Source organism: Mercenaria mercenaria, unplaced genomic scaffold (genome assembly GCF_021730395.1).
Source record: "Mercenaria mercenaria strain notata unplaced genomic scaffold, MADL_Memer_1 contig_4712, whole genome shotgun sequence".
Taxonomy (NCBI): Eukaryota; Metazoa; Mollusca; class Bivalvia; order Venerida; family Veneridae; genus Mercenaria; species Mercenaria mercenaria.
In genome coordinates this window covers 1-72089 of record NW_026462962.1, presented here as the reverse complement: position 1 = coordinate 72089, position 72089 = coordinate 1, and the positions used below count along the sequence as shown (strand labels likewise).

At 35.4% G+C, this 72089-nt stretch overlaps 1 protein-coding gene across 1 annotated transcript; it reads right to left on the bottom strand.

Annotated features, from left to right (window-relative positions):
* Positions 1 to 24438: 24438 nt before the first annotated feature.
* On the bottom strand, positions 24439 to 71901 carry LOC128554095 (E3 ubiquitin-protein ligase rnf213-alpha-like; the record flags this gene model as incomplete). Its single annotated transcript, XM_053535329.1, has 12 exons — positions 24439 to 24645; positions 24893 to 25027; positions 46821 to 46913; positions 51487 to 51703; positions 51953 to 52191; positions 53125 to 53245; positions 54459 to 54581; positions 55239 to 55436; positions 62947 to 63074; positions 67600 to 67768; positions 67961 to 68120; positions 71796 to 71901. Coding segments are annotated over 12 exons (1896 nt in total), but the record flags the coding sequence as incomplete, so codon positions are not given.
* Positions 71902 to 72089: the final 188 nt, after the last annotated feature.

Sequence of the window (72089 nt, the reverse complement as noted above, 5' to 3'; positions counted from 1 at the left end):
CTACTAAGGGCTAAAACTATGCTAGTTTTATGAAAAGTTTTCCAGCGGTTTTGAAATAGTGAGCGAACATGAAGTTATGCTATTTTACAATGACGTCCTAGTGTGACCTTGGACCTAGTGACATGGGTCGTGCGCTCTGCACGTCGTCTAAATCAGGTTAACAGTTCGTGGGCTGAGCGCGAAACTATTGTAACTGTATATAAATAAAGAACAAGATACAATAGTTTCGCGCTCAGCCCTCGAGTTGATGTTAGTCTTATGAAAATCATCATCCTTTCGGTTAAGAAGATGATATGGAGTGAATTAACTAATGGTTGGACATATGTGAATCCAATATAGTCTACATATACTTTGTATTTGGGAGAACAACGACATTCCTGTAATGTTTCAAATACGTTCGGCCCTCTGTGCATATTTTGGCTAAGTCAACTGTGGTCTGGTTGAGTTAAATCCCAAATAAAACCTCAGATGCACAACTTCACATGCTGAGCAATAATCCTACGAGGTCGGACGACTCCAGATCATATGCTTATATGCACAACACAAATTTGAATGGACGGACGGTTATAATGTTTCTTTCATTGACACTATATTGCAAATTTGGAATATAGCTTGCTAGTATTGTTACATTATTGCGTCTTGTTTCATACTGAATGATATATTGTAGTATGTACATTGGCCAAACATTACGTAATAAGTAATAAAAATACATATATAAATGAAAAGTAACTATGAAACTAATGAAAATACCTGTGTGTATTCTTGATCACTTGGAAAACTGCTGCCAAATATTGTTATTGGTCTACTCTGATTGCCTCCAGAGAGTATCTGCTGCTGGATGATAGACAAAGCTCCATATGTTTCAGTGATAAGCAGTAAGTAGCGGCTTTCCCTGAAAAAGAGTAATACAGTCATGACTCTAACAATAATATCTAACTAGATTTTTCAAACAAGGTAAGAGATCCAGTCAGCATATGTCAAACAGGTAAGTTTACAGCATTTCTTTTACTTCAAAAGAGTATAATTGAAAGCCTTGACTAAATCTTCAAAACTGTATCTAAATATATGAAATTTCCTCTGTACATTTTTTTTCTATAAATATGAATGCCCTGAAGACCCTAAGTTTCAGAGCTTAGATTTTCGATAGAGAGAATCATTCAAAACAACACTTTGAAAACTGACCTGCATATACTGAGGAAAAGACTTCCAAAGTATACCAAAGAGCCATATGTGGAAAGCTAGCCCCGTGCCGGGAGTGGTGCTCTTTTCAAAACTAGAGTTGTCACAGGAGTGACGAATTATTCCCCCACAATATGGCCTTGTCACAGAACTAAGCCAATATCAGAGATGAACTTGCTTGACCTTTGACCTACTGACCTCAAAATCAATAGAGGTCATCTGCTGGTCATGATCAACCTCCCTATGAAGTTTCAAGATCCTCCGCCCAAGCGTTCTCAAGTTATTGTCTGAAAAAGGTCTAAATATTCCGGGTCACTCTGACCTTTGACCTTCAGAACTCAAAATCAATACAGGTCATCTGCTGGTCATGACCAACCTCCCTATTAAATTAAGATCCTAGTCCCAAGCGTTCGGATGTTATTGCCCGAAAACAGTTGAAATGTTCCGGGTCACTTTAACCTTGACCTTCGATCTACTGACCTCAAAATCATTAGATGTCATCTGCTGGTCATAACCAATCTCCCTATCAATTTTCATGATCCTACGCCCAAGCGTTTTCAAGTTACCATCTGGAAACCGTTTAACTGTTTTGTGTTATTGTGACCTTGACCTTTGACCTACTAACCTCAAAGTCGAACTTGACTTGTATTCAATCATGTTACACTTGTGTACAAAAAGTTATAATCCTAGACCCAAGTGTTCTCAAGTTATCATCCGGAAATCGTTTAATTGTTCCGAGTCACTGTGACCTTGACCTTTGACCTACTGATCTCAAAGTATAACTTGACCTGTATTTCATGATGTTACATCTGTGTACCAAAATTTATGATCCTAGGCCCAAGCATTCTAAAGTAATCATGCGGAAACCATTTAACTGTTCCGCGTCACTGTGACCTTGACCTGTGACCTACAGCCCTCAAAGTCGAACTTGACCTGTATTTTATGATGTTACACCTGTGTACTAAACATTGTTTAAATTGATCAAGCCTTTTATGAGTTATCATCCAGAAACCGTTTACTGTTCAGGGTCACTGTGACTTTGACCTTTGACCTACTGACCCCGAATTCGAACTTGACCTGCATTTTCTGATGTTACACCTGTGTACCAATTTTTTTTTAATCGCTCAAGCCTTTCAAGAGTTATCAACCGGGAGCCGTGAAAACCAACGGACCGACCGACCGACCGACCGCCAAGCTCACTCCTATATACCCCCCTACCCCCACCATCCAAACTTCGTTTTGTGGGGGTTTAATGATTATTTATCAAATGATGGACACTTTTTAAATTAAACAAAAAGGCACCCTTTTTGTATTGGTGCTTATTGTGTATGCTGAGATATATGGAAAACCAACTTTTAATATGCTTGTCTCTGTTAAAAGATGCTTAAGCTAAAATGACGTCACGTTAACGGGCGATGACGTCAATGTTTTTGTTGCGACCAAGAAAGAGCGCTACTATATTTTATCTACGTTTTTAGATTAAGGGCATATTAGAATCGTCTTCTGAATAGTTATTCCGCGTAACCATTTTTTTCGTGTATTAATAACGTTAGAACAAGATTTTTCTATTCATTATTTCTTAAAAAATCGCTGTTAATTAAATGGAGCGAACTTCTCACGATTCCAGTCGCGTGCTTTTGTCATGATTCTAATAATGACTACTCTTTCTACATAAGTTGCAACAAAAGCACCAGCTGCAGGTGGAATCACTCGTCTGTAAGTTATTTTCAAAACTCAAGACAACGAGCTTAAAACCGAATAAAACATACAGACATACAGTCACTGCTTATGCGTATTCTGAAAAACGTGTTAGCCCTCTGTTTGTCCGTTATCATTTGACTGACCTTATTTATTGACAAAATTTCATGAAAATGACATAGAATGTTTACTGCCACAAAGCCTTCGATTATTCGATAAAATTCCTATTGTAGTTCTATAATAAGTCAAAAGTACCTTATTTTACACACTATCAGGTATATTTTATAATAAGTCATCATCAAACTGAAAACATGTGCTCTTAAGGATGGATACCTTGTAACCAAGGTAGACAAAAATTAATTGAAATGTAGCAATTTACTATATTTGGTGCAAGGAATATTCAGCTAATTATAAAATTTCATAATGTTGGTCTCTGTCTCTTCAAGTAGAATTTTTATACTAGTATATGCAAAAGCTTTCTCTTATAAGCTAGAAATGTAAATGTCGCGAAGCGCATATCTCCACAGTAAGGCGTTTTCTCTCATTTTAAGCAACTATATAATGATAATGTGTTTTCGACGGTTTCAATGCCATTTTCTTTATGGCCTAAATGAAATATAAGGGTAAATATATGAGCAGAATTTCAAACACTTAAAATTATATCCTACCGTATCTTTAAGTTATACGCTACCATGGCAACAGGGATGTTTTAAGTATTTTATATCTTGATTTTTTCTTAATTTATTAAGAAACGTATTAAATAAATTTATCTTTCCAATTTCAGTTTTATTTTTATTGTTTAAATATTCACCACCACAATACACCAGAGCAATAACGGCAAAGCGCCTAGCAGAACAAACGAGTGAGCACATTCCACAGCAACTTGGTTAAGATAAAATAAAACTTCAGTAGAGAGACAGACTGGAAAATGGGTCATAAATCAAAAGTGTTGAAAGATAAGCAGATTGTATTATAAAATTCTGTTTTATTCGCGCTTAAGCGAGTTTACAGACGCAGTGGAGTCAATTTGTGGCTTGATTAAAGTGAAGATTTGTTTCTTTGAGATTGGTAGCCTACCTATTTCACATGGTTAACAAAACGGCAACTATATATATTTCTATAGCAATCGTCATAATTCGAGCATAGAATGCATTTTCTATAAGATTTTGGAAAAGTTTGCAAATGATCGGAATTAACACCACATTATCACATTTATGGCACTGTTCCTTTTTATGCCTCCGGGAATATAGCGTCCGTCCGTCCATACGAAATTTTACTGTTTTGCCTCCAGTCTACATAAATGATCCGATTTAGTTTATGCTCGCACCCGACAATCCTTGCGGCAAGACCTACAAACTGACTTATAAATAAATGACTTTGACCCGCATAAATGACCCGTTTTAGTTCATACTCACAAAGAGCAATTCTTGTGTCAAGACCTACAAATTGTCCTATATATAAATGACCTTGACCCTCATATGGCTTTCTCCTTTAAACTTAAATCCCTAATAAACAACATATTTGGTCCTACACTCCACATTAATGATCCAATTGAGTTTCTACTCACACTCAACAAACTCTGTGCCAAGACCTACAAACTGACCTATATATAGTGACATTGACCTTCATATGATCTTCACCTCCAAAATTAAAACCTCAAACACATCTTTGGTCATACACCTGGGATCATAATTTTGCGTTTTGAAAACGCAGCTCATTGTTAATAAAAAGTACATAAACAAGATACTGAGGTAAGTTGCGTAAAGACTTTTCGTTTCGAGTGGGAAAGTAAACAAAGCTAGCAAAACATGAGAATTAGGAGATGTTTTGTGTTTAAAATGCTTACATATTGACACATGACCGATATAGAAATTTTTATAACTGAGGAAATACAATTCATTATGGTATACTTCAATCAGAACTTTTGACAACAAATAAGCATATCTTCATTTATTGATCGTAGCATTGTGGGTTATATCCCTTATATACCTTATAAAAGTATGTGTTGGTAACTATAAACTAATACATTTTCAAATATATTGCAACACATTTGTGTAGAAAAGTCTACAAGTGGCCTACTCAACTCCATGAAATAACTTTTTTTTTAAATAAGAAAAATTTTCAACGAAAGTTATGCATTCATCTGATCTTCTGTACTAAAACCCATATTATGATCATAAGTAGTCTTTTGCTGGACAGCTGGATTTTTCCAATTGTCTCTTACATCTTTGGACAATTGTGTAGCTGATAGTGGAACAAAAACAAACTTTCATTACACCCTACATATATTTTTGGTGAGACATTATGCTCCTCTTGTTTGTAATGTATTAAAATCCGTTAACTTGAATGTCCGTTTAATGTAATTAAAAATAGGTATTGCCTTAATGGCTTACGAAAACTCAGTGCCTTATTACCAGAAGTTTATGCATACGTCTGTTTTGTGTTATTACAGTTTTGATATCTATCGTGAAAATATAGTAATTATCGTTGTGAGTTATCAGGCTTAGAAACTGCCTATAGTATGCAAAACTAAATGTAACTTTGAAAAGGAGCTGTAACAAAGATCACAGAGTAATTGAGTCATTGAGCCATTTTTGAATGTTCCAAATTTCAAGACTAGATCAAGGTCAAAATTCATTTCGGTACACAAAATTGTGCATGTGGTCCATGCATGTGGTCCAAATTTGAAGCTGTAGCTTGAGAAATGTGAAAGTAGTCACTAGGTCAAAATCAAGGTCAAAGTTCATTTCGGTACACAAAACTATGCAGGTGGTCCAAATTTGAAGGCTGTAGCTTAAGAATTGTGAAAGTAGGTCACTAGGTCAAGTAAGTTTTATTTGGCACAAGTGTACATGACATGGCAATATAGCGATAAAACGAATGACAAACCAATGCATAATAAATATTACATAGTGACAAACCAACAAATCATAAGACAGTTATATCATATTACTCAGGTCAAAATTAACGTCAGATTTCAATTCAGAACACAATACTATGCATGTGTTCCAAATTTGAAGCCTGTAGCTTGAGAAATATGAAAGTAGATCACTAGGGGTCAAAATCAAGGTCAAAGATAATTTCTTTACACAAAACTATGCATGTGGTCCAAATTTGAAGGCTGTAGCTTGAGAAATGTGAAAGTAGGTCATTAGGTCAAAATCAAGGTCAAATTTCATTTCGGACCACAACACTATGCATGTGGTCCAAATTAAATGTGAAAGTAGGTCACTAGGTCAATCTCAAGGTCAAAGTTAATTTCAGTACACAAAACAATGCACGTGGCCCAAGTTTGAAGGCTGTAGCTTGAGAAATGTGAAAGTAGGTCATCAGGTCAAAATCAAGGTCAAATTTCATTTCGGAACACAAACCTATGCATGTGGTCCAAATCTGAAGGTCCAAATTAAATGTGAAAGTAGGTCACTAGGTCAAGATCAAGGTCAACTCATGTCAAGGTTCATCTAGCCGCTCAAAACTATACATAAGGTCCAAATTTGAATAGTGTCGGTTATGACAAGAAGATTTTTAAAGTTTTTCCCTATATAAGTCTATATAAACCATGTGACCCCCGAGGCGGGGCCATATTTGACCCAAGGGAAATAATTTGGACAATCTTGGTAGAGGACCGCTAGATGATGTTACATACCATATATCAAAGTCCTAGGCCCTGTGGTTTTGGACAAGAAGATTTTCGAAGTTTTTCTCTATATAAATCTATGTAAATTATAAAAATAAACAAAGGGGCATAACTCACTCAAAAATTGTTGAACCAGTCTGATTTCCAGGGGGAACAAAACTAGGGTACCAATACATCAATCTGACAAAGTTTGGTCAAAATCCCCCCAGTAGTTTCTGAGGAGATGCGATAACGAGAAATTGTTAACGGACGGACGGACGGACGGACGGACGGAAGGACGACGGACGCAGAGTGACTTGAATAGCCCACCATCTGATGATGGCCGGCTAGAAAGCTAAAATCATATTATATAACTAATATCATTAAGGACACAAGAAAAAGGTTTATTGAATTCCTGCTTTAGTTATGATGTACAGTGTACTCGTGTGAAGAGGTAATTACGTGAAAAAATTCACAGTTTAATGACAATAAACACGACTGAGTCAAACCAGTCACATATCGAAGGGTCAAACCGACAGTGGTCTAAATGCAAAAAGAAACACATTAAACTGTTTCAATCTCACCCAGCAATATTCATTCGTTTTAAAAATTTTCACACAATAAAAAATCAGTTAATTTAAATTACGGAAAGTCGAATATTTATTACCTGTTCATTTTGTTGGTATCAAACAAACATGCGTGTATGAGACCTGCTGAAGAACAGTCTGGATCGGTTTCTCTGGGCTGTAATATAACAGAGATTCTGTATTTCTAACAACTGTTCTTTACTGAAATCAAAACGTTCATTCAGAATTCGTGCATTTTAACTATGGCTGCTAACAGTTTAATCTTTTTTGCAAGAATCCAATATATGTTATTTATATAATATACAAGATTGATAAATATATTAGTCTCAACCTCAACGCAGATAAGAGAAAATGTCAAAAAAAAGATTATTCTTTGCGTGTGCAATGAAATTCCACCCAGTCATAAGAACTGAATAACTTCAAATGATATCATAATTACCTCTCTTTCAATGTGCATAACAGTAGAAAGGTGAGCTTTGAAATTCTCAACGGGGTCTAAAGTCTCCAAGCCGTCAAAGTTGCGTTTGATTGAATGTACCATCTCGTGCCAAGACGGTCTCTGCTTCGATTTATCGACGAAGTTAAAAACCATTTTTACCAAACTAAATGAAAATGGTAATACAGTTTTTACATATTATAATTACCTAAGTCGAAGAACCTGTATTTATAGCATAGTGCAATTAAACAAAATGTAAAATAGAGTACTGTAAGCACTTACAAGACTATAGGGGCGGTTTTCATTTTCTAATACTGTATTTCTTTGCAAACAATATCATCACTCGACACATTGATTATAAACTGCGAATTTGTTGTAAGAACATCAGGCAAATCAAAATGCCGACACAAGACGTTCGTTCGTGAACACTGAACGGCAACTCGCATGCTATAGTCGGTTGTTTGTGCATCTTCTAATGCACTGTGTAAACACAGGTATGACATTTGAAAACTCTATACCTGTAAAAATCCCTCAGTCCAAAGAATTCTCTCATTTCATGTGACGCCTTGTTGAAAACTGCTAAATAAGACTTTGCCATAGGTTCTATTAAAGGTTCCACCAAAGATCCAAGCGCTTTTGTAGTTTTGCAAATTCCGCTGAGAAACAAAATATACGAATATTCTGAATGAATCTTTATCTTCGGCACAATTAATTATAACGTTTTTAGATATATGAGAATTTTCCCAGAAAATATATCGAAATAACCGAAGTTCTAAAGAAAATGACTACTAATACACAGTATTTAATAGACTTTAGTAGTAAATAGACGTAATACCTTGCAGTATTCTTCAACTCTGTAATATCTGGAACTTCCCTTTGCACAAGGATACCTCTGTTCATTTTGGCTGGATCTAGAGCCCAGTTAGAAATGCCAATAAATGCAACCTAAAATCAAAAACTATTACTTCTTAAAAGGCTTTAAAGTTTATTGATTCAGTGAGTGCACAAAATTATTCTTGCATAATTCAGTTTGTTGTTTTCCCCAAAGACTGTCGTAGAGATTAAATGATTTTGGACAACACTTAACGCGTCGGTTCACTAGGGGTGTAACATACTTTCTTCCTTCTGACAAACAAAATCAAACCGACTTTGAAATAATTTTGCGTTTTTTTGCTTAGAAAGATTCTCTTACATGTTCGATTCATCTGGAGCAAAGTTGGAAAAGTTCTTTTGCCGTAAAATTCAGATTACCTTCATGTATTCTTTTGGGTCTTCGTCTCCTTGACAGCCATCCTCAAGCAATGGGTGCAATGTCTAAAATTGTACAATTAGTCTTTATTACTTTCTTGTAGTTTTGAATAAACAAATCATAAATGTTTTATTCTTTAGCATTCAATTTTCAGCTGCATTTATTTTAATAATTAAGCTTTATAAAATACAAACGATGACTTATTATGATATCTGATTTGATGAAGATCCCTGGCAAGTGTGTTTATCAAAACAATCTGTAATATGAAACTCTGCAGTCAGATACTCATCACAGGTATGCAGCACGATTTTACCACATTCTGTCAAAAATGAACAACATAACAGTATGTTACCTCGAAGTCAACTCAAGTATAATAGAAAAAATGAAAACAACTAATCGGCGGAGAATAATACGCCCAAAGCAATGTGCCTATGAAGTTTGAGAAAAATAGGTAATACAATTCTGAAGTTACTGAGTGGAAACAAAATGACTAGCGCCATCAAATAATACGTCCATCTGATCACTTGACAGTGAGAATGAACTTTGACTAAGAACATTCTAAGAGTCGTCCGTGGTGAATGTTGTTTTATAACTTACAGTCACTGTACTTTTAACATTAGGCCCACTGTCCTAAAATCAGTAGGGTCATTCACTGACAATGAACAATGTTCCGGCCAAGCCTGAAGGCCGTAGATCATGTCATTCTCAAAATACTGAGTAGAAAGACAGTCACTGTGACCTTGACCTTTGACCAACTGACCTCAAAATCAACATTGTTTATCTTATGCCAATTTGCAATGTGTCTGCAAATTGTAAAGGTAGGTCAAACTGCTTTCAAAATATTGACATAAATGTTTTTTGTACTAACACACAGTGTGACATTGACCTTTCACCATATGCCCTACAAATCAATAGGGATAATACACTGTCATAGTCGGTTCAAAAGCTCTTCAGAGCTTATGTTATAATGTTGCTTTCTTGCCGACTTTAAATAAAACTTATCTTATCTTATCTTACTGTCAATCAGCAATGCGCCTAAAAAGTAACAGAATCGTAAGTCAATGGTTCATAAGACATTAAGCAGAGTAAATTTTGTAGTAAAAGTAAGTGTGACCTTTACCTTTGGTCCACTAATCCACTGATCTTAAAACAACAGAAGTCATCAACTATTCATCAGAAACAGACCTTCCATATTAGAGGATTGTATGTCAAAGCATTCACAAGATATTGACTGGAAACGGGTTTTGTATTAATATATACTGCTACAATAACATGACAACCTTAAGTGGCATCCGTGGACTGTCTTCTGCAAGTCCAACTTCATCTAGAACAACAACTGACACAAATGTGTCCAAGTCTTTGTCTTCTTGGAATTGTGCACATTGTTTGAAAGTTCCAACAATACCTTCTGGTGTTGACAACGGGCTACATTGAAAGGAAACCATCTGTGCCTGTAATATTATTAAAATAAAGCAGATACTAAGCTTCAGATATGTCTTAATATAAATTACCCAGAAGAATAATTATCAGATAAAGCGCTGAAATGTTCAAATTAAAACTTCATAATATTTGGATAAAGCCGGTTGCAAAATGACTGACAAATAGACGGGATTAAAAGGAAAGCTTTTCAACCAATTTCTATCAAGCTGAAGCAGCAATTGCATAGCTGTGAGAAAATACCTTACATATACCAAACTAAACCGGGCATTTTAGTAATTTTACTTCCGAGTTCGGTTTGTTTGGCTCTATATTATCCCAACAAGAAATATTACAAAATCAATGATTTATCACGGATAAATACCTTCATAAACTAAATGGAATGTTTTAAATAAACATATTAAAAATATGCATAAACTATGCAAATAAACATTTCACAAACTAAATGGAATGTTTTAAATCAACATATTATAAAACATGCATAAAATACGCAAATAAACATACAACTAAAATCTTACATGCTTGAGTAGTTTGAATATCTCGTGCTTTGCTGCATTCCCTTGCATGGCATCTGACACGATTGTTTTGGCCAATGACTTCGAACTGCCCGGTTTTCCAACAAGAAATAATGGCAGTCTCAGCTCAACGCAAACGACCATCATGAACACATTTTCTTTCAGGGCTGTATTACAAGCGATTGTTTCTTCTAAGTGAACGTAATCGAGGTACACTTCCTGGCAGCTATTAATTACATAAATAGTAACGATTTTATGTACTTAATGGAGTAGGTTACCTTAATATTTGTATGTGCGCATGCCCAACCGGAAGCTAACGTGACGATTTACGACGAAGTTTACGACAAACTAAATGTGTTTGTATATCCATTCTTCTGACAAAAAGTCATGACCCTGTCTCCGATCTGATGCTTAATGGTTTAATAATTCAGAAATAATGAATAAATTGCCGCAGAAACGCTTCAAAACACTGTTGCCTTAAATGACGTCTATGACATCATGACGTTACGTGTCAGTTACCGCGCAAAATTGATAGTTTTTATTTTGAAAGTACGTAGTTCTGTGCATTTTCTTTATTTGAACTATTTTTAAACAGCCATTATTTGCTGAAATATTTTTATGAGTCTTTCGCTCTGAATAATACATGTAGTTAATATTTTAATAATATGTAGTTATATTGAAATGTTATGAGGAATGTAAGAAAATGGATAATAGTAACAGGTGTTATTGGGAATATAGTTGGGTGAAAGGTTACTTATTACGGCCATTTTCAAATAAAAATTGAGCAGTTTGATTTGTGATACCTATTTTTCAGTTTCCGTTGAAAATTTGCTACTTTTATACTAAAATTAAGCTCTAAAACTGTTCAAATTCGGTAGAAAATAATGGTTTCTTGAATTAAATTGATGTTACCATAGAAAAGCCCGTGACCTATATATCTAAATATGTTGACATTGGTCTATTTAAGGAACACAGGAACAATATCATGAGAATAATAGCAGCATGCAGAACGATTTTTCCATAAAAATGTCAGACGAGGGGTATTGCTGTAAGTATTTTAAGCTGTGAAATTTGTTTAAATAAATGCAAATAACACGAAAATATTACTTACTCCATTACGTGTGTTAGAGATTCCCCTGGCGGGGATTACTTTTATTTACATTGTCCCGTGTCTTTGGAACATGGTGGGGGTAAGAGTGAGGTTGGGTACGCACCATAAACCGGTTTAAGCTCCCCAGTATTGTTTTTGCCACTGACCGTTCCAAGGCGGTGCCCCACTGTGTTCCTTTATTTGTGCGTTTTGCCCTCGTGTATTTGCTTTGTATGCGAGTGTGTGTGTTTGTAGTGTGCATGTCTGCGTGCTGTGGGTTTCGTTTGTGGGAGGCTGCGTTTTTGGAACATGGCATTCCCTGTTTGATATTTTCTGGGGGTTTATTTTACGTTAGAAATAAGATGTTTTAAAGCTACATTAACAAGAAATATAATTTCATTTAATATTTTTTATAAGAAATTACGATTAAAAGTAATACATAAGCTATTTTAAACATCTCTGTTGCCATGGTTACTTCAAACTTGAAGAAAAATAGGGTACCACGTAAAGTGCTTGGTATTTTGCTAATAATATTACCCAAATATTCTACGTTGGTCATTAACAGAATGGCACTGAAGCCATCGAAAAACCCGTTTTCCTACATAGTTGTTTAAAAATGAGAGAAGATGCGTTACCATGGAAACACGAGCCCTGCGACATATACATTTTAAGCTTATACTAGAAAACTAACGCACATACTAGTAAAATTATCAATTATGCAGACTTCTAGGGATAACATTGAAACCAAAATACAATGAAAAGTGTTAAATATCCGTATTTCCTTCTTAATTTTTTCAATATAAAATACCTTTGAAGGGTATGTACTTCAAACCTAGATAAAAATGTACCTGAAGGGACAGAGATAAACGAAATTGAGATTGTAGCAGTTAAAACATTAAATTACACGAAATACAAAAAAATGCTGCGGTTCAACTAATCTGAATTTACCCTGGTAACAAGGTAACCTACCTCCTTAAATCGGTATTCAACGTTGTTATCAGCACTATTCTGATGAACAGGAAGTAATAACGTAAGGTCATTTTTCCCGGTAACTGACCGCGGCTTCCAGAAATGAAATCATTTTATCGATAAAAATAATGCGTGAGTAAACATTTCTGTCTTCCTTATTGAAAAGTTTGACATGCTTAATAATTCAAATTGTCTCTTAAAATCAGCATGGTAGATGCTTTCATCTTTAATCATGGGCAAATATCTAAAAAAAAAAAGCACACGGGTCTAAACATTTTATTTACCATATAATAGACCATGTGTTTTAGTTACGGCCGTGAGTTTAAAAGAGGTGTGTGTGTGTGTGTGCGTGCGTGCGTGCGTGCGTGCGTGTGTGTGTGTTGGTCGTGTGCGCGTCCGCGTGCTGGGTTTACGTTTTGGGAGGCTGTGTGTTTAGAACGTGGCTTTCTCTGCTATTCATCCTTGTTTTCAACTATATATTGCAAAACAAAATCTATACGCGAATATGTTATACGAAAATTGTGATTTTCCCGAAGAATAGATATTACTTCATTCAATAATTGTAGTCGATATCTGTAAGGAAAGTGATATGATCGTTTACCCGTTTTGCTATTAAATAGCATTTTACCTCCGCCCACTCGTGTATTAGTTACGGTCTAAAGTCTTTTTAAAAGTGTCACTGATATTGGCATAATGCCCACCTTGCAGGAATATCAAAACAAGACTGACGGGCTGACCTGTCTAAAACTATCCTTCAATTTTTTAGATGCAAAGTGATAAAATTAAATTAAACCAAAATGAAAGCAATGGATAAAATACCACTGAAACGGACACAGGAAAACAGACGAAACAAGAGCTGTCACTATTGGTGACAAATGCCCCCGAAGTAAGCCCAAGAATGCCACAGTTGTATGCGCAAAAAAAATCACATATCATTTTGTGACCTTGACCTAAGAGGCCTCGTCATAAGTGTGAGACATCTTCTCAATATGGTTAACATTTGTGTCAAATTATTTTCAAATCCCTTGATTAATGGCAGAGTTATGGACCAGGCAAGAAATACCTTTGACTTCTAAGTGTGACCTTGACCTTGGAGCTAGGCGTCTGGGTCTTGCATATCTCATTATAGGGAACATTTATGCCAAGTAATTTCAAAATCCACTTCATCAATGGCAGAATTATGGACCGGACAAGAAACAATTCATATTAACCTTTGACCTCTAAGTGTGACCTTGACCTTAAAGGTAGGGGTCTGGTTCTCGCTCATGACACGTCGTCCCCATTATTAGGAACATTTATGCCAAGTAATTTCAAAATCCCTTAATGAGAATGGAGTTATGGACCGGACACAAAACATACTCTGTTAACCTTTGACTTGTAAGTGTGACCTTGACCTTGGAGCTAGGGGTCTGGGTCTTGTGCATGACACGTCGTCTTATTATGGTAAACATTTATGCTAAGTTGTTAAAAAATCCCTTTATGGATGGCAGAGTAATGGACCGGACACGAAACAGACCATGTTAATCTTTGACTCTAAGTGTGACCTTGACCTTGGAGCTAGGGGTCTGGGTCTTGTGCATGACACGTCGTCTCATTATGGTGAACATGTATGCCAAGTTATTTCAAAATCCCTTTATGGATGGAAGAGTTACAGCCCGGACAAGAATTTACCGGACGCACGGACTCACGGACGCACGCACGGACGGACGGGCAGACAGTGCGATTTAACTATAAAAGAATTTCTAAAAATCTTTCGTCAATTGGCACTATTTGTGTCATGTGGGAGCTGTAAAAGGTTACCCTGCACTATGTCTCATTTTATATATATATATTAAAAGGTTACCCTGCACTATGTCTCACCTTATATATATATTACCAAAGCTTAAAAGCCACGACAAAGTTAAATTAGCAGAGGAAACATTTAGATTCTGTCGACGTTTGAGACTGAAAGAATATTATTTTTCAATGATAATAACAATAACGACCAAAATAATAAAGAAAAAACTTTCTTCAACAAAAAGCAGTCAACGTTCATTCCGAAGCAAGGTCGTGATGAATATCTTGATTTCTATATTGAGGTAATTCACCAGGAAATACTCCGGTCATCAAAACAGTCGAGATATTCAAATATCACAAAAGAGGAACTTTCTAGTTTACATTCTCTAGCGAATGACAGAGATATTGTAATGAAAAAGGCAGACAAATCGGCAAATATTGTGATAATTAACAATGATAAGTATCAACAGGAAGTACACAGACATCTCAACAATGGCAAGTATTACGAAACACTTGATGGAAATATTGCTGGAACAGTGAATCGAAATGTATGTGAATGTATAGATAAAATATCCGAATGTGAAGAATTTTTGAAGGAGGAATTTGACACTTTTCCCGAAAAGAAACGTATACCCCAGTTTTACATTTTACCCAAACTACATAAATGTAAAGATAATTCTTTGCCATTTGGTTATCCAGGTAGGCCCATAGTATCTGCATGCAATTCCACTACTGATAACAAATCTAAATATCTAGACTACGTATTGCAACCACATATGCAATTATTATCTTCGTATGTCAAAGATACTACGGATTTCCTTTTAAAACTTAAGAACCGCAGTTTATCATCCAACAGTTATTTGGTGATTTTGGATGTAACCTCTCTATATACGAATATTCCACATGATGAGGGTATTGAAGCCTGTAGATTTTTCTTAAATAGAGACAAGAGTCTGTCTGATACTAGTTTGTCCGTAGACAGTATATGTAAACTTATTGAACTTACACTTAAGAATAACCATTTTCAGTTCAATGGTGATAATTACATTCAAACAAAAACTGCCGTGGGCAGTCCGTTCGCACCTACCTATGCGTCATTGTTCATGGGTAAGTTAGAGCAAACCTTTTTACAAAGCCAGCAGCTGAAATCTACACTGTGGCTTCGGTTTCTGGATGATGTTTTCATGATCTGGGATCATTCACTGGACGAATTGAATAACTTTGTTAAAGCCCTTAATGAATTACATAGCTCTATTAAATTCACGTATGAAATTTAAACGAAACATGTGTCATTCCTGGATGTTGATCTTATGAAAGATACCAGTAATAACATATGCACCAATGTATATGTTAAACATACTAACATCCACCAATACCTTCTCTATTCCTCTAGTCATCCAAAGACTTGTAAAGACGGTATTCCCTACAGTCAGGCTAAGCGATATCGTCGTATTATATCAGACGATAATCAGTTTGCTAAATCTCTGGACACTCTACGTAAACTTTTCAAATCCAGAAATTACCCAGATAGCGTAATTGATGTTGCGTTTAACAAGTTGCGTAATGTTACACAAGACGAAGCGCTGAAATACAATAACAACTCTGCTCAAGTTGATATTGTGCCTTTTGTAACTGAATATAATCCCTCCCTCCCTAACATTGGCAGTATCATACATAAATACTGGGATTTATTTAAACTATCGCCAAATGCCTCAGTCCAACATAAACGTGGTAAAAATCTTAAAGACTTTCTTGTAAAGTCTAGATATTCTGCAATGCCCCCTACCCACGTAAGCGCCCGTTCCAGCAAATGCTACCGACCTAGATGTATACATTGTAGCAGGATAGTAGAAACTGATGAATTCGTTAGTTCTTCAAATTCTTCTATGTACAAACTAAGATTTTATACAGACTGCACATCATCAAATGTCATTTACGTCATAACTTGTAGAAAGTGTAACGTGCAATATATGGGTCAAACACGACAACAGGTTTCTAAACGTATGAACAGTCATAAATTTGACATTAACAATTTCAGCGATCCTGCATATGCTAGTGGTGTGGCTACACATTTCAACAGTACTGATCACAATTTTGATGATTTCAGTTTTTTACCTATTGACATTGTAGATAATGACATAGATAGATTATTACGTGAAACGTCCTGGATTCACCGGTTAAATACTGTGCACCTATCTGGTATGAACACCAGCGTATTGTTTACTGTGTGATTACAGTTACCGAGTAAGATTTAATGGTGTTTTATATACTAACACTTTCACAATGTTCCTACAGCTTAAATATTATAACTGTATTGTATTATCTTTAATTTATTTTCTAATTTTAAAATAATTTTAATAACTTTTGAAAAAGTTAAGAATATATCTGCTCTATTTTCCAGCGTTTTGTTATTTTATTGCCATTTTATTACCTCCCCTTATTGTTGCTTCAAGGTCCCCTTTTCCACCGCTTAAATTCATTTTTTCTTTAAATCGTAATCCTTTTTAAATTTTTAATTTTTTGATTGTTTCTGTGATTATATATGAGTGATTAGCTTTTAAATTAATGTTAATTCACTATTATAATTATAAGTATTGTTTATTCTCGCTTATGCTTCACATGTATACTTCAAACTTTGTCATGTAAATATGTTGGGTTTTATTTTTTTCTCTACTTCATATTGAAAAATATGTTTTCGATAAATACCCGCCGTATCATTATGATCCGTATCTATATGTACATAAATACAAACATATTCTATATTTGCGCTTTTTGTCACGTTGACGTTCGCGTCCAAACGGACGTGATGTAATTTGTATTGTACGTTGTTATTTCTGACGAAGACATAAAAGTCGAAACTAGTAAAGAATGTGTTGTCTTGGTAATTTTAAATCCTTTTGATCTATATATATATTAACTGATTCCTCTGAATTAATGAGTGTTTAGGTACCCACCATATACTGGCTGGAGCCCCCAACTGATTATTTTGCCAACGGCCGTCCGTGAGCCATGGTGGGGGCATTGGTTTGGTGTGTGAGTCGGTGTTGGGTGCGTCCATGTTAACATTTCTGTGATATGCGGGCTTGGCAGACTGCGTTTTCAGCTTTCCCTGCTAAATATCCATCCTTCCTTTATTCCACTTCCTCAAACACCCTAACCCTTTCTCTACCCCAGCCTCATTTTTTCATCTTGCGTTTAACGTCGCACTGACACAGTTTAGGTCATATAGCGATTTTCCAGCTTTGATGGTGGAGGAAGCCCCTTGGTGCCCCTATCGTGCATTACTTAATCACGGGCGGGTACCTAAGTAGAACCAGCGACCTTCCGTTAGCCAGCTGGATTGCTTCCTCACATGAAGAATTCATCGCCCCGAGTGGGGCCCGAGTCCTAATCGGCGAGGGGCAAGTGATTTGAAGTAATCGACCTTAACCACTCGGCCTGACGCAATTCGTCTATTACATCTTTCCACTACGCGACCGTTTTTGCGATGCACAGCTCTGACTATGTTTGCTGTGCTCTGTGCTTCAAGGAAATCTATCTTATCTTTTAACTTTTTTGTTACGATGTGCTGCACTCAGTGAACATCAATATCATTTGAGTCACATCGATACAATTAAAGTCATATGGCGAATATTCCAGCGTTCAATGGTAGAGGAATACCAACGTGTCTATGAAGGCATAGTTTCAAGCATTGGAGGGTATTTATGTAGAACCACCGATCTTCCATCAGTCAGCTGGATAGCTTTCTCATATGAAGAATTTTACACCTCAAGCGATATTTCGAACCAACTTCAGCTCGGGGAGGGGCAAGAGATTCAAAGTCAGCCATTCGGGCACGGCGGTCCCTATAAGTTTTGTATTTATAGGTTATTAGATTTGTATCGAGAAATATGTTTCAAGTTTCAAGTTTATTTTCTTACGTTTGGCCCATATGGGTATCAACATTTACAACGTTCATGAAAGGCATGAAATACAATGCTAAAGTAGTCAGTCTACCATAAAGCACATTATACAATGTAAAACAGCTTCGTACTTTCTTATACAGTATTATGAGATGAAGTATCATTATAGAATCTTACCCAGTGACAGGTAAAGCATATGATACAATGTAAAGCAGCCTTAAACTTATTAATATTGTGAAATTAAGTATCATTATAGAATCTTGCCCAATAACAGTCAAAGCATATTATACAATGTAAAACAGCTTTTAACTTATTAATATTGTGAAATTAAGTATCATTATAGAATCTTGCCCAATAATAGTCAAAGCAAATTATACAATGTAAAACAGCTTTAAACTTATTAATATTGTTAAATTAAGTATCATTAAAGAATCTTGCCCAGTGATAGTTAAAGCATATTAAACAATGTAAAATACGTTGAAACTTTCTGATACAGTATGGAAAAATGAAATGTCATTCTAGAATTTTGCACAATGACAGTTAAACTATCCACAGTAATATTTAACAAGAACTTTTAAACAATCTGAGACTTATGTTCGTAAAAAAAAAATTAAAAAAAAAAAAAACTTTCAAAATATCTTAATATTGGATTAAAACAGTTAAAAAAGAAAAAAGAAAAAAATTAGGGAAAATTGAGGGAAAGTGGTAGATCATTTTATTTTTGACATTATTAACCTGACAAATACTGCAAGCTTAAGAAGATCTGTTTTATCATGGCTTGTAAAAAGTTTTTCAAAATTAAACATATTAGGTCTCCTATGAATTAAGGGAAGGTATTTTTTACGATCAGCCTTGAATAATTCACACTCATATAAATAATGAAATTCATCTCCTAATCTACTGTAGGGACACTGTTCACAGACTCTAATGTTACGGTCCAAACCAATAAAACTCCCCTTTTCTATAGGAAGTTTATGATTACTGCATCTAAAATGACAGAGAGATGTTGCTAGGTTCTTTGGTAAAACTTTTAAACAGTGTTCAAGCTCAAGGGAAGATTTAAATACCCTATAAGTGGAACATTTACTTGAATTTGCCAGTTGCTCATTCCAAGTTTGCACATACTGATCTTTTATCCTATTTTTAATAACATTTTTAAAGAATAATGGGGATAAAACGGACTGATCTTCCCAATAGTTAGCAAAACCTAAATTTTGTAGTGAATTTTTGACATAAGTTATCCAAGGAGAGTGGTAATTTTTTTTTTATCTAGTTCATACATAAGTTTGTACAAAATGCTACATATTTTATCAGACTTAGAATTCATAATTTTACACCACAAATTTAAAATTCTGTTTTTAATAGTGAATTCAACAGGTAGAGACCCTAATTCACCAAACACCATTACATTCGGAGTTGACTTTTTGAAATTAAGTAGTAATTTTAAAAACTTTAACTGAAACTGCTTAATGATTTCAATGTTACCAACACCCCAGGTTTCTACGCCATACAAAAGAATAGGTGTGACCATAGTATCGAATAACTGTAACTGAAGATCTATGTCTAAACAAAGAGACCTGGATTTCTGAAGAACATTGCCTTTCTAGCTTGGTCACAAAGGTATTTAGTAGTTTTACCAAAATTGCCATTGTAATTAAACTTAACTCCTAAATAACAAAAATCTTCTACAAAGTCTAATTTAGTATGGTTGAAATAAAAAGATGGCAATTGTTTACTTTTCCTTTTACTGAACATTAGAATTTTAGTTTTGGATGTATTAACTTCTAACTTCCACACAGAACAGTAACTATGCATAGCATTTAATGCAGACTGAAAATCTTTTTCATTTTCTGCAAATATAACTGTGTCATCCGCATAAAGAAGTAAAAATAGTTTTAAGTAAACTTCTACCGTGTCATCACTTAAATTATCTTTAATGGCATTTGACAGAAGTTCTAAACCATTGTATTTACCTGAAATATGTTCAACTAGATCATTTAGAAAGATAGAAAACAAAATTGGTTAAAGATTTTCACCTTGACGAACACCTGTCGCACTAGTGAAGAAAGATGAAACACCTTGCGCACACTTAACACAGGATTTCGCCTTATCATATATATTATAAATTACCTTAAAAATTTTACCATCTATTGAGTGAGCTAGAAGTTTTTTCCATAAATAGATTCTATTTACAGAGTCGAACGCCTTTTTGTAATCGACAAATGCACAGTAAAATGACTTATTTTTACTAAGATAAAAATCAATTATCATTTTGAGAGAGAAAATATGGTCGATAGTTCCGTAAGATTTACGAAAACCTGCTTGCCCTTCATTTAAAAGACCGGACTCTTCTAGAAAGTTATTAAGCCTATTATTTAGTATACTAGTGAAAAGTTTACCAAGACAACTCAAAATGGTTATACCCCTGTAATTATCAGGGCTATTTATGTCTCCTTTTTTCTTATAAATTGGAAAAATTACACCTTTACACCAGGATTCTGGTATACAACCAGTATTTAGTATTAAGTTAAATAAACTTTGTAATACCGGTAACATTACATCCTGGGAGTTCTTTATATACTCATTCAAAATATTGTCAAAAGGTGAACAGGCTTTATTATTGTGAAGACTGTTAATAGCAAACATTATTTCAGTAACTGAAATAATAGAATTAAGTTCTTGATTATATTCAGAAATAGTATTTATATCAAAGTCTGAATAATTATCAATATCAGGTTCATTAAGTTTGCTAAAATGCTCAAAAAAAGCTTCAGAGGTAATATTATGCATGAGTTCTGCAGCGGAAATATTGAGCGACTTTAGGAGCGCAATATTATTCCGCGAAAGAACGAGTGCATGTTGCTTGACGGAAATCTAATAATCTTTTTATTACATACGCATCTACACTTAAAATTATTACATAAATGAATCTAATTTATTATTAAGTCTGTGTAAAATTGAAAGTATCGTCAATTAAGAACTTTTAAACGCGACGGCATACATGAAACTGACGTCACAAATGACGTTACACAACCGACATGAAATCTGAACGTCAATAAAAATATTGACGTTTCAGGTTCCATTGAAACTTAACGGAATTTTTAAATGAGTATGTAATAATATCTGATACTGAGAGTATCCAATACACCAACTGATCTATCTCAAATGAAAAAAAACCCAGAAACTATTCAATGATTTTTAATATGTTTTGTTATTGGTTTACGGTAACACCGGCACAATTCAAGGCATTAGACGACTTTCAAGATCGAGTATTTAAGAAAGACTTAAGCTTTTCTTCCTTGCATTATTTAAGGAACATGACGGTTGGAAAAAGTGTCCAACAATCTTAGCTACTCGGTCTTAGAATCCACAACTTAAACTTTTAATCAGTAGCAGAAAAGGGCATTGAGGAAAATAGTGAATTTGTATTTATTTAATAATAAACTCGAATTGCGCGAAACTTAGTCCGAATAGTCAATAACACAAACAGAATATTTGCACAAAGTGTATTAGACACAATTTCTTAAGCACAAAATCAAAACTATTTCTTTGATAACAGAATAATAAAAGTTTTGTGATTTATCTAATGGTGTTTTTAACCATACGAAGAGATCATCTGACATAAATCATATGTACAAATGAATGGAAGAAAATATCCCCTTCAGTAAATAATGCGATTGTTATTGATAATGTAATACCGAAATCATTTTTATCAAATGTTTATGCGAATCTCTTCAAAATACACTGTAGCTGAAACCTAATGCCGCGCGCGCAATCCGAATTCGAAAAAATTTTGGTTACATTTTGTATTGTAGAAGATGTATACTCTTACGAAACTGACAAATAGAAAACCCCAGGGCATTCATATCTTGAGAAATTCTCTTATAGATAATGGTAGTAGTGGGAAAGAAGAGGACAATGATGATCATAAATCACTCACCAGAGCGAAAGAGCTCAAACATTTATAAAACTGGTCCGCCGATTAAGAAAAGAAGATTTCAAGAGCAATATAGTGATAACTAGACACGCCTACAGTAGCCATACTACTTTTGACAAACACTTTTAGTAGAGAGCACCGAAGGAATATTTCTTTGAGCAGGCTTTTAATATTTGGACCGGTTGTATACGTGGATATGGCGTTCAAAGATTTTGTTTTAGATGTAGCTTTGGGGCTATGTTTTGACAAATCAAAATAATATAAAGATTCTTGTTAGATGGTCACTTAAGGAACATTTGTATGAAATTATTTCAAAACCAAGCAAATTGTTTAGGAGACGCTGTTTGGACTTTCTTTTTAGATCTTGTGTACATGACAAATCGAAATAATTTCAACCAATATTGTAAAGGGTCGCCAAAGAAAGATTTACAAGTGTAAAACTATTTTGAAACCTAGCAAGCACTTTACTGCGAGAAGATATTTAAAGTTTTCATCAAATGCATATAATGGAAAATGACTACGCCCTTTGGTGGCCATTAAAAGAAACCAGAACATTTTAAACAATACTCTTAGTGGAGAGTTAATCAAGAATCATTTTGTGAAGTTATTTATAAATGCAGCAAGCAATTTCTGACAAGAAGATTTTTAAAGTTTCCACTACATACATATATAGGAAAAATGACCACGCCCTCTGGTCGCCATTTGCGACGAACTGGAATATTTTGAACAATTTTGGTACAAGGTCACCCAATGAACACTTGTGTGAAGTTATTTTCAATAAAGCAAACTGTCTCGGACAAGAAGTTTCCTATATATATATATATATATATATATATATATATATATATATATGCCTTGTTAGGAATCGGAGTAGTTTGAACAACAATAAAGGTCATTTCAAAATTTCTTAAGTGGTTAAGATGTCGACTGAAGATATCAGAATTCCTATGTGCAACCAAGCGGAGCCGTTTGAACACATTTGGTAGAGCACAGTTCAATGAACATTCATGTCAAGTTTTATCAACTGCCACTTACGTGTTTGAGAAGATGTCGTGTGAGGAAAAGTGTCGACGGACAGAAGTACGTCCGATCGAGTGACCACAATAGTTCAACACGAGGACTTTGTGCTCATATGTGCTAGAAAGTCACCGAGGGCAAAATTATATCCGGTGAGTATGTGGGTTTGGAAGTACGTTAACCTTTGACTGCAGAAAAGTCAGACATACTTCGGGCTTTGTGTGCTGGTGTTTTTATGTAGAAGACAAACATGCATTTTACAGATTGATGCAGCTCTTCTTCAAATTTTATATTACGACACTATCATAAACCCGTAATGTGAAGACATTCTTTTTTGTCAACGCCGTCTGTATGACGAGTCATTGTAAGCTTTCAGAAATACACGAGCGTGGCACCTTTTCATGGCTAGTATACTCGTAGTTATAGGCCTCAAAATAAGTTTTTGTATGTATTTTGTAATAAGTATTCCGCTATTTCAACCCCTGAGACTTCATTAGGTCCTTTGTCAACAAATGCAATATCCGTCATGTATCTATTTGCTTAACTTTAAGCACCTACAGAAATAGTTGATCCTCCCCAGAAATGGTGTACATCTTTTGGTTATTGTTTTGACTTCAACCCAATTAATGACCTACGTCGAATATGACGAATATGACCATAACTTTAAACAAAACTTCAGCTCGTAAGTCTTTCTGTATACAGTAAAGTAAATCGCGCTTTAAAGCTATAAATCAATTTACACTGCACCAAAAGTATGAGAATGTATTCTCAAGCGACCACTCCAGGACATAATGTTGCTTTATTAATAAATTGATATTACATATGTAATGAAGCAATACGAGAGTCTCAATATTTACTGAACACCTCTCGTACATCATCAGTAAAAAACTTTCGACATATGTGTATTGTAACGTACAAGGGAGAGCAAGTTATTATACTATAGTTCGGGGATACATTATTTTTCTAAGGGAGCTTCATACCTATACTCAACGAGGCGAAATGTATAAATGTGTAAAAACTAAACGAAAGGTCACCTTTTACTAACAAATGAGGAATAATACAATTTGTACCTGTCTATTTCCTCTCCTATTTGTGCACCACCTCTTTGAAGCAAGCAGGGGCTTTTGAAAAATTTGGCAATTCTTTCCCTATATTCCGATCTAGATTTGAGACACGCATGGTAGCAGACACCGAGAGCCAAAATCAACGACCTCGTAGTAGCATCCAGAGTGTATTTCTAAATAAAATATTCATAATATGATGATTTGTGCTCACATTAAAACGAGCTTTTTAACTAAATACTTTCTTATCCAATGTATACATAGTTCTCTGATGCCATAAGTATTCGACAAATATTTCAAACAAAGGCATCCAAAACATGATATATTACAAATTTGCATAATTACTTCTAGTATGTTCTTGAATAAAAGTCCAGATTGAAGACATAATCTATATTCACTTTATTTAAGCTGCTGTGTAGTTACCTCGTTATGTTTATTTCTCATCTTTGCGTTCATCAGTTTAAACTGTAGACCATTCTCTTGACTTTGCTTATAGAACCAACTCATCACAGTCAGTGTCCGATCAACATCTCGGAGTGAAACAAAACTGCATTCATCCTGTAGAATATATTTCAACATGAAAAAACACGACATTTCAACTAGGTATTTAACAAATTCAACGGTAAATTCTGATGTTAAGGATGTACCATCAATAAGAAATTGTTCACACTCTGTGAGATTGAAGAACATTAGTTTATAAGACAAATAAGGGCAGAAAAAGCACAGGTCACCGCACTCGTTTTTATTTTATAGGACATTTTCTTCATCCACTGTTTAAGCATTTCTGAAATTAAATAAAATTGAAAAAATGGGGCGCGTTCTAAATCATATAATATTCCACTTAATTTGATATAGATTTCAGGTGTCACAGGTTACTAAATACATAGTGATATCAGTATTATATAAGCAAATTTGGATATTTTTAGGGTTTTTTTCTTTGTTTTAATTTATACTTCCTGAATATTATAGAGTGCTATATCCTTTCGAATACCGCTATCGTACACCGACGCACTACCTGAGCCGCCAAATGCAGACTATATTTTTGGGGTTCTCCATTACCACTACTGTTTTGCAGGCGGGCTACCGGAGACGACTAATACGTACCAGAAAAATGGGGGTGCTTATTTCCATAGCGCATAATGCAGTATTTGGGGAAAAACGATTATTTTTCTCAATTATAAATAGAAGGAATTACACAGTACATTGCAATTTGACGCACACAAGTTTGCATAATTATGTGGACTGTACGTATATAGACTGTACGTATACAGTATAGTAACAAAAACAAAGTCCCATAACTATGCAGAATATTTATCTAAAAGAACGTAACATGCACCATGCACAACTAGGGTTGGTATTGATCACTTGTGTGAAGTTTCATTAAACTGTGTGCAAGGGTTCGGAAGATTAGGCGCGCACAAGACTGCATATGCAGACTGTATGTACATAGTATGTTAACAAGAAACAAAGTCCCATAACTCTGCAATTTTTGTCGTTGAAAGAACCTAACATGCCCCATGCACAACTACTGTTGTCAAGGGGATGAGGAGAGATGATGCGCACAAGATTGTGTCTACGGACAGACAGACAGACGGACGGACAGACAGACAGACAGACAAACTGAAACCAGTATACCCCCCTTACAACTTTGTTGTCGGGGGGTAAAATTACGAACAATATACTTCATTTTTACACTGCGGTAATTTTAATGTAACACGGTTGCTACACTATGGTAGTTGTGTCCATTGTATGGTTATTGGTATAACTACACTGTGACACACCTTATATTTTCTTTTTTCCTGCAATAGTCTACTATGGTATTTATATGCAGCTAAAACATACAGTTAATGTTATTTATTAAAAGTCACATATGTAAACGGTCACTGTATTACTGTGGCAGTACAAGCTATTTTGTGTAAATATGTATTAATACGCTGCAGCACTGCCTTGAGTTTCGCATGTCCTGCAGTAAACTACTGTGGTAATTGGGAGAATGAATAATGCCTAATTTGATTACTTGTATTATCTTTTCGCAGGGTTACTTTCTCAGCACTGTGGAAGTGCACCGGATTTCATTTAATGTGTATTACTACACTATGGCACTGCCTTAAAATTCAAGTTTCTCACACAATTCTGCTATATTCCTTGTTAACGGGAAAAGAAAAACTACACTGCGGTACTACACTGAAATTCGTTCTTCCTGCAAACGTCTACTGTGGTACTTATTTGCAGGGTAAACATTTAGTTAATGGTATTTATCAAAGAGAGGCTTTAAAATATTCGTGTCATCAGATGTCGTTTCTGCATATCTTTGGAAGTTTCAAGTTCATATTAGAGGGAAGAAAGAAGACTAACGAGGGAGGTTGTTGAACACCTTGTTAAACCGTATAGTGTTTCTAGACACATCCCTTTGGCACAGGCGTTCCTTGCCAGCTCAATCCATCCTTGTGGGTCTTTTAGTATAGGGCGAATATTTTGGCAATATGATTTCAAACCACAGAAATTAGTCCGACAGAAAGATGTTTAGGGCATTGAATAGATAACAGTATATGACACGTCAAACCAAAGATAGAAAGATGTTAGCTAGAGTAAGGAAGGATTCAAGGCATGTCTACAACTTGAATACATGTTTCAATCCCCTTTCCTTAAGACCAGGATACAAGTAAATCCTGAAGGAAAATGGGAAAAGAGGGTATACCCCTGTCCACTCGCTATTGTTGAATTCAACAATGACGTGGACAGGTACGATCACCTCCGAATCGAAGTAGCTACACCGTACAAAGACCAAGCGTTAAGTGGTAGACCTATTTAATATGGTTTGCTGTGGACATAGCCCTAATGAACAGCTACGTTATGTACAAAAAACATTAGGCCAAGGGTGAAGCACCAGAAATTCCAGATGATGGTAAGTTAACTTTTTTTCTCGGAAGTCTTATGTTTTAATCTTATTTCTTACCATAGTCATCCAACTAATGTAAAAGCCTAAAACTAACAAGAGTGCAAGAATGTCACAATATACGCCCGTCACAGCAAATTTCTTTACTCTAGCACCTGTATTTGCAAATGGAATTTTAATTTTGTGGTTGTTTAGTAATAACTAAGTGTTTTGTTTTTCTAAGTCCACAAAAAAACTCCTTACCAGGTAGAGATACCTTAAAATACACCTAAAATTGGAAAGTAACATCTATGTTGTACCACAGAAAAGTGGTCTTGGTTTTTCCCTACGGTCAATTATAAAAAAGTAACAATATAAGTTATTTATAGTAACAACTAAGGGAAGTTAATCTTAAAAAAAAAAAATTGTAAGTCCACACAAAAATCTTTACCAGGTAGAGACTGGTCAAAATACACCTCAAAATTGGATGTAGCATGCATGTTGTACTACAGAAAAGTGGTCTCGATTTTTCCCTACGACTAGTAATGAAAAAGTTACAATATAAGCTATTTATAGTAACAACAAAGGGAAGTAATTCTAAAGAAGGGAACTGCGCATGACACTTCGTCTCATGATGGTGTATAATTGTGTCAAGTTACATCAAAATCCCTCCATGCATGAAGAAGAAATGCTTCAGACAAAGTCATTCTTGTATCTGACCTTTGGCCTCTAAGTGTGACCTTGACCTTAGACCTAGGGACCTGGTTCTTGCGCATGACACTACGTCTTGTGGTGGTGAACATTTGTGCCAAGTTATATCAAAATCCCTCTATGCATGAAGAAGAAATGCTCCGGACAAGGTTTTCATTCTTGTATCCTTTGACCTCTAAGTGTGACCTTGACCTTAGACCTAGAGACCTGGTTCTTGCGCATGACACTCCACCTCATGGTGGTGAACACTGCGAAAAAAGAGTTAATATACGGGAGTGTACGGGACCCCGTATATTACCCGTATACGGGAAGAAATACAGGAAAACTAAAATACGGGCGTGTACGGGGCTTGTATATTTAAAAGTCCGTATACTACTAAAATACGGATTTTCCCGTATACTATGAAAAAAAGGGAATTCTTAGATACGATCCCCCAAATTTTATTAAAATAGGGGAAAATTCGAAAAAGGGTTATTCAAATCGTAAAACAACACCGTTTTTTTCCCGTATATGTCGGGGTTTTAGGGGAATACAAAAAACCCGTTTTTACGAAAAACGGACGTATTTTTTCCCGTATATTTTTCAATAAAACCCCGTATTTTTTCCCGGATTTTCTGGATATAGGGGAATATGTATGGGTTTGTATATTTCAAAAATTACAGGGATTAAATTTCCCGTTATTTTCGTATAAAAACCCGAATTTTTCCCCGTATATGCGGGGAAATAGGGGTTTTAAAATTTAATTTGTATTTTTCGAAAATACGGGACGTATATGTCCCTTTTTTTGTTTGGGTTAAAACAATTTCCGTATTATTCCCGTATACCCAAAAAATACGGGATTTAAAAAATTTTTGTATTTTTTTGAAAAAAGGGGAATTTTTTTTCCCCGTTTTATTCTTTGTATAAAACTCCGTATTTTTTCCCGTTATTCTGGATATACGGGATATGTATATTTTGTATTTTTCGAAAATACAGAGATTAAAATTTCCCGTAATTTTTCCGAATACAACTCGGATTTTTCCCGTAAAAGCGGGAAAAATACGGGTTTTTAAATAATTTGTAAAAATTCAAAAATCCCGGGACGTATATGTCCGTATATGTTGGTAAAAAAACCCCCCGTATTTTTTCCCCTTTTAAATCCGGGAAATACGGGTTTAAAAAATTTATTTATTTCAAAAATACGGGAGAAATCAAAATGTGTATAAAAATTTATTCCCCGGGCCCATTTAAAAGGGTAAAAATTTTTTGCTTTGTTTTCGAACTTGTACATGTATGTAGAATGAATCCCAAAAATTTTAAAAGAAAGAAATGTTTAAAACTAAATGACATGAACTGAAAAAAAAGCATTCACGGCCCAAAAACGGGTTTTTAAATCAAACAGAATGAATCCTTTCTTTCATCTAGCCTTTCCCCGATTTTTTTTAAACATTTAATCTAAATAGCCTTTTGAGAAAAGAAAAAATTAATAAATTTCTTCCCTATTTATTTGTATTGATAAAAAACATCCGGGGGATCTCGCCATTGTAAAAATCAAATGCAAGAAAAATTTAAAACTTTTTTTTGGCACTTTTCCAACGCTTGTGCATACAAGCAAATTTTTAAGGAAAAAAGGGGATCAAATTTCCATTTTTTTTTGTATTTGAAAATGTATATAAACATTTTTTGGGAACTTTACTTATAAATAAAATTTTTTTTAAACGGGACCCCAAAAAAATCGATATAATGTGTTTTGGCCCAAAAGATTCGAAAAAACCCCTTTCGTTTTTTTTAAATTTACGAATGTCTGCTACCGACCGAGTAGGTGGGGTTTTTGGTTTTTTTGTTGGGATTAACTTTGCGCTGACACATTTATGGGTCCTTTACGATTTTCCCGGGTTTTTTTGGGTGCCATGGAGGAATACCCCAGGCCCCTAAGGGTGCTTTTATTTCTCACGACGAGCACCTGCTTTAATGTCTTCCTCACAGGGAGAATTGAAACACTCTGAGTGAGGTTTAAACCGCATCGGGGGATGGGAAAACGGGTTTTTAAAGTCATCGAAAAAAAACCATTTCGGGCACGGGACCCACCCGGGGTTGGCCCACCTTTAAACCCATGTAGATAACAAAGCTTTTTGGTAAAAAGAAAGCAACAATTAACCGAAGTCTTTCCCGTTTAATTAATTAAAAGAGCTTTTAAAATATGAAATTTTTTTACCTTTTTGTTCAATTTTACTTTCAGCGTTATTTTAATTTAAAAAAATTTTTAAAGCGAAAAATTTTTTCATATCCGTTTTTTTGGTTTCGAAGTAATTTGCAGATGTTTTTATGTAAAATTAGGGTTTGGCATGCAAAGGACTTTGGAAAATTTTTTTTTTTTCGGCGCACGGTTGGCTCCCACGTGCTTTTGGGGTAATTCACACGTGCGGGGGTGAAAAAACTATCACGTGCGAAAAGTGAAAAGCTTAAACGTTTCGCCCTTTTATACTCCCATGGCGAAATGTAAAAACCCAAAAACACGTGCGCACGTTTTTAGCTGATCAATGAAAAAGCTGAAAGATCGGGAAATTTTTTTCTAAATGGTTTGTCTTTTTTAAGGAAGTGTTTTTTAATAGTTAGCTGTAATTTACGAAGAAAGTTTTTTCTTTTTTTTGGGAAAAAAAGGCGGACATCTCGATTAGTTTCGTTGGAAATTTTTTCACGTTCGCACGTGTCAGCTAAAAAACTGCAAACGTGATAGTACACTTGCGAAGGTTAGCAAGATAGTTTTACTTGCGCACGTGTTAATCAACACTTTCCCCACTTTAGTATCAACATGTCGAATGTGGTGTAACACTGCGCACGTGATAAAAAAAATTTTTCCCAATCCCCCCTCTTTTCCCGTAGAAAAAAACACTGTTCCAAGACTTTTCATTTCTCCAGGGACGGGGGCCCTTTAGTATTGACCTAGCACAGTAAATTTTTTTGTATATTTCCTTTAAATTCTTTTTAAAATTTCCCAAAAATAAATAGCGAAAACAAAAAAACTTATATAATTTTTAGTTGATTTTATACGGGCGCATGGGGCGGGTAGCTGAGGGGGGGGAAAAAGCGTTTGCTGCCAATCCCCCCCCCCCCCCCCCATGGGGTGGGTTCCCCCCCGATTTTTGGGCCATCCCTTTTTCCCCTAAATTTTTATTGGGCAAACTTTCCCTTTTTGTCAAAAGGGGCCCTTAAAATTTTATTGGTCCATTTTTAAAAAAAGGGGTTTTCCAAATTTTAAACCCTTTTTGAAAAAAAAAGTCGATTTTTTAAAAAATTTTCTAACAAAAAGACACATTACCTGTCACAAGTGTACTAAAAATAAATACTTTAAAGAAAATTTAATTAAAATTCATAAAGATAAAACGGGTAGGATAACATCACATTTACTTTACTTTAAAAAAAATGAAAACCCGGGGAAAAAGGGGTTGGCGTGCACTGTTTAAACGGGAAAAAATAAAAATTTTTTGGTTTAAAAATTAAGGGAAAACCTCGAAAAAATTTTGGCAAAGTTTAAATTGAATCCCTTTCTTTTAAATAAAATAAATTTAAAAAATTTACATGTTTCCCCATCTCCACGAAAATAAATTTAAACATAAAATTTCTGCCGTACAGTTTTACTGAAATTTAAATTTGGGATAAAAATTTGTATGCATATTAATAAATCGATAGTAGCCCATGTCCCCAAAGCCTGGAAAATCCAGTCGGGCAATTTCTAACATTTTTACCTGAAAATTTGGGGCCAATATCAAAAACTCGTGAATCCAAATTAAACAAAAAATTAGCGAAAAATTAAGGGGATCTTTAATGCTTAATATTAGGTATGTTTTCTTCCGTCCAATCAGTGGGGGAAAAACCTTCGTTTCGCGGGGTTCTTGCCCCGAGGCGAAAAACATCGGGTAAAAGTGCCCGCACGCAATAATTTTATTGCAAAATTTTCAGGGGGAAAAGGAAGCCACGAGTAAGTACTTTTTTGTTTTAATATTTTTTAAATTTTTTAAATTTAAACTGTTTTTTTTTTTGGGGGACAAACCAGCCCCATAAAATTATATTTCAATTAATGGGAAAAACGGGTTGCTTTTTTTGGCTTTAAAAAATTCAGAAGGGGTCAAAAAGGCAGTTTAATTTTGTAATCTTAATAAAAAAAAAAAATTCAAAATAGCCTTAAAAGTTCTTTCCCATTCATTCGTTTGATCTTTTTTTTCACAACTCACTTTTAACTTTATTTCATTCTTTCTTTATTTAGCCCCTACAAGGATGTCAGTCCCCCCCAAAATTTAAATTTTGAAAGGGGTTGAAAAAAAAAAAAAAATTTATCGTGCAAAAATCATTTGAAAAAAACCCCTTGGGGTTTAAAACGAGTTAAAGTTGAAAGGGACAAAAAAACTCCTGATAAAATTTTTTATTTGGGAAAGCGGGTACCCGGGCTGCTTCTTTAAAAATAAATTAGGGGGCAAACACATTCATTCTTTCGATAAAAACGGGAACCCGGGAAAAGCTTTAAATAAGTTAATAATTAAAAATCTTTTTATAAGAAAAGGGGTCCCGGGTAATCTACAAATAAGCTTTTTTCTAGATGGCACTTTTAAAAAAAATTTACAACATCTTTTCCCCTCTGTTAGAGAAAAAAATTTTTTTTCGGGCGAAAAATATCAGTGTCAGTATGAAAAAAATTAAATACTTTTTTACAGATTATTTGATCTCTACAGACTTTGTAATTTATGTAGGGGTTTGGTGATGAAAAAATTTTTTTTTTCAAGTATTATATCAAAAAAAAGGGTTGGAAATTAAAAAAAAATTTTTATTTTGTAGAATTTGATTATTAATATGAAATTTTTAAAAATTTTTTATAGGGCTAAAAAGCAACTACTACGGGATTTTTTGGCTTTCCCAAATTTTATTTAACATTTTTAAAAAACCGAAAAGGGGGAAAGCTTTACCTAAGAACAAATAATCCAATTTTTCGATTTCCGTACTAAGTGTTTTGTTGTAGAAACCCACGGGGGTGGGGGGGGGGTGAATCGAAAAACTAATAGTTTTGGGTCATTAAAATTTTTTTTTCTTATGCATTTACAGGCGAACTTTTACTAAACATCACGGAATTTTTAAAAAAATTTTAAAAGTAAAAATGGGGAAACAAGTCAAATAGTAAAAATACTTTATTTATTGTCAAAAAAAAAGGGAATATTTAGTAATATAATATGGTAACAAACATATTAAAAAAGCGTTACATATTTTACACCCAAAAAAACAAAATTTACTTTCGGCCCATACAGGTACAAACAAAAAAATTAATTCCTCGGGCTTAATCGTTTTTTTAAATCGTTTTTTCCAACGGTTTTTTAAAGAAAATTTCCCCAAACAAATTTGGGACGAAATTTCCGACTGCGGGTTTTTTTTCGGTTCCTTTTACCCAAATTTTGTAGCTGTAAAATCTTCAAAAGAAAAAAAAAAAGTCTTTTTTTCAGCAGGGCGCAAAAGATTCTTAACAGGGTTTCTAAAAACGTTTCAAAATAAAAACAAAAAAAACGGGAAAAACTGGGTTTTTTAAAATTAAACCCCTCCGAAGGTTTTATAAATTTTTTTAAGTTTAAATTTGACGTCATAATTTGGGGGAAAAAATTTTTTAACGCCAAAAAATGCGTCGAGTTTTTACCCAAAATTTTTTGTTAAAAAAAACCTTATTTATTTTAAACTGCCCGATTGTTTTTAACAATTTGAAAAAAGCGTACATGATTTTTATTCACTACGATTTCAAAAAATAAAAAAAGGAGAAAAAAAGGGGGGGGGGGGTACCATTAAAGAATTCGATCTATTTTCCATTGCGGTTCCCCTACCCCCGTAAAAAAAAAAATGTTTCCTTAAATATTTTCGTGAAAAATTGGGGCCCGGGTCTTTCTGTTTGATATTCACTCAGTAAAATGGGAACTCATTAACATGTCCATTACGATAACTTTTACTGTTAATTCTAAGGGGGGGAATTTTTTTATGTTCCTCCGTCTGAAAAAGACTTTTGACATGAGTGAAAAAATCATGAAAGTAAATCCCGGAGAAAGAAAAAGACGGGTATAAAGGGCAGAACAAAGAAGTAGAAAAATATATTTTTTAGCTCTTTGGGCAGAAGAAGGAAAAAAATATTATAAATTTCAAGCCCCAAAAGCTAAAAACCCTAAAAAAATATATCACTTGTAGTAAATGGGTTTTCATATTTTTAAAAGGGGCCCCCAGCTTGAAACAACACTGACCGGGTATTCTTTTCCCCAGGAATATTGTAATACACAATGAAATTTAAAGAGTGACTAAACATTTGACAAATTTTAAAATTTTTTTATTTTTTAAAGAACTAAACAACGTGGGCTAAAAAAAATTTAAGAAATAAAGCAATTTTTAAAAAGAATACTTAAAAAAAACCCCTGGCCCCCAGGGGCGCCCACAGAAACAAAAAAAAAATATATATTTAAAATTTAGCCGTGCCATGAGGGAAAAACCCAAACCATAGGTTTTTTTGGGTTTTTCGGAACCAGCTTTTGGATCCCGGGGAACCAAACCTGCCATCCGCGCAGTTTCTTTGGCCTTCCCCTTTTCCCCCCGTTTCCTAAACAGGTTTCCCTTTAATTTTCCATAAGGCTTTGAAGCGGGAAAAGCAGGGTCCTGACCCGACTGCACGGGTGCGCGGGTGGGCCGATCCATGGGTGGTACAAACCCACTGTGTTGGTTTTTTTTCCCGGCCCTTATATTTTTTTTTGATTTTATGGAAATTAATGGTGTTTTATGTACGTTACTGACCGACTATAAAAGTCGCCCCCGGGAAAAACCTGAGGGGAAAAAAAATGCTTTTAAAAAAATTTTTTTCGATAAAATTTGGGATATTTAACGCGCAAAATTTAAAAACCCCAAAAAATCAGTTGCGTTTTTTGGTTTCCCACAGCGGGGAAAAATATTTATGGCCACTGCGGTCAGGGGTTTGATTCCCGGCGCGACCATCTTTTTTTTTTATAAATACCCTTTTTTAAAAAGTTTTTTTAGAAACGAAAAAACCCATTTTAAATTTTCATAAGGAAAAACTTCAGCTTAAAAAGTATCCTTTAGAAAAAGATAATTTTTGCTTTTTAATCGAACCTCCTTTCCAAATATTTTTCTCCGTAGATGCCCTTTGTAAATTTTTTCGTCAAATATATCCCGGGGCAAAATTTTAAGGAAAATTTGATTAAGGAATTTAAAGCCGGTTGCCATCTATATATTTCGAAAAAAAAAAAAAAAACTTGGAGAACCTAAAAAATCTCGCGGGAAAAAGGTTTTAACTTTTCATGTCCCACCGTTTTTTTTGTTACTCTAGCCAGGGCCCGTTTTACCGTGCACGAAAGACCAAGGGGGCCCGTGCAAAACCCCAAACATTCTGAAAACAAAGTGGGCATTTGGGTTTGGAAAGAAAACGAGTTTGTCTGTAAAAATTTGATCTTTAAACATTTTCCATTTCTTTCATTTTTCACAGATTAAAACACGTATACCTGTTACCCTTTTTATTTTCAATATTTTGGCCCCTCTTAAAATTTAAATAAGTAAATTTTTAAATTTATACTCTGATATTATTTTTTTATATTTTAGTTTGGTTAATGTATGAGATTTGGGGTAATTTTAAATCCAGATTTTCGTAAGTTTTTTTATTTTATTCTTGAATACAGGTTGCTGAATTTAAAAAACCCAGATGCTTTTATTTAAATTTTAACATAAAAAAGACGTTTTGATGAATATTTTACTTTGTAAGAATATTATACTGACCGCGGGTTGGAAATTCCCCGGAAACTCTTCAGATTGTTTAAACCAAAAATTTAAAAAATTTAGAGGGGAAAAAATATCGTTTTAGAAAATTGTTTTTGTCACAAAGTTTTTTTAAAAGGGTTTTTGAAAAAATTTTAAAACTAAAAAAAACTTAACAACGCGACTGTTTTTGTCACTCCGATATATTTTATCAAAAATGTACAAAAGATTTATTGTGCATTTTGAAAAAAAAGTTCTAACACGGGGGGGGAAAATTTCGTAATGGCGGGGCAGGTAAGGAACACTAATTTAAACATGTTTAAAGTTAACGCTAAACGTTGGTTTAAATACCGGGCTGTAGTTTTGACATTTTGGTAGGAATAAAATGGGGAAGTTTATTTAGAAACCCATTTTCCGCACTTTTTTAAGCTTTTGAAGTTTTTTGGGCAGGGAAAATCTCTCTTGAAAAAAGTCTTCCCGTACTTATGTTTTTTACGTATGTTTAGTTTGAAGACAATCCTTTAAAAAAGAGGTAGGGTTGTGCGGACCAAAAGTGGGACGGAAAATGGGAAAACCGTGCCTTTTATATTAAATATAATTTTGGGGGATAATTTTTTAAAGTAATAAACCAAAAAAAGCAAATAAAAAACTGTAATAAATTTAATTTTAAAAATCAACAGGGAAAATTTAATGATATTAATTTCTTTTTACGACGAAATGAGTTGGCGCCCTTCTGACACCTTTAATTTAGTTTGTCATCACGCCCCCATTTTCTTTTTTTCGTCCCTAATTTTCACATCATTTAATTGATATAATTTTCATACTTTTTAAATTGCCCAAAAGGGCTTTTTGTATAACTTTTTTAAAGCGTGCATTGTTTTATTCCAGGGTTTACACAAATTTTTTACTGGAATCAAAAAAGGGGCCCCTATTTTTTTTCACGAAGGAAACATGCTTAAGTGTGAAGTTTTTTACTAGTTTGATCAAAAAATGCAGAAAAAAGCCCGGATGAGCCATTCCCTTCTCAGTGACTTCGTAACAACAGATTAAAAACTTATCTTTTTGAGAAACAAGGGAAAATGAATAATTTTCCCTGGGGTTTTATCATTTTAACCTGCTTAAAAATGTGTTTCCCCGCACAGAAAACCCAAAATGCATCCTTTTTAAAACGTCGTTTTGAATAAACTACGACATTAGAGGGGTTTTTCTGCTCTTCTTAGGGAGGGCGGGAAAACGAAAAAACCTTAGCGGGAATCAACATTTTATAGGGAAAAACGAAAAATGTCAACAGTAGTAAAAGAAGTGATTTCCAACTTATTTGTTGAGTCAATGGCGCAAATTAAATGTTTTCGAATTGCTAAATTTTTCCCAATTTGGGAAAAGAACATATGAGCCGGCCAAGAAATAACCCCAAAAATAGTGGGTTTTCGACCAGCATTGAGCCGCGCCATGAGAAAAAACCCAAATAGTGGGTTTTTCGGGCCACATGGATCCAGACCAGCCCGGCATTCGCGCAGCTGGTAAAGGGTCCCGGGTGTTTCCCTTTTAAAATCTATTGCCGGGACAGAAATTTTAGCGAACACATTTGGTCCTTTTTCCCGCGCGCGAATGCAAGGGGTGGTCTGGATCCCGGGCGCAAACCCACTATTTGGTTTTCTCATGGGGGCGGTTCAATTATTAAGAAAATGCTTTATGTTTTTTGAAATTTCTCCATTTTTTTTTTATTTCATTTGGACAAGGGGAAAGAAAAAAAATTTCAATCGTTTGAAAAAAAATGATTTAAAAATATTTAATTGAATAAAAAGTTTAAATTTTAAACTGACATGTCTCCAATTAATTAAAAATAAAGAATTTTTTTTTCAAAACCCTTTCTTTGTCTTGCTTTTTTTTAACCTCCTATTCCCGCTGTAGGGTTTTACTGACATTCATTTTGTCATCTTTCAGTGTGTGCCCATATACGAAATCAGTTCACATAAAAGAAAAATACGGGATTTGTATACTACACATAGTGCATATACGGGAAAAGTCTTGTAAATGTATCTTTTAGAAATACTGGTCCGTGAATTCCCAGAATACGAAAACCAAATTCAGTCTAAATGTGACACAAATATGGAATCTGTGTACTCTGCATATCTTGCATAAACGGGGGAAAAACCTGGCCCGTATATAAAAAACTACAGGTTCGTATATCCCCGTATATCAGATGTATACATTCCGTATATGACACAAGTACGGGGTCCGTATATTGCGTATACCATGCATATACGGGACTAGTCCGTAGCCCGTATATCAAAAAGTACAGTTTCGTATATGCCCCGTATATGACAAAAGTACGGGATCCGTATACTTAGTATATCATGCGTATACGGAAAAATCCGAAGCCCGTATATTAGAAAATACAAGCCCGTATATGCCCCGTATATTAGATGCCATCACAGTCCGTATATGACAAAAATACGGGATCCGTATACTATGTATATTCGGAATATACAGGCTCGTATACGTGTTCCGTATATTCTAAAATACGGAAAGTATACGGGAAAAAAGTCTCGAGACCCTTCGAATACATGAAAATGAAACTTATGTTAAAGCAGGACACGAATAAACACCATTTCTAGGGATTTTTTTTAAAAGTTCGTATATTGCATATATACGGGAAATATACATTTATGTATATTCGGCGTATACGGGATTCCGTATATGCATGACAAATATACGGACTTCCCGTATACTAGATGTTCCGAATACGGGATCGTATATTAGGTCCGTATATTTGTAATATACATCCCGTATACTCCCGTATTTTCGAAATATACGGGACCGTAGACTCCCGTATATTGACCCTTTTTTCGCAGTGGAACATTTGTGCCAAGTTATATCAAAATCCCTCTATGCATGAAGAAGAAATGCTCCGGACAAAGTTTTCATTCTTGTATCCTTTGACCTCTAAGTGTGACCTTGACCTTAGACCTAGGGACCTGGTTCTTGCGCATGACACTCCTTCTCATGATGATGAACAATTGTGCCAACTTTCATCAAAATCCCTCTATGCATGAAGAAGATATGCTCCGGACAAAGTCATTCTTGAATTTGACCTTTGACCTCCAAGTGTGACCTTGACCTTAGACCTAGGGACCTGGTTCTTGCGCATGACACTCCTTCTCATGATGATGAACAATTGTGCCAACTTTCATCAAAATCCCTCTATGCATGAAGAAGATATGCTCCGGACAAAGTCATTCTTGAATTTGACCTTTGACCTCCAAGTGTGACCTTGACCTTAGACCTAGGGACCTGGTTCTTGCGCATGACACTCCGTCTCATGATGGTGAACAACTGTGCCAAGTTTCATCAAAATCCCTTCATGCATGTAGAAGATATGCTCCGGACAAGGTCTGTGGACGCCGCCCGCCCGCCCGCCCGCCAGGGGCGTTCCCATAATACGTCCCGTTTTTCAAACGGGCGTATAAAAATGGGTTGCCTGTAATACTTAGATTCAATGAAAGAAATATCCATGAAAATGCATATTGCTATAACATAATTTTGAATAAAAAATGATTCGCGGAACAGCTGACTGGAGGTTACCGTTCAAGAATTAGAAAACCCAAACAAACGCAGGTTGTTGGTACCACTGACCGAGAGTTTGCAGAATCACATGAAATTATCTCAATGTCAGAGCTAACAGGGGCTTGTCGGTTTCGCAGTATGAAGAAGCTAAAGACCGTCAGTGGTCTCCAACACCTAAATCATCGTTCGGTTGTAAGCAGTGTAAAGGCAATTTACACAGGTATAACAGTACTCTTCTTATTAGAAAGTTATATTGACCATATAGTAGTTTGAAAGATTATTTGGTGTTATTGAGTCCTTGTTATGTTAAGTGAACGTAATTTTTTATACTCAATATATATATAATGGTTCTGAGTCATTGGTGAAAACTTAACAAATCCAAAAATGTACTCAAATTATCCCTCTGGGTCAAATTTCTCGAAACATTTAAGCCTGTCAGAAGAAGGAAAGTCTGTTATTGCATTATATATTCGAGTGTTCATAACAGGTTAATCTTCTTAGAACAGAATTAAATGTTTCGAGAAATCCAGCCCTTAAGTACAAAAGCCGGTTCCAGATAAGTTGTGCAGTAATTTTAGTTGAAAATCAAAATGTCTTGCTTTTCTAAAAAAATATTTGCCATCTATTTTCAGTGTTAATCCCCGTGATCTTTTAAATAATACTTTAAGGGAAACTTTTTTCTGTATCATTATGTTGCGTCTAGAACTGGGATGGCTGAGGACAAGTCCATACAGACCTCCAATCCGAAAACGCCCGTAAACTTATGGCAACTAGACCGAAATTGGAAACTCCAGAAAATAGATCGAGCAACAGAAAACGGCGTCTGCAAAAATATTTTAGTATTAATCACCATTGTCAATCATTAAATGTTATAATTTGATAGGTTTCATTATTGCACATTATTACTACATTTTAGAAATCTTTTTCTTTAATTTAGCTATATAACCGTTGCAAAAGTCACCCAGGAAGCTACATATTGAAACAGAACCCCCATCCCCACTTAAATGCCATCAAAATCATCTGGGAAATCAACAAAGAACACTAAACACAAGTTTGAGAAAAAAACAGAGTTTGTAAGATAAGTGAGAACATTACATTATGTCGTCATTATATGTACGTTGGCTTTTTAGTACGAATGAGAAAGTTTGATGGATTCATCTTTTGATAATTAATTTTCACATGCAATATACTTCTCTAATATGAGCTGTCTCAAGGGAAAGCGGTTAAGAGTAAATTTTTGAAATTCAAGAAAGATATGTTTCATAAGTTTGGCTTCTTGTGAATTTCAATTATATTCTATAGAAATAATAATCATATAAACGGGCATATTAAATATAGACATATAACTAACTGATTAAACAGTACTACCGATGATATGTTTATCAGACTTAATTTTGGATATTTTATCTTTCTATTCGTCATTAACAATGCCAATAACCTAAAACCCCTTGCTTTAAGGCGGTTTATATCTAAAATGTTGTTTAAGATTAAATTTAAAAAATACATGTATATATAGATTGACGGTTATTGTCGTAAGTTGTTTACAATTTGTTTCATAACGGACAACAGTACAAATTCAACAAAATACAGGAATTATTTTATGACTTTCGGTGAACTGATTGTGTAACATTACACATGCTCTTTTTTGCTTTTTGCGATGATTTGTAAGTAATGCATAATCCTAATCTGTTAAAGTTTTTACAACTTGCTTTTGTTTAATTGTAATTTATGTTATTTTCTGTCATATGTTTTTGTTTGCTTTTTATGTTTTACTTTTAGTCTCCTACCGGTTTCTCCGGATCTGACGATATGACCGTCTATCATAAAATTTAGTCCAAAATACGTTGTTCAGGTTGTGTAGCCTTTCCTTACTCATACCCGTTCATAGGGAATTGCCTGTACTGTAGTGTTTTCATTCAGTTGTTAATTTTATTATTTTTTGTTATAAGTTTGTAATTACAAAGAAAATGTTTTTTGTTGCATTTTACTTTAGATTCCTACCCGTTATGTCAGCGGATCGGACCATACATTTGACTGTCTATCATGTAAACGCGTCAACTATACATTACTCAGGTTCATTTAAATAGATACATATTCATAATCTTTTTTGTAGTGTATATGATGCAAGTGCCGAAACATAACGCAAAAAAAATGTCGAATAACACTTCGTGGTGAAACTTATAATAGTAGCTAGAAGTATCTTTTTCTGAGTTTGTTATGCCTTATTTACTTTCAAACAGACTTTCAAATAAATAAATTTATTAATATCATTGTATTTAAATTAGAGCGTATCCCAGTTGCGAGCTGTATTCCGTTGATATTTGCTTTAAGGTCACAATTAAGGTATCAATGGCTTAATCATATAATGAAGAATTGTAAGATCTCATTTCACCGAAAACACATTCATGTACGGCTTTGGAAACAGTTCATTTTAAAAATTCTTGGACTGAAATGATTTTGAACGTTTTCTTTTAGGAAATTCGATTGTTTCTTTTCGGAACAGGAAAGTCAGCAAAGTCCGCAAGCAACTGCCTTCTTTCTCATATAGGAAAATCTAGTCGGTAGCGGAGCTCGAACCTGCTACCCTCTTATCAGTGAGAGGTTTCAGAGATTACAAGTGCACGAATGTATCTCCTACACTACGGACCCGGACTATAAATGAATATAACGAGAATACATAGGAACATGTGAAATACTGAATACTGTACCATTTATAAAGCATTCCAGAGTCTCTATGCAATATAATGCATTATAATTCATAATGCTCAAAGTCAAAATTACCATTCTATTTGGGATAATTTAAATGCATTCTTACATTCTTAAGTTTGAGTTTTAAATTTGAAAAGTACAATACTTCCATAGTGGATAAAGTTACACACGTCTAGTATACAACTGAGAGAAACGATGTGTGCATATATATACCGTTGCGGCGTAAAAACGATGAAGCGTTTTGTAGAGAATAACCACAGTGTATATATGTATGTTCCATGTGCAATAACAATTTAAAATATTACTGCCGTAGTGTATATATGTACACTAGTTCTGATAACCACAGTGGAAATTTGTATTTTACTGGAAAAGGTTCAGAATTACCGTAGTGCCACAATGAAAGTAATTGGCGAAAAGTCTACAAAACGCATCAGTGGCAGATCTGTGGTTTTCAAATTCCTAGAATGCCGAAGCCGCATTATGCAGACGTAGTAAAATAGCTGAAAATACCGTAGCGTAGAAATGAGTAATTAATTAAGTTTTATAAACTGAGTTTGGTAATTACCGCGACAAGCAACCTTCAAAACTAATTAGTGTTTTCGGAGAGTAATGATCCCTTAATTGCCTGAAAATAATTTTCTTATCAACAGATTGCGATAACAATGATTTTAGAACATTATTGCCCACGACACTTTTGATTTTGTTTTTAGATTTAGTTGACACCTGTGATTTGTTGCGTAATATTATTTAGTATGTCACATGAATGACTTAACTTATTAGTTAAACTGATTTCATACCGTTTTGTTAATAACATAAATGAAATTTTACACATCATATGAAATTCTGCAATAAATGAAAAGCATTCAAATTCCCCCCAAATACAAAGAAAAACTTAAAATTTCCGGTAGTCCTACGCTGTACGATGTCGGTAATGTGGACCCTCGTTTTGATGGTACGTTTTAGGCGTCTGCGGTAGTCAGTCGGTGTATGATAGCGGTAATAGCGACCCCCGTTTTTATGGTACGCATTAATCTGCTATGGTAGCCGAAAGGATATTGAAAGCTTTTATTTCAGTTTTAACTTATCATTATATACATCAGTTTAAGGCAAATGCCGGCCAAAAAGATAAAGGTGAAAAAAATGTGTTTTACCCAAGAAGTAGAGTATGTTTGCTTAAATGGTTTATTATTAGCCATATTACAATTATTTAGCATTTATTTTGGCATAAATTTTGTTAGAAAGAAATATTCGAGGAAACATTTTTCAACATGGCGGATACCCTAAAACGCTCGTATATCCTTCAGCACTATACTGCATTTCAAAATCATAATAAAAAGGAAATATTTTATAATCAATTTCAATGAAGACCAACAAAATAGAACTAAATATTATGATAGCGAATTCTAATTCTTACTTTTCAATTTCATCAATCAAAAATACATGTCGGATATAGAATATTCATATCGTTCAAAACGATTCATCCGTAACAAGCACACAAATTATTACATTTAGTCATAATTTCAGTCAGTCTCTGAATTTGAGGTCCAAAGTGATCAACTGATACTGAAAAAGCAAGATTGCTAGTAAACAGATATGATATCTTTTATGTGATAAAAGAAAACTCTTTTTCACGAGTATTTAGCAACCTTTTCGCTCATGACAAAAACATCTGGTCTTGCTTAGGCACTATTAACATAGGAAAGTGATCAATCCCACACCTTCCAAATTAACGAAACGGTTTTAACAAGAGGGTCATTGACCCTAAAGCGCTCAACTGAGTATAAGGATTTAAGTGTGTTTGCATAACGTAATGGTACAAGTAAAGTATTGATAGGTTTCTACTATGTTAGCCGTCATACATATTCTTTAGCCTAAGGCAATAGTTAAACAGTACATCTCTGACATCACATACCAAAAATCAAGACTAGCTTTTATTGATTCAGAGAAGATGATGCATGTGGTCCAAGTTTGAAGCCTGTATCTTCAAAAATGTGAAAGTAGGTCACTAGGTCAATGTCAAGGTCAAAGTTTATTTCGGTACACAAAACTATGCATGTGGTCCAAATCTGAAGGCTGTAGCTACAAAAATGTGAAAGTAGGTCACTAAGTAAAGACCAAGGTCAAAGTTCGTTTCGGTACACAAAACTATGCATGTGATCCAAATCGGAAGGCTGTAGCTTGAGAAATGTGAAAGTATGTCACTAGGTCAAAATCAAGGTCAAATTTAATTTTGGAACACAAAAGTATGCATGCGGTCCAAATTTGAAGCCTGTACCTTTAAAAATGTGAAAGTAGGTCACAGGGTCAATGTCAAATGTCAAAATTGATTTCGGTACACAAATCTATGCATGTGGTCCAAATCTGAAGGCTGTAGCTACAAAAATGTGAAAGTAGGTCACTAAGTAAAGACCAAGGTCAAAGTTCGTTTCGGTACACAAAACTATGCATGTGATCCAAATCGGAAGGCTGTAGCTTGAGAAATGTGAAAGTATGTCACTAGGTCAAAATCAAGGTCAAATTTAATTTTGGAACACAAAAGTATGCATGCGGTCCAAATTTGAAGCCTGTACCTTTAAAAATGTGAAAGTAGGTCACAGGGTCAATGTCAAATGTCAAAATTGATTTCGGTACACAAATCTATGCATGTGGTCCAAATCTGAAGGCTGTAGCTACAGAAATGCGAAAGTAGGTCACTAGGTCAATATCAACTCATGTCAAGGTTCATCTAGCCACTCAGAAATATACATTTGGTCAAAAGTTGAATCTTGTAGGATATGGACAAGAAGGTTTTTAAAGTTTTTCCCTATATAAGTCTATATAAAACATGTGACCCCCGGGGGATAATTTGAACAAACTTGATAAAGAACTACTACAAATGCTACATTACAAATATCAAAGCCCTAGGCTTTGTGCTTTTGGACAAGAATATTTTTAAAGTTTTCCCTATATAAGTCTATGTAAACCATGTGACCTCCACTGCATATTTGACCCTACGGGAATAATTTGAACAATCTTAGTAGAGAACCACTAGATGATATCACATACAAAATATCGAAGTCCTAGGCCCTGTGGTTTCGGATAAATAGATTTTCAACGTTTTCCCTCTAACGTCTATATAAACCATGTGACCCCCGGTCTATATAAACCATGTGACCCTTGTAGAGGACACTAGATGATTCTACATGCCAATTATCAAAGCCCTAGGCCCTGTACTTTTGGACAAGAAGATAATCGGGCCAGCAGTTTCACACAAGAAGACTTTTTGAAGTTTCCACAATATACTTATAGGGAAAAGTGACCACGCCCTCTGGTGGCCATTTTTTTAAATTCTAAAATCGGGCCAGCAGTTTCATACAAGAAGATTTGTAAAGTTTCCACTATATACATACAGGGAAAAGTGACCACGTCCTCTGGCGGCTATGTTTCTTCACGAATCGGAATAATTTGAAAAATCTTGGTAGAGGGTCACACAAGGACCATTTGTGTAAAATTATTTCAAAATCGGGCCAGCAGTTTCATACAATAAGATTTTTAAAGTTTCCACTATATGCATATAGGGAAAAGTGACCATGCCCTCTGGCGGCCATGTTTTTTGACGAATCGATATAATTTTAATAATCTTGGTAGAGGGTGACGTAAGGACCATTTGTGTGAAATTATTTCAAAATCGGACCATCGGTTTAGGAGGATTTTTCTATTTTTAGGTCTGGCAGCCCCGCGGAACCGTTTGAACAACTTCGGTAGAGGACCACCTAAGGAACATCATGGCCAAGTTTCATCAAAATCAATTCAGTGGTTTTGAAGGAGATGTCGTTTAAACACGAATGTTGACGACGGACGGACGCATGCACGGACGCACGCACGGATGCACGCAAGACGGACGCTGGACACAGCGTGATAACAATACCTCACCATGAGCACCTTGTGCTCAGGTGAGCTAAAATCGTAGTTAAAATCCTATTACATTCACTCACTTCTCCAAACTCATACTGCAAAGTATCTGTAATGCGTTACTGTATCTAAGCTATAATATAAACTAGAGCTATAACTAGATGTAATTAATACCTCCGAACACACGAGCTGAAGTAAAGAAGACTTGTTGGGAATTGTTGCCCCTTTCCATCTCCAATTCCAGAAAAATATAACTGTGAATGGAATTAGCCTGTGTAACAAACTTGTGGGTTATGTGTGTATGGGTGCCCCTCTCCCAACACATAATGTCCGTTCAATAACAAATGTATTAAGTACATCACCACTTCTTTGAGAGCATGTGTATAAAATTTCAAAAGAGGATTTGAGGTACGGGGTAGAGGCAGTGGTACCCCTACCTTTGCTCACTTAATCAAATATGTACACGCACATCTACACTGCATGGTGATCAGGTGTATGAAGTTTTATTGGAATCTGATTATATCACTTGAAGAAGTGTACGCCACAAAAGTAAGAAATGGTCTATATCTGTTTCTACACTTCTACACTTCACATGGAACATATGTATGACGTTCCATTGGAATCCCTTTAAAACTTAAAAAGTAGCCCTTTGGAACGCACCGACTGGCCGCCTGGCTATCAACTGTAAAACAACTCTTTGACAGCCCCCTAACTTCGTTTGCGTGTATAAATATGAAGATGCCAAATTTAGGTGGAATCATCAGTGATTGCTAATACAACCTGCATTAAAACTACATTTATCATACAATGAATACAGTACAAATGAAGTAAGAGCTTGCAAACCTTTTGTTGTCGCATGTATTCTTGTGATTCGGTGAGAATGTCACTAACAACTTCCTTTAAATTGTTTTGATCTGGAATCTTCCCATTTCCAATCTAAAATGAACAAGCAAATTCATCGAATTGGTATCCCTCGCCGAAAGGGTCTGTGGTGAGGAACGGCAAAAAAATATATCCAGCAAAAAGTTAAGAATGTTACATGTACAAAGAAGCAAATAATTTCATAAGTCAAAATCAAATTAACAGAAAATGAATGTTTTTTTTTTTTGTTTTTTTTTTTTGGGGGGGGGGGGTGAGGGTACAAAACTTTACATGCTTATTACAAATATTGATGGAAAATGAAAAAACTAGAAATGTGTCCATGGGACATAGATGCCCCCACTACATGACAAAGGACACAAATTTTTTCCTAGGCCAGGGGCCATAACTCATACAATATTGAATGAATCCGGACGCGAAACCCAAGGTGCACAACCGCAAATGCTGACCAACATTCCTTTAAACTTTGGTGACTCTAGGTCAAATACATTTGGAGCTATGCGCGACACAATATTAAAATGGCCAATTTTTAACTAAGTCAGGGGCCATAACTCCTACATGACTGAATGAATCCGGACGCGAAGCCCCAGGTGCATAACTGCACATGCTGACCAACATTCATGTAAACTTTTGTGACTCTAGGTCAAATACTTTTGGAGCTACGCGCGACACAACATTAAAATGATCAATTTTTAACTAAGTAAGGGACCATAACTCCTACACGACTGAGAGAATCCGGACGCGAAACCCCAGGTGCACAACTGCACATGCTGACCAACATTCCTGTAAACTTTGGTGACTCTAGGTCAAATACTTTTGGAGCTACGTCAACACAACATTAAAATGACCAATATTTTACTAAGTCAGGGGCTATAACTACTACACAACTGAACAAATCCGGACGCGAAACCCCGAGTGCACAACTACACAGGCTGACCAACATTTAATTTCCTGTAAAGTTTTGTGACGCTAGGTCAAATTCTTTTGGAGCTAGGTGCGACACAACATTAAAATGACCAATTTTTACAAAGTCAGGGGCCATAATTCCTACATGACTGAATGAATCCGGACGCGAAACCCCAGGTGCACAACTACACATGCTGACCAACATTCCTGTAATGTTTTGTGATTCTACGTCAAATATATTTGGAGCTACGCCCGACACAACATTCTCGAAAAGACGGACGGACGGACGGATGGACAAGGACAAATCTATATCCCCCCACAAAAAAGTTGGGGCATAATTTTTATTTTTAAAAAATGGGGGGTTGGGGGAGGTGGAAGGGGGGATTGGGAGGGGGAGGGTGTGTGACCAATGCAAGGTGGCGACCAGGTATGGGTACACAACTTCACATGTTTATAATAAATTTTCATGGAAAAGGATGAAAGTTTCATGAAATTCTTCCAATTGGTTGGTTTGTTATGTACAAATCTGTGGATTTTTAAACAATTAAAGGGCAATTACTGTATGGAAAATTGACCAATGAAAAAGAAAATGACGGGCATCATCAAAGTATGTTGGTTCATATTTATTTCAAGTTTCATGAAATTCTAAAAACTTGGTACTGAGAAATGGCTGCAGACATGTACTTTTCATTAAATCAAGGGCAATAACTCTAAGGGAAATTGAGCAATCAAAAAAAACCTTGACGGCATCATTGCAGTATGTTGGCTCATGTTTATTTCAAGTCTGATGAAATTCTACCTGCTAGTTACTGAGAAATGGCTGCGGACGGACATTTTTGTGCATTTTTCATTAAATCAAGGGCAATAACTCTAAGAGGAATTTACCAATCGAAATAAAACTTGAAGGGCATCATCGCAGTATCTTGGTTCATGTCTATTTCAAGTTTGATGAAATTCTACCTGCTAGTTACTGAGAAGTGGTTGCGGACGGACATTTTTCATTAAATGAAGGGCAATAACTCTAACGGAAATTGACCAATGCAAAAAAATCTTGACGGGCATCATCGCAGTATGTTGGTTCATGTTTATTTCAAGTTTCATGAAATTTTACCAGGTAGTTACTGAGAAATGGCTGCGGACGGACGGACGGACGGATTGACTGACGGACGGACAACGCCATTTCAATACCCACTCCCGATTTCATCGGCGGGGGATAATAAGAATATAAGAATTCTTTCTTTGCATTGTAAAACATCTCACTTTTAATCGCACCAGAGGCATACGCGCATCTCCTTCATTTAATAACACATACACACACACACACGCATACACACATTTATTTATTAATTTATCAGTAGAGAGAATTTATGCGAACTAATCATCCCACAATAAACCGAACCAATTACGACAAAGCACCAAGCAGAAATAAACGAGCATGAACATTCCGCAGCAAGTTCACTTACCCAATAAGACTAATTTCGATGCGGTTTTATATACACACCCAAATTGTACTTAACATTAATACTTGTTCAACATTTGCATATATACTCAACTCTCTGTTATCCTGTCTCACATATCAGCGTTGAAAATTTAGATTTTTAACTGATTAGGACCAGAGAAGCTATACTTTCTCCCACTGGACGTTAACTGGATCTCAAAGATATACTGAAGTTAAAGAGATTGCATTATGTAGAGATGGTACCTAAAAATTCAAATTCATCTTTACAGATGTTTTTCAAAGTGAAATGATAGCTAAGTGCACCAATTTACTAAATTTATTTATGGTTTTCCTCCTCTGTATTGACCGTTTTTCAAAGATTTCAGGATTTCCCCAATTATAGTCTATATCAAAAGTCTCCACAGCTAAATAAATTCAACAGTGTAAAGTGTAAGTTTAGTCTACTTTCAACACTTTGAAAGAGCATATACTGAACTTCATTTTGTCTTTTAATAAAGTCAAAATCCAAGACTAGCCAAAAGTCTAAAATTCATGAAAAAAATCTGAGTTAAATAGGATGACATGCTCTTTTTTATATTTATTTATTTATTTGGGTTTTACGGCGCACCAACACAGTATAGGTTATCTTTATTATAAGCTTACCAAAACCATACCAAAAATTTACATGAAAGAAGTTATTAAAGATATTATAATGTAAACAAACCCCTTCACCATTAATATTTTCCACTCGTGAATGCACTAAATTCAGGTGATAATTGTTGATATATTATATAAATGAGAGGCCCCAACAAAAATCTTTTTTCAAGTTGTGTAAACAGTTTAAGTTGTAAATTAATGTTGATATCTGAAGTTACCCGCTTCGTTATTTACAACAATAAATAAAACACCGTATAGTTAGTTTAAGGTAGCTGACCTGTAATGAAAATCATCAAATAGAATAATCACCATATGCTTTTTCAGCATTTATTCATTTTTCACGGAAAGAAATGATCGTGATAGTTCCATCCAGAGAATGTTGAATTGCTTAAAATACATTGCAGAAATTCATTACCTATCAGCTACTTTAAACTATTGTAATTACAACCGTTATCTTAAAATGTTGTAATTTCATTTGATGACAATGACTTTTTGTGTTACATTATTTGCAGCAAAGTACTCTTGAACAGTAAGAGAAATGCTTCCAAATGACTAATTTATTTATTTATTTATTTAGGCTTTACGGCGCACCAACACAGTATAGGTTATATGGTGTGTGTGTGCGTGTGTTCGGGTTTAACGTCTTTTTCAACAATTTTTTAGTCATATAAACGACGGTTACATTTTAATATATAAATTTTGTGTAAACCAATGTATCATCATTGAGAACAATAAATAACTTTGGCTAAAAGATCAAAACGTAACAACGTTTCTTAATGTTGTAAAACTTCTTTAATGGAATTTATGCATTATTTTACTTTATTTCCATGCACTACTAAACTTTCTATCCGGGCATCAATACAACGTATAAAATAACTGTCAGTGTAAGCCATGAGAAAAGTGTGCATATTGTATATTGAATACAAAGAGATTTAAACAGGTGTAGGTCATATTTTGTTTGCCTGATCAGTTGTTGGTAAAAGTACCTATTTGATTTTTCTTTTACTTTTGATCAATATTTTAAGTTGGCTTCAGTATACTGGTCAATTCAGAGTTGTTCCCTTTAGATTTTCTTTGGTAGATACCATCTCTACATTAAGGGATATAAATAAATTCAGAACAGTTGACTTTCCTATACGTGAGATCCCGCGAGGATACAAGTTCGCATTATAAATTATTATATAAGTTGAGAGAATTTATGCGAACTAATCACCACCACAACAAACCAGACCAATTACGACAAAGCGCCTAGCAGTGCTATATATATATATATATATATATATATATATATATATATATATATAACCTTCTTTCGTTCACAAAATGCATATTAATCAATAGTAATGACAAAGCAAAATACATGACAGAGTGCAATTGTTGTGAATACTTTTGACGTGTGCATTTATAAACAAATTTATAAATAAAAGGTTGAGTATACATTTGTTAACAGGTCTCATCTGATACGAGACATATAATGATTACAAATGCACATGTCAAAAGTATTCACAACAATTGCACTCTGTTATGTATTTTGCTTTGTCATTATTACTGATTAATAAACATTATGTAAACGAAAGAAGATTTTGTTCACTGTAAGCTTAATAGTTATTTACGAGAACCATTACTTACGTATCTCCTGACCATTTGTTTTATATATAGTTTTTCAACAGCGGTGCTGAGTTGTCCAAAATCCCAAACAAGTGGAAGGAGGCTTTGTGGTAGGGGCTGCACCCTGTATACAAGCCGTCTCATTGGTACTCTACCAAGGCGATCGGTTGTTTCGTCAGCATTCACATGATAGCCGAGACCAGCTTGTTCTAACTTCTTTATCAAATCATCTGAATGTCTAAATGCAGTTAAAAGGTAAGTCAGTTTACAAGAACTTTTCAACGTTTTAAATGTATCTATATTTACGGAGTTCTAGTAATTTGCCTTGTCATTCTGTACGTCAACTGAAATGTGTGATTCCAGTAAGTTTAATTGAAGCATTAAACCTTAACAGATACTTTTTTACAAATCCATTAATTCGAAGAATGGAAACAAACTTAGCGCTTCACTATTTTAAATTCAAACAGATGTCTAATGAAGTACTTACTTCCGGTAAGGATTGCAGGCTGCGACCATTTTCAAATTTTCACATAAATCCAGGCTTTTGCCTTCGAGGCTCTTATCACATATGATCTCCTTGATTAAACCAACAGATTCCGTGGTGTTGGCCTCGTCAAAAAATAAAACAGTAAACATGTCTTTTTTCACCCTCATGTTCTCGAGTGCGATTTTCTGTGCTTGATCGACCTTTCTTTTTATGTCTTTTTTCGTAGTGCCCCCATGCACCTATATAACAAATTTCGGCATAAGGTTCCTCACAATAGTGCGACACAAGCAGCTAATGCCTGACGGCGTTTTGGCCGGGTTTTCTAAATAGTTCTAATAAAGGCATACAATAAGTAACCCCAAAATTAATAAGCACTATTGAAGGAAAAAGGCAAAAAAAGGAATGGACAGGTAGAAAATGAAATCAAAGAAATAAATGTGTAAAAAGTGGAAGTAAGAAAATTACCATTTTCAATTTTTATATCCCTGTGACCTTGACGTTTGACCCCGAAATCAATAGGGGTCATGTACACATCAAGACCAACTTGTCTTGAAATACTTGTCCAGATACTGAGCAGTAACCATTTTCAATGTTCAGGTCCCTGTGACCCAGACCTTTGACCCAGTGACCCCATTCTCACTTTGGACGAACTAGTGTAATAGGGGATCATTCTGGCCAAGATTCTTGAAGTTTGAATAAGTAGTTGTTGAGACAAGTGAATGAACAAAAAGGTTAGCATGAGACTCATTATTCCATCCACCATCCCGCCCATCCATCCATCCATCCGCCCGGACAGACCTAATCTACAATTTCTTCGAAGGCCCGGCCAATAAAACATGGTTTTTCCTTCTTAAATATAGAAGGAAGCCGCGGTTTGTAGTAAAACTAAAACTGAATTTACAATCTGCAATAGCCGCCTAGACTTTCTAGAATTGACACTAAGGTAATGACTTCATCAGGTGAATCCTTTGGAAGCAAATATCTTATTATATAAACGAAGCTGATGAAACATTTTGTTATATCTTTCTAGCAGATTTATGTAATTGTTGTTTTCTTTTATCTGTATGTTACAATGCATACTGCCTATATAGTACAAGTCCTATATATTAAGCTGCTTTACAGGAAATAAATCGAATAGGTCACGTAATACTACACCTGCCATTAATACTTACTTTCATAATTATCATATTCTGTACTGTGCTTCCGGGCGGAATTTGTAATGCACACATAAACTTGACAAGTCTAGTCTTTCCGCAACCGGTTTCGCCCATGACTATAACAGGAATGTCACTCCTAAAATATTCATGTGAACATTTCTTATGCATGCAAATCGTGATGTCAATTTTAAGTACTTCATACATCATGGCCTATATTCATAAATATTTCCTAGTTGACTCTTTAAATAATTGTACAAATTATATAGTTACACTGTTAAGATAGTACATGACTGCTAGATTTAGATTCAATCTAACTGTTCAGTAAAAGTATTAGCTAAATAATTTGTAAATCAGAGTGTTGACTGGTTAGATTTGCGTTCAAAGGCCACATGAACAGGCAAGTTCGTCTATCAAAAACTGTCTGAATTTTTATTCTTCTCCCTGGGCAAAAACAAACACATCCGTACAGTTACTTTACTATCATCACTGTTAATATAGAAACATTATCTGAAAACTAGATAATTATATTCATGTCACATTGTTTGCTTCTGGGAGTATAGTCCAAAATTATATAAATAGGGTGTAGTCATAGCAAAAGGGAGTGTATCACTTAAAAACTAGAAAATAAAACCAATAAACTGCGTATACTCACATTTGCAACTAGTGTAATTGTTAGTTAGATATTACCCACTTAAGTTGCTAATTCAAAGAGTGGATGTCTAGATATTATTTGTATATGTATAGCAACATATTCATAACGGCAGATGCAGAGTGAACATTTATATCATAGTGATAGTTTCTTTTTCGTGGGGGGGATTTAACGTCGCACCGACACAATTATAGGTTATATGGCGACTGACCAGCTTTGATGGTGGACGGAAACCCCAGGTGCCCCTCATTGCATCATATCATCACGAGCGGGTACCTGGGTAGAACCTTCCGTAAGCCAGCTGGATGGCTTCCTCACAAGAAGAAGTCAACGCCCCGAGTGAGGCTCGAACCCACATCGGTGATGCGTTTAAATAACAAACGGATGCATGCGTGATATAAAAATGTGTTGATATGGTAATTTTGTTCTTAAAATCGTTAAATACATTATTTTTCACAGTTCGCATATTGAAAACATACCGCTTTACATCACGAATGTCCGAAGCGCGGGAAATAGTTCAGGATTCTGCGGCGGGCGACTGATGTCTCTGTACATATGCACGACATATATTTTGAGATTTTAACATCTTTCTTTGCTTCGGAATGCGCCGAACATCTTTTTAAAGATCTTTCTTAATTCCTATTTACATTTTAATGAATATGGAACCAGAACGATAAGTAGCGTCTTTTAAAATACTGACCGGAAGCGCATATGAATAGCCATCATCTTCTTTACGTTGTCAGTTGTCAGCTCGTAGGTATCGTCTGGATCATGGGTCTCATTAATTCCCATTACATTACGTAGTCTTTGTATCTTTTCCTGCCTAAATAACCAGAGGAATACACATGACCCCCGATGCATGTTTTAAAACAATTAAAACGTTCAACATTTTGGAAGTTGTACAACTTTAATCCAATAACATATTAAAGGTGTGTAAATGATTGACATCAACAGCAAGATCAACGGACACAGTAAAACTAATAGACAACCAGGATAAAACAAATTAATGGAACACAGTTTGGCATCGCCATGTAACACTCCACTGTGGAATTCAGTGGTTTGCACCATACCTCCTCACTCTTAACTCTAAGTAACACTTTTAAATTAAATAAATATTAACCCCGCCAAATGTATCCCTAACACACATACTGGTATCAAAAGGCACGATACGCAAACCACACATAAGACTCACGCGACAAAATACATAAAAATAAACATAAAAAGCCTTATACGCATGGACTAAACGCCTTTGAAGAGCAACAAGAAAAAACATAACTAAGGGCCCGGCTAAGCGTGCAAAAGAAAGGTATCAAAGTAGCTCAAACTAACTAGGTTGCAAGAAATGCCTATACCTGGTTCGTCAGATATAACCAAAATGAAAACGTTCAACAAAATTAGATGGACACCAAACTTAAACGAAATGTCGGATGATTAAAATGTTGCACAACCTTAGGCAAACAGAAACAAATAAAATGTATACCTTGACCGATTATCAAAGTTTTCTTGCAAGGGGACTCCATTAACATCCAACGCTTCGTACAACTGCAACGACATTATGTTTTTTTCCAGTATTTTTTCCGTCTGGTGATCTATAACATTCCTTGTACTTTTTTCGATATGAAACCCCAAAAACGTGAAGGTTGTTTTGTCCTCATTAAAGAATAGATAGGGATGAGGGCTGTAATATAACATGTCAAATATAATTTTGTGTACAAAAATACATATCCCGAATACATGCACTAGACATACAATATACAGTTCAATGGGTATTCTACCGATTGCATCTTTCGCATTATTAAGATGAATAAACAATTGCATAGAAATAGAAACTAGAGGGACACCAACAGAGTAGCTTATAGTAACTGTTACATAAAGGAAAAGTTAAAGTTAGGGCTGCGACTATTTTCGACAACTTCTTGGTCAAATAATAGTCATAACCTGGCAAGAATCAAGTAACTTAAGTTATTTCCTTACAATTTACTACAAATTAAAATTCTGTCTTTATCTAAATTTAGTGCAAAAATAACAACTAACATGCAAAACTCCAACTACATTTTCTTAATCAAATAATGACCATAATTTGAATTGATTTAAACCAACTTTTCTCGTACTTGGTTATATAAGTACGTTTGATGAAAAGGATTTAAGTCCAAGAAATACCTTGTTTATTTCAGTGGTTAACTAGGAAGCACTGTGAAAAGTTTTAATCCAACACATGTAGTTTTACTGAAATACAGCTTCATAGTTGCACGCAACTATTTATCCATAGTTCCTATGTCAAAGAAGTGGCATAAAATGAATTAAATTCAATCAAGAGTTATCTAACTTTATTGTTCCCATCGTCTGATGACTGGAAAGCAAAGGATGAAGTTTCAATCCAATATGTGCAGGTTACTTACATGCACGCATAATTAAAAAAAAATCTAAGTCGAAAAAGGATCAAAATTCATCTTAGCCCATTATCTAAGTTGGTTATTTCAGCCGTTCTTATGACCAGGAAGCCTCGTGTGATTTGTTGATTTCGGTTTTACGGCGCACTAACACAATATAGGATATATGGCGCCAAACATCTCATTTAAATCGAAACAAGAGCTGTCCGTAAGACAGCTAATGCTCGACTATTCGAATTGTTGTCCCAGAAGCAGGAATATTACATTAAATGTTAGAATATCTATAGAGTTTCAATCCAGTATCTGCATTAGTTTTGGAGATAGTAACTTGCATGCTAAACTTTAACCAGAAGTTTTTAAGTTCAAAAGGGGACATAATTTTGCAAAATAAACAAAGTCCAGCGTGAAGGTTGTTTTGTCCTCATTAAAGAATAGATAGGAATGAGGGCTGTAATTTAGTTTTGTGTACATAAGTACATATCCCGAATACACGCACTAGACATACAATTACATACATTCTATCGATTGCATCTTTCGCATATGTAAGATAAATAAACGATTGCATAGAAATAGAAACTAGAAGGACACCAACAGAGTAGCTTATAGTAACTGTTACATAAAGGAAAAGTTAAAGTTAGGGCTGCGACTGTTATCGACAACTTCTAGGTCAAATAATAGTCATAACCTGGCAAGAATCAAGTAACTTAGTTATTTCCTTACAATTTACTACAAATTAAAACTTTGTCATCATTATCTACATTTAGTGCAAAAATAACAACTAGCATGCAAAACTCCAACCACATTTTCTTAATCAAATAATGACCATAATTTGAATTGATTTCAACCAACCGTTCTCTTACTTGGTTATAGAAGTACGTTTGATGAAAAGGATTTAAATCCAAGAAATACCTTGTTTATTTCAGTAGGAAGCACTGTGTAAAATTTTAATCCAACACATGTAGCTTTTACTGAAATACAGCTTCATAGCTGCACGCAACTATTTATCCAAAGTTGCTATGTCGAAGAACTGGCATAAATTGAATTAAATTCAACCAAGAGTAATCTTACTTTATTGTTCCCATCGTCTGATGACTGGAAAGCATAGGATGACGTTTCAATCCAATACGTACAGATGTTACTTACATGCACGCAAATTAAAAAAAAAATGATCAAAATTCATCTTAGCCCATTATCTAAGTTTGTTATTTCAGTGGGTCTTATGACCAGGAAGCCTTTTGTGATATGTTGATTTTGGTTTTACGGCGCACTAACACAATATAGGATATATGGCGCCAAACATCTCATTTAAATCGAAACAAGAGCTGTCCGTAAGTCAGCTTATGCTCGACTATTCGAATTGTTGTCCCAGAAGCAGGAATATTACATTAAATGTTCAAATATCTATAGAGTTTCAATTCAGTATCTGCATTAGTTTTGGAGAGTAACTTGCATGCAAAACTTTAACCAGAATTTTTTTAATTCAAAAGGAGACATAATATTGCAAAATACAAGTCAGAATTATGGGACTTGATGCTATGACAAAGTTTAATAAACGCGAAGAAACGTGCGAAGTTTCAATTCAATATTTGCATTAGTTATTGAGATAGTAACTTGCATGCGCAACTTTAACCAGGATTTCTTTATTATAAAACGGGGCATAATTTGCCCAAAATACGCGTCAGAGTTATGAAACCTGATCCGGTGAAGTTAGTTATTGACCTAGAAAAAGAAAATATTATTTAATTTCAAAAGCTATATGCCTTGAAATAATAGCTATATGTACTTGTATGCAAAACTTAAACCAGGATTTTTAAGTCCAAAAGGTGTCATAATTTGGTCAAAATACATGTCAGAGTTATGGAACTTGACCCTGTGAGGTTCGTAATTGACCTAAAAATAAAAGATAAAATAAAATTCAAACCTATATGCCCTTAAATGACAGCTATATGTACTTGCATACATAACATTAACCAAGGTGTGACGCTGACGCGGACGCCGACGCTATAGTGAGTAGAATAGCTCGGACTATTCTTCGAATAGTCAAACTTATACAAATATGAGATATTGAATGAAACACCAGGTGCTCAGACTCTTATAGTCGCCTTTTACGATCATGCAGGGGAAAGTCAGCTGTTCCAATACTTTTCATACACAAGTTGTCCAAAACCACATGGAACAAGCCTTGTGTGAAGTTTCAATCAAATGTATGCCATTGTTACTGTATGCAAACCGTTAATCGACGGCGATGCCGACGCCCGGATGATTCGCTCTCACTGTTCTTCGAAATTTTGAGCTAATGCCGTTTTCAAAATATGAATAGAAAGTCTTAATATATATTCAGACACATACTCCGGTTGATGATAGAAATACTCTAGTAAATGAAATTAAGGTATCTACAAAATAAACTAAATAAAATTTACAATTCTATTTATAGTGGCAGTTCTTTAAGCTCTGACTTATTAGTAACAATAATTTGTAACAGAGTTACCAACGTCCCCCGCCTAGGGATATTTTTCACAAAACATATTGCATTCTACGTAATAGGGCAACATACTAGCAATGTTACAGTATATAAATCATAACTATATATAATATAATTCATGAAGAAGTTATGAAGTTTGAAAATGTCTGGTAATCTGTCATTGGTGAATGATTTCATATGCTAATATCTGTATTTTAAAGATTTTATGCAAAGGAAAATAAACAAAACTAGTAGTTGTTTTTGTCACAAAAAACATATTTCTCCCTCTATGTATACCTTCAGCTCTGGCGGCCATTTTGTGCAGCGAAGCGGAACGTGTCGGCGATTTGCACAACTAGGCTTGGTACAGATCACTCCTGTGAAGTTTCGACGAAATCCGTCCAGCAGTTTGACCTGTGAAAGCCGGGCATGATTTTTCGATTTTTAGCTCTGACGGCCATTTTGTGCAGCGGAGATTAGCGATATGCACGACTAGGGTTGGTACTGATCACTCCTGTGAAGTTTGGTCGATATCCAGCCAGCAGTTTGAACTGTGAAAGCCGGACAAGATTTTTCTATCTTTAGCTCTGGTGGCCATTTTGTGCAGCGAAGCGGAACGTGTCGGCGATTTGCACAACTAGGCTTGGTACTGATCACTCTTGTGATGTTTCGTCGAAATCCAGCTAGCAGTTTGACCTGTGAAAGCCGAACAAGATTTTTCGATTTTTTAGCTCTGGCGGCCATTTTGTGCAACGAAGCGGAACGTGCCGGCGATTAGCACAACTAGGCTTGGTTCTGATCACCCCTGTCATGTTTCGTCGAAATCCGGCCATCAGTTTTACCTGTGAAAGCCGGACAAGATGTTTCGATTTTTAGCTCTGGCGGCCATTTTGTGCAGCGAAGCGAAACGTGCCGGCGAAATGAATAACTAAGCTTGGTACTGATCACTCTGTGAAGTTGCGTCAAAATCCGGCCAGCAGTTTGATCAGTGAAAGCCGGACAAGATGTTTCTATTTTTAGCTCTGGTGGCCATTTTGTGCAGCGAAGCAGAACATGCCGGCGACATGCAAAACTAGGCTTGGTATTGATCACTCCTGTGAAGTTTCGTCGATATCCAGACAGCAGTTTGACCTGTAAAAGCCGGACAAGGTTTTTCTATTTTTAGCTCTGGTGGCCATTTTGTGGAGCGAAGCGGAACTTGCCGGCGATATGCAAAACAAGGCTTGGTACTGATCACTCTTGTGAAGTTTCGTCGAAATCCGGCCAGTTTTTTGACCTGTGAAAGCCGGACAAGATTTCAAGATTTTTTAGCTCTGGCGGCCATTTTGTGCAGCGAATCAGAACTTTGCGGCGTCATGCACAACTACGATTGCAACTGATCACCTCTGTGAAGTTTCGTCGAAATCCGGCCAGCAGTTTGACCTGTGAAAGCCGGACAAGCTTAATGCGAACGGACGGACGGACGGATGGACGGACGGACAGGCAGCGGAGGCAAAAACAATATGTCTCCCCCATGGAAAACTAAAAGTTTTAATGTTCTAGGTCAAAAGGGCTCTCCAGTTGTTGATCGGAAATGAAGTGTGAAGGATTCTGGCCCCTGTGACCTTGACCTTTGATAGAGTGACAATAGGGATCATCTACTCGGCATGTCCAATCAGCCTACAGTTTTAACATTCTGGGTCAAGTGGTTCTAAAGTTATTGATCTGAAACGGTTTTCCGTGTTCAGGCCCCTGCGACCTTGACCTTTGATGGAGTGACTCCAAAAACAATATGGGTCGTCTGCTGCATAAGGGGACCATCCTATGAAGGTTCTAGGTCAACAGTTGGCTCTCCAGTTGTTGATCGGAAATGAAATGTGACGGACGGACAGGGCAAAAACAATGTGTCTCCCCAACTATGGGGAGACACATAAATATAATGAAATATTTTGTCATATTAAAGGGAGATAATTAATAAATAAATGAAATGGAAGACACTTAAATAGTACTTAAAAGAATTTTTTAAAATTACACATCAGCAAAAGTTAATTCTACTGTTGGTCAATGCAGAGCTGCACTACCTATCAAGTTTATGTATTGAAACCACACTAATGCTGCATTTACTTATATAATAAATATATATAAACCATTAAATGTACGCCATTAAGTTTTAACTTGTGCCTTGGTTTCCATTCTACAAGTCTACAATTGTTAATAGCTTTTTATAACTATCAATACCAATCATATTACTTAAAACATAATTTCATTTTTAAATTAGTGGAAAACTGATATAAACAAGCAAATTCGACGAATTGGTATTCCCCGCCGAAAGGGTCTATGCCGAGGAATGTGGGGTGGGGGGGGGAGGGCAGAGGATACATGATCGGTGGCGGGCATGACTGGGTGTAGGAGCGACGTGGAAGAATGGTACAACTTGCATGTTGATAAATATTCATGGAAGGTTTGAAAAAAAACTCAAATAAGGAATGATTTTTTTTTTTGGGAGGGGGGGGGGGGGGTTGGGAGGGGGAGGGTGTGTGACCAAGGTAAGGGGGTGACCAGGTGTGGGTGCACAATTTCACATGTTCATAATAAATGTTCATGGACAAGAATGAAAGAAATTCAATGAAATTCTACCAAATGTTAAGTTTGTTATGTACAAATATGTGGATTTTTATACAATTAAGGGGCAATAACTCTGAAGTTCCAAAAGAAATCCAAACGACATTGTGTGTGCACAACTACATTATGGTGCTCTAAACTCTGTTTAAGTTTCACAGTTCAAGGTCAAATATATCAAAAGTTATGATGCAGAAATTGCCATATTTATAGTACCCTATATAGTTAACACTAGAAACTTCTAAGAGCCATAACTCTGGCGTTACTTGGGCAATGTGACTGAAACTTGACGGGCCCCATAACCTCATAGTGGTGGACACGTATATGAAGTTTGTTTGAAAAACATCTAAAATAAGGCATGAATATTTGTTGTTGTTTTTTTCGGGGGGGAGGGGGGTCGGGGAGGGGGAGGGGTGTGACCAACGTAAGGGGGTGACCAGGTGTGGGTACACAACTTCACATGTTTACAATACATGTTCATGGAAAAAATGAAAGAAACTTAATGAAATTCTACCTAATGGTAAGTTTGTTATGTACAAATATGTGGATTTTTATTCAGTTAAAGGGCAATAACTCAAACAAACAAATCCAAACAAAAGTGTGTGTACACAACCACATTATGGTGATCTAAATTCTATTTAAGTTTCATAGTTCTAGGTCAAATATATCAAAAATTATGATGCAGAAATTGCCTTATTTATAGTTCCCTATATAGTTAACATTAGAAAATTCTAAGGGCCATAACTCTAATGTTACTATGGCAATCTGACTGAAACTTGACGGGCCGCATAAACTCATAGTGGTGAATATGTATATGAAGTTTTATATAAATATTCCCAACCACTTCCTAGTTATGGCTCCGGACGGACGGACGGAAAGACGGACGGAAGGACGGATGGACAACGCCAAAACTATATCCCTCCGACTTTCGTCGGGGGATAAAAACACATATATTGTACTTTATCATATAAAAGGGAGGTCATTTCATGAACAAACAAAAAAAACTACTTGGGTGCCTGCGCCCTTGACTTTGCATATGACACAATGTCTTATAATGGTGAATATTTATGCCAAGTTATTTAAATATACACCAATGCATTAAAAAAATTACCAAAATATTCCAAAGGAGACCTTGACCTTTAAGCTAGGGATTTGGGTCTTGCACTGATACATCAACTCATTATGGGGGACAATTGTGCCAATTAATTTTAAAATCCCTTGATGAATGGCAGAGTTATGGACTTGACAAGAAACAGACCATGTTAACATTTCTTCTAAAAGGGAACTTGACCTTGGAGCTAGGGGTCTGAGTCTTCCGCATGAAACATCAACTTATTATGGGGAACATTTGAGTTAAGTAATTTTAAAATCCCTTGATGAATGGCAGAGTAATGGAGCGGACAAGAAACAGACAATGTTAATCGTAAACCTCTAAGTGTGACCTTGACGCTGGAGCTACGTCGTCTCATTACTGGGAACCTTTGCACCAAGTTACTTCAAAATCCCTTGATGAATGTCAACGTTATGAATCGGGCACGAAACAGACATTGTTAAATTTTACCTCTAAGTGTGACCTTGACCTTGGAGTTAGGGGTCTGGGGCTTGCGCATGACACGTAGTCTCAATATGGGGAACATTTATGCCAAGTTATATCAAAATTCCTTCATGGTTGGCACAGTTATTTCTATGCCCCCCTTGTTTTCTTCGAAAAAGGCAGGGGACTAAAATGAAATGCCAACCTGCTTTCCCATGTACGTCTCATTTGAAACTGCTTCAGTTCTTCGTTATCACTGGTGTCTGCGTCTTCTACCTGTTCAGCTGACCCTGGTGTCTTTTCGCTAATGTCCAAGGAATGCGTTGAAAAGTCCTAAATTAAAATGAAATATATAGAACTTAAATCATAAAGAGTAAATTTAGTTATCTGACATTTCAGGCCTGAAAAATGATGACTAAGGTTGTTATTCTCCATTTCCACTTAACAAGCTTTATTAATCCAACCGGACCTGCAACATTTTCTTCTTTTTTGTGTGTGTGTGTGTTGGGCGACCTGCGAAGATTAAAAAAATTTCAATTTTATAAAACATTATTGACACATTTTTAAAATAAGGATATCAAGATGTATCTATATAAACAAAAATGAGTCAAAGTTTCATAAAAATTACTAAAGAAATGTAGCCTAAAATATTTTAAATTGTGTTTTACTAAATCAAGAGCCATAAACATTGTTATATTAACAATCTTTAATTTTATTTTACATGTATCTGATCCTGTGATTATATATTTATGAAGACTGCTCACAAAATAGGTCAGGAATTCGTCGACAATGTGACATAAAGCAACCTTCACCAATCCAACACCTCGAAAAAAGTATTAAGATTTTCCAAATAGTAAGCATCTAGTGCGTAATCTAGCAATATTCATCAATTCAATGGACATACCGTAGGTGAAACAGTAGCGGTCTTGCCTATTATCGAACATAACCGTGTTCTTGTGACTATATACATTCTGTTTACGATTCATGAAGTGTGGCTTATAAGTGCTCGACTAATTCAGAGAAAATAACCCTAAGGTAACTAAAGCAATCTTTCCCGTTATCAACATTATCTGGGATCTTGCGGCTCTTTTTTGTAAGTTTTAATCTTTTCACAGATTTTATTATGAATATTATTATGCTGCAGAAAGTATAAGTTATTCAAGGGCAATTACTCTTGTGTTACTTTTTGCCTTTTATACACTAGCCCTAATAAGTGTTGCTATACACATTCCGAGTATATTGTATGTAGATTTATCGAGTATTGTAAGTTTATCTGTTAATAACGCAAAATAAGACAAACACGATGACACACGAAATATGATCAAAATCACTAAGCCTCTGCATTTCGTACCCAGTTGAGCTGAGAAAGGAATGAACAAACGTGATGTCCTATACTGATATTATAGTATCGGATCTTGTAAATGATTTTTACACCTAGGAATTTATTTGTTATGAACAAAAAAGGAGTTGTGTATCGAAACAGGTAACTATAAAAATAAAATTTATTCCTGAAAGTAGAACATGCACCGAAAGTTGTCACAAAGTAACACTTCCGCGTCTTAATTTTTATATAGATATATAGTAAATTATTTCATAATTTTTCTGCATTCTTTCTTATTATTTAGAAAAGTGATAGGCTTTGCATTTAAATGCTGCCATTTTATATAAATCTGTTCAAAAATGGTCCAGTATTAAGAAAGTTAAGTTTTTCTTACGTCCGATTTACTTTGTATTTATATATAAACCCCTTTGGATGGGCCTGGTTTTGTCCATAATTCTTTCTTTTCCCGCCTTAATTATAGTGTACTGTTTTGGACAAAAAGAACAGAAAGATACTGACATACATTGATTTTAGAAGGATATTTTTATAAGCTTGCAAGTAACGTGATTTGTATTTTATAAATTTTGTCACAGTAAATTTTTGTAAAGAAAAGTTCTTGACTTTACGATACGTATCATCGTGTATCATATACATTTATAAACGAAAGTAAAATGTCATGTAACTCATTTCATTAGAACGTTATTTCGGTAAGAGTATTTTCTTTGAACCATTTGTTAAAACATTTGTAAAATCGTATGGAAGACCTTTGTTGTCATGATATGTTAACATGAAAATTATTCTCAAGCTTTCCTTCTAGTTTATTCTACTGAATATTTATTTGCTTGAGAACCGGACATTCTGCTTTGTATGTTTATATTTGCATCATATCTTTTTCTCATTTCATTTGAATTAACTGTAAGCAGAAGATCTGGTAAATATTTAAATTAATGAAAGAATTTTCAGTGAAATAATAGTGATGCAGAATTAGAGACATATCGAATGTAGCACCTTTCTTATAACTTTCCTAGAACTGTATTGTGTACTAAAGGGACTAGCTTGTTTATCCTTATTTTATCGAAAATTGTTTTTGGAGAACCTACATACTGTATTGTGTATTAAAGGGGACTATTGCTTGCCTCTATTTTGTCGCACATTCTTTTTTGCGCCTACATACTGTATGGTGTATCCCAGGGTGATGTAATATGCACCGTTATTTTATGTTTCAATGTATTTATCATGTGTTTTCTATTTTAGCTTTAACGTTTATACTTGGAGGAATATATCTTTTAGCCTAGACAACATACACCTGGAGCATTCACTTTATCCCCAGACGACCGACCGGGAAGCAATTTTTACACCAAGAAGACCTTATACCAGGAGGAACCTTCGGATCTAAATATTCCGGCTATTCACTGTGCAATCCGTCTGAGTGCGTCCAAATCCGCAGAGCTCTGTTTTTGGGAAATTCGAAACACTACTAGGAGCGAAAACGGGAATACGGCTGTCCGGATTTGTCTTTTAAGTAGTCAATCTTGTCATAGTGTTATTTGTGTTTATGTCGTTATAGTTAGTGATTCATCGACTATTTCGATACATATATAGTGCACATATTTTTTTTCTTTCTCTTTTATTCAATGCAAATATTTCACCTTTGTTTATCATTTGTAAATACAATTGTACAGAGTTGTTTGGTATTGTCCTGATCTGCTATTGTGGTATGTTTGTCCGCCCATCTCTTGTCTGTCGTTTCCACTATGTAAACAGGTCCTTGCAGTTTGAGACAATATTTTTGAAATGTTTCTATACAAGTGTATTTAAACCATGCCCCCCCAGGGCGGGGCCATTTTTGAACCCCAGGGTGATAATTTGAACAATCATGGTAAAGGACTGCTGTACGATGCCACATACTAAATATCAAAGCCCTAGGTCATGTGGTTTTGTAAACGAAAATTTACAAAGCTTTCCCCTATATAAAAGTCTTTGTTTATTACAGTGTCACCCCTACTGGAAGGGACATCCATATTGGCTTATGAGACACCTTCATACACTGATCAGCATTACTTCCCGATTCCTATTCTTTTTTAATGTCAGGCACCAGGCAGGAAGGCAATCGGTAAACATTATGTAACTAGCTGGCGGCTCACCAACCGGTTTCTCTTTACTAACAAGACCCGCCTTTGTCTGGGCTCGATCCTCTGACCTCCCGATTGCGGGACAGGTGCCTTATCCATTAGGCAACCGTAGCTCGGTCTATATAAGACTATATAATCATGTGCTCCCTATGGCGGGGCCATATTTGACCCTAGGGGGATAATTTGAGCAATCATGGTAGAGAACCACTAGATGATGATACATACAAAATATCAAAGCCCTAGATCCTGTGGTTTTGGACGAGAAGATTTCCCTATATACGTCTGTAAGTCCATATAAATCATGTGACCCTAGGGTGGGGGCGCATATTTGACCATAGGGTAATAATTTGAACAATCTTGGCAGAGGACCACTAGGTGATGCCACATACTAGATATCAAAGCCCTGGGACCTGTGGTTTTGGACAAGAATATTCTTAAAGTTTTTCCTTTCGGTTGCCATGGCAACCAGAGTTCTGAATGGAATTCAAGTCTTTAAACAATTGTAAAGAAGACAACCCAAGAAACATTCCAGTGAAGTTTCATCAAAATTGGCCTAGTGGTTTAAGAGGAGATGTTGTTTAAAGGCGACGGACAATTACTGACCACAATAGCTCACCCCTGAACACTTCGTTCTCAGGTGAGCTAAAAACAAACAAGCAATTTCGAATTCACTGAATTTATATCCCCCGCAAAATAAGTTGTTCTGTAAATAAGGGGGCTATATTTTGAAAGATGTACCAAAGGACAGTGTTCTTTTTTTTACAAAATCAAGGGGACAAGCTATACCCTATAGTGATCTATATTTGTATTAAGTTTCATGAAGATCCATCAATGGGGTTACTTTAATTTGTGGGAATTTATGAATTTTAAAACAATTAAAGGGCAATAACTCTGAGGTTACCGAAGAGATCCTAATAAAAGATATGCATACCCTATAGTGATCTGTTTTTGTGTAAAATATCATGGATATACATCAATGGATTACTTTGTTATGTGGGAATTTATGGATAGTAAAATAATGTAAGGACAAGAACTCTGGTTGATTAAGTGATCATGACGGAATTTAATGTGCACCAACGCCCTATAGTGATCTACCTTTATGTAAAGTTCCATGAAGATCCATCAATGGGTTTCTTAGATACAGTCAAAAATCCCTATTTTTTACCAAATCAGGTGAAAATCTCTGCTTTTTCCGGATAAAGGGGGATAACAGGATAATACTACATGTAAGCAAAGCTCATGTGCTAATTATTAATTATGTGAGATTTGGTGATCTAGCTCAAATACTTTTTGAATTATAAGCATTTTCAATTTCGGACAGACAGACGCACGGACGGACAACGCCAAAACAACCCTCCGCTTTCGGCGGGGGATAAAAATACGATAAAAGTAACGTGTACCTTACCCTTGACATATGCATAAGGAAACTGAGGACGAACCGTCCGAATCCAGGTAAATCTCCCGCAAGTGCACCGCTGACAAAGAGGTTTGATTCAAAGCTTATCAGCTGAATGTTTAAAAAGTTGACAAAATAAAAGAGTTCGGCCCATGATGGATTTTGCAAACCACAGTGTCTGTGAAAAAGTAAACAATAATAGATAGTGTTAAAGAAATGTTTAAAATGTCTAACTAGGATAGTTTATATAAATTCAAATATATTTATTTACTGATGAAAATAAATAACAAATCAATTATATAGTAGCAAGGGGTCTATATTTGAGCAATGAAATTTCAGTGCATTATGCCAATACAGAATACCTGTCTACCTGAGCATTGTTCGCAAGACATTTTTTTCAGTCCCCTTCTCTCCTGTGGGATTGTATCTGATTTCACCTTTTTGTCCATTTTCCAGCTGAAGTAAATACTGAAAAGGCCTTTGGTAAACATCGTTAATGCATTGCTTTTCGTCAAACAGTTGGTCGATTCCTGTAAAATTCGTTGCAGGTTGTTTCATTGCTTCAACTAACAAGAAATCAAGGTTGATTTTCTAACAGCAGCTGTATAACACTTAGCTTATACTTTATATCTTTCTATATTCATCCGTTATCAATAATATTACTCAAACAAGAATGAAACATGTGCACTGACGTTCCTTGCCTTGGCATTTTCCAAGGAACATATATTCTATTCGAAAACCTGGAGCGAGAACAATTACTAAAAGTGTTATGTGATTATCGATTGATGGATAACATTTTTGGGCTGAACAGAGTGATGATACATATATAGGTCGGTGAAAATCCATCAGACAATTTATGAGTATTTTTTAAAGGTTTTTCTATCTATATTTAGCTCTGGCAGCCCCTTAAAGGAGCCTAGCGAAACCATTTGAACAAATGTGAAAGAGGATCATACAAGGATGCTACACACCAACCTATGTCAAGTGATTCATGAGAAGAGGTCGTTTAAATGCTTTTCAAATTTTAGTTCTAGTGGCCCTTAGAGGCCCCTCAAAGTAGCCAAATGCCCTTATCTGAATAAAATTGGGAGAAAATCTTATAAATATGCTACACTCCAAGTCTGATGAAGATATATCCAACGACTCGTGAGAAGGTATTTTTATTTTTAGCTCTAGCGGCTCCTTAAATGAGCAAGTGTCCCAGTTTGAATAAATCTGGTAGGTGGAGGGCCTTTTAATGATGCTACCGACAGACGAAGTCGTTTAAAGGTTTTGTTTTTATTTTAACTCTGGAAGTCCTTAAAAGAAACCATTGAATAATGTTGATAGGGGTCCATGCCAGGATGCTACTGACCGTGTTTGGTGTAATTCTGACCAGTAGTTTCAGAGGATATGTTTAAGTAAAAAGGTTGACGCAGAACGCAGGGTGACGGACGACAGACGCCGGATCATACACCTATACTTATAAATCAACCTGAACAAATTGGACCACTTAATGAAAATCCATGTCAAGTTTCATCAACTTCCAGCTGATGATTTTAAAGATGTATTTGAAGAAACTGCTGAGACCGACGGACGGGCAGCGAACGGTGCGTGGTCATCATATCTCACCTCCAGCACGTTGGGTTTTGGTGAGCTAAAATACTACAGACAAAAAATACAGTTTTTACGTTTGACCTATTAAAATAAAACTGAAAAGTATTTTTCCTCATGAAAGGCAGGTATAATATTTGCCATCTGATACAGTTCTAGGACAATAACTTGACACGTGAGCACATAACAAAAAACTGATAAAATAAAGAGAAACTTGAGTTGTCACGGGAGTGACGAATTATACCCCCACAATATGGCCTTGTCACAGAACTGAGCCAATGTCAAAGCCGAACTTGCTTGACCTTTGACCTACTGACCTCAAAATCAATAGGGGTCATCTGCTGGTCATGATCAATCTCCCTATAATGTTTCATGATCCTTGGCCCAAGCGTTCTCAAGTTATTGTCCAGAAACAGTTTAAATCTTCCGGATCACTATGACCTTTGACCTTTTGAACTCGAAATCAAAACGGTCATCTGCTGGTCATGACCAACCTCCCTATTAAGTTTCGTGATCCTAGGCCCAAGCGTTCTGAAGTTATTGTCCGAAAACCGTTTAAATGTTCCGGGTCACTGTGACCTTGACCTGTGACCTACTGACTCAAAATCATTTGTTGTCATCTGCTGATCATGACCAACCTCCCTGTCAATTTTCATGATCCTAGGCCCAAGCGTTCTGAAGTTATCATCCGGAAACCGTTTAACTGTTTCGTGTCGTTGTGACCTTGACCTTTGACCTACTGACTCAAAGTGATACTTGACCTGTATTTCATGATGTTACACCTGTGTACCAAAATTTATGATCCTAGGCCCAAGTGTTCTCAAGTTATCATCCGGAAACCGTTTAACTGTTCAGGGTCACTGTGACCTTTACCTTTGACCTACTGACCTCAAAGTCCAACTTGACCTGTATTTTCTGATGTTACACCTGTGTACTAAAAATCATTTAAATCTGTCAACCCTTTCATGAGTTATGGTCTGGAAACCATGAAAACCAACGGGCCGACCGACCGTCCGACAAGCTCACTCCTATATAACCCCCCCCCCCCCCCGCACCCCGCACCCCACACACACCTGGGGGTATAAAAAAAGGTTAACGGATTAATCCTTCCTTATATATGACTAAATAATGCATTATGAAAGCATCTGCATTAATTTCTGTTCTATTGCTGAATCAGTTCTACCCTTTCACTGAAAATCATCTGATTATCATCTTATGTCCACAGTAATAATATTGTGCAATTAATCATGTAACCAAGAATCGATTTGCGTTAACGATAAATGTTATATTCACTATCCTAATCAGTTAGGATTTTTCAATATTTAGAATGCAAGCACATGTATAATAACAGTTACAAAAAGCACATTTTGTTGAAACATTTGGCCAATATGTATTAATAATGCGTTTGATGAGATAATGGCATTGTTTTGCTAAAATACAAGGGTAATTTTGAACTCAACAAAATTTTTTACAAACCAAACTATAGTGCCACGAAAATGTAACAATGAATTCCCCACAGACAAACTTCACAATTTATTAAAAACCAGTGGTATAGAAACCGCATATTTAGGCTGACAGCAAAATTTATGTACAAAGGTAAAAGTACATTCCTTGAAAATTCTTATCGAAACTTGCCTTTACATGAGCTTTACAGATACCTTCTTATATTAACAGAGTTTTCTTCCATGTGTATTTCTTCAAGGACTTTAACATTTGGTTTTTTTTTAATGTTCACACGTAATATTCACTAAAGCTGACATTAGATTGATGAAAACTAATATTTTGAATGATTGGGTATCACAAAATGGAAAAAGTGGAAACTCCACAGGTCGTTCAACACGACAAAAAATGTTGCAGGCTCGGTTTGATTGAGCCTGTTCATGGACGGTAGTGGAAATGCATGCTACCGTCCACGCCCTCTAGCCCCGGGTTGAGCAGAACTCAACATTTACACATGCTAAAAATACAAAAAGCAATTTAGAGACATCCGCAGATGTAATCATACGGCGGTACACATGGAACTTTCAATGATACACGATTACATGATTCCATGAAAAGCGGCGTATGGTCCCAAGATAAAATAATGGGTTTGCCCCAAACGAGAAAACAATGGGCAGAACTAAACAAACTGGAATTTAGAAAGGGGATCTGAGGTTATGGAGCCTGCATATCACAGGCACTGTCAAAAGACAAAATTAAAAAGCAGGCACCATATCCAAGGGGTGATTATACAATACCCAAGGCTATGAAAGCGGGAGTATTGGAACCACCCAGGCCGAAACGGTCATGCTGAGAAACTAAACAGTACCAATAACACGACATAAAAGTCGTGCTGAACGATCTGAGAAGATCGAAATATTATAACAGACAAGCCATTTTACAAGCATCACTTCGAATAATCGTGGAAAATCTAAATATAATTTAACTAGTCATGTCACACTGGTATTTCCTTTTAATTATAATTGTGAAATTTGTCTCAGTATCTTTTGGGTGTACAAGTTGCAAGCCATGATTGATACCTAACCGAACTGTATTTTCTCTCTGTATCTGTGTTTCATATTGAACAAAATTCTGGCTTTAGAATATATGTTTGTATTTTATTAATTAAACACCTGGCGATTTTTCAGCTTCCAATAGTTCCAAACTTTCTTTGGGTGATCTGCATGTCATATCTGGCAGCATATCAAGTATCTGGTGGAGGTAACAGAGGTCTTTATGCTGTAATGAATGAGAAAAAACAGTGTCTGTTCTCATTTAGCTGTTAAGACCGTAGTATTTTCTCTAACAAAAAACTACAGAAATCTAGAAGCATGCAAAATTCCAACGTTTTATAAAAATATAAATATAACTAAAGTATTTCTGAATTTATTATTTTCTCAATATGCATTATTCTATAAAACGACTGG